General features: G+C 42.4%; 1 protein-coding gene, 10 non-coding genes and 1 pseudogene across 11 annotated transcripts; 8 read left to right on the plus strand and 4 right to left on the minus strand.

Moving 5' to 3' along the window:
• The first annotated feature begins 6,199 nt into the window (after positions 1–6,199).
• On the plus strand, positions 6,200–18,402 carry LOC130709129 (FAU ubiquitin-like and ribosomal protein S30; annotated as a pseudogene).
• Positions 6,557–6,629, plus strand: TRNAM-CAU (transfer RNA methionine (anticodon CAU)). The gene has a single exon. It is a non-coding gene; the product is annotated as a tRNA-Met (tRNA).
• TRNAK-UUU (transfer RNA lysine (anticodon UUU)) lies at positions 8,436–8,508 on the minus strand. Its single transcript has one exon. It is a non-coding gene; the product is annotated as a tRNA-Lys (tRNA).
• On the minus strand, positions 11,937–12,009 carry TRNAM-CAU (transfer RNA methionine (anticodon CAU)). Its single transcript has one exon. It is a non-coding gene; the product is annotated as a tRNA-Met (tRNA).
• On the plus strand, positions 12,853–12,934 carry TRNAL-AAG (transfer RNA leucine (anticodon AAG)). Its single transcript has one exon. It is a non-coding gene; the product is annotated as a tRNA-Leu (tRNA).
• TRNAQ-CUG (transfer RNA glutamine (anticodon CUG)) lies at positions 16,670–16,741 on the plus strand. The gene has a single exon. It is a non-coding gene; the product is annotated as a tRNA-Gln (tRNA).
• On the minus strand, positions 17,180–17,297 carry TRNAL-CAA (transfer RNA leucine (anticodon CAA)). Its single transcript has 2 exons — positions 17,260–17,297; positions 17,180–17,225 (listed from the first exon to the last, which is right to left on the minus strand). It is a non-coding gene; the product is annotated as a tRNA-Leu (tRNA).
• A 10,660-nt stretch (positions 18,403–29,062) lies between the features above and the next one.
• Positions 29,063–45,617, plus strand: TRIM27 (tripartite motif containing 27). Its single transcript, XM_007179083.3, has 8 exons — positions 29,063–29,864; positions 31,072–31,167; positions 32,671–32,901; positions 38,267–38,289; positions 40,591–40,706; positions 40,826–40,858; positions 42,409–42,435; positions 43,969–45,617. Exons 1-8 carry the CDS (start codon positions 29,445–29,447, stop codon positions 44,562–44,564), a joined length of 1,542 nt encoding a protein of 513 aa, XP_007179145.2. The 5' UTR covers positions 29,063–29,444; the 3' UTR covers positions 44,565–45,617.
• Positions 45,618–50,742: 5,125 nt separating this feature from the next.
• TRNAL-CAA (transfer RNA leucine (anticodon CAA)) lies at positions 50,743–50,848 on the plus strand. Its single transcript has 2 exons — positions 50,743–50,780; positions 50,803–50,848. It is a non-coding gene; the product is annotated as a tRNA-Leu (tRNA).
• A 5,181-nt stretch (positions 50,849–56,029) lies between these two features.
• On the plus strand, positions 56,030–56,134 carry LOC114237383 (U6 spliceosomal RNA). Its single transcript, XR_003623056.1, has one exon. It is a non-coding gene; the product is annotated as a U6 spliceosomal RNA (small nuclear RNA).
• Positions 56,135–58,437: 2,303 nt separating this feature from the next.
• TRNAR-CCG (transfer RNA arginine (anticodon CCG)) lies at positions 58,438–58,510 on the minus strand. The gene has a single exon. It is a non-coding gene; the product is annotated as a tRNA-Arg (tRNA).
• Positions 58,511–65,428: 6,918 nt separating this feature from the next.
• TRNAA-AGC (transfer RNA alanine (anticodon AGC)) lies at positions 65,429–65,500 on the plus strand. Its single transcript has one exon. It is a non-coding gene; the product is annotated as a tRNA-Ala (tRNA).
• The last annotated feature ends 5,414 nt before the right edge of the window (positions 65,501–70,914 follow it).

Raw genomic sequence — 70,914 nt, forward strand, 5'->3', positions numbered from 1 at the left:
GTCCCACCTCCTACCTCCTGGGAGGGGAGAGGAGCTGGAGATTAAGTTAAATTACCGATGGCCTACGTTTAATGAATTGTGCCTATACAATGAAGCCTCCATAAAAACCAAAAAGGACAGGGTTTGAAGAGCTTCTGGGCTGATGAACACTTGGAGATGTGGCGACAGTGACCAGCTCAGAGAAGGCATGGAAATTCCATCCCCCCTTTACCCATACCTTGCTCTTTGCATCTCTTCCATCTAGCTGTTCCTGAGTGATAGACTCTTAAAATAAACCAGTAAACTAGTACATAAAATGTTTCTCTGAGTTCTGAGCTGCTCTAGCAAATTAATTGAACCCAAGGAGGGGAGTCTGTGAAAATTCCCATCTCTAGTCACTCAATCAGATGCACAGCTGACAACCTGGACTCATGTTTGGCAACTGTGGGCAGTCTTGTGGAGCTGAGCCTTTAAGTGGTAAAATCTGATGCTACCTCTGGGTAGGTAGTGTCAGAACTGAGTTGAACTGTAGGACACCCAGCTAGTGTAAAGAATTGCTTGGTGGTGTGGGGGAAATCCCACATGTTGGAATTGTGTCAGTTTTATAGGGCATGGGAAGATTCTCTCCATGAAGCATCAACAGGTGCAAAGCTGAAAAGGTGTAAAAATCCCTAGTTCCTAGTTCCATTAGACCTGAGCAGAGCATCAGCGGTGCATGGGCCAAGAGGAATAAGATTAAGATGAAGCTGCAAATGAAAAAAGAGTTACCTTGTGTGGTAGCTAGTCTCCCAAAACTGACCCCAGCATAGCAGGTCTCTCAGTAATCACACCTTTGTGTAGCACATTCCCACAGTGAATCTTGGCTGACCAAGCAGAACTTCATTGAAGTGACACTTTGCCAATTCCAGGCCTGCCTGAGTCATAAGAACCCTTGTGGTGGCCCCCAAGCTGTAAGCTTATTCAGCTTTCTGCTTTCCGGAGAACTGCTTGTCTCTTTCTTGGTATGCACTCCTGACGCTGCGGTATTGAGCGTAAAAAAGGAAAATGGCTTGCGGCCAGTTTCGTTCCAGGTGCCTGCTCTGGATCTAAGAGCCCCTGGTTGTTCCCCAGAAGAAGGACGTGCTGCCCTGAGGGGGAAGTCTGTATCTCCAAAGAATGGCCCATAAGGCATGCTGACGCATAGATAGTGGCGCATAGATAGTGGCGACAGAATTATGTGGAAATACAAGGTTTACTGATTTATTGTCTAATATTCGTTCCGTACTAAACCTATATATACATTCATGCTCTTTGAATAAACTTGCCTTGCAACCATCAGTTGTCTTGGCCCTTCTGACCCCATACTGGTGCTTTTCAGTTCCTTACCCCTCACCGCCAGGAACTTCTAGCTTTCTGCAGCCGGTCTGCGGCAAACCCTGGCAGCTTCTGACTGGGTTTCTTGGAATGCTCAATCTGGGAAGCTCCCTCTCAGAACCCAGTCACTATACTGTGAGAAGTCCAAGCCACATGGGAAGGTCACAGCTAGGCACTCTGGACAACAGCCTCAACAGAGCTCCTAGCAGGTCACAAACACTAACTGCCACCACCAGTCACGTGAGCAAGCCATCTTGGAGAGCTCAGCCCAATCAAGTCCTCAGAGGTCTGGAGTTCTTGCTGACACCACACGGAGCAAAATTGCCCAGGTGAGCCCAGTGAACCCACAGAATCAAGAGAGATAACAAAATAGTTTTCTATTGCTATCGTAGCAACCTTAGTGGCTTTAAAAAACACAAATTTATTATCTTAGAATTTTTCAGGTCAGAAGTGACGGGTATGGTCTCACCATGCTGAAAGCAAGGTATTCGCAGCCTGCATGCCTTTCTGGAGGCTCTAGGGGAGAATCTGTTTCCCGCTTCACACTGTTTATAGAGTTTGTTTCTTTCTAGTTGTATTACTGAAGTCTCTGTTTTCTCCTGGCTTGAGCTAATGGCCACTCCTGGCTTCTAAAGACCGCTACATTCCTTGGTTCTTCAAAGCCATGAATGGTGGGTCAAGTCCTCAAATCACATCCCTTTCCCTACTCTTCTGCTTCTCTGCCACTTTTAAGGACTCTTGTGATTAGGATCATCTCCCCATCTCATGGTCCTCAATCTTAATCACATCTGTGAAGTCCCTTTTACCATGTAAGGTAACATTCACAGTTTCCAGGGATTAGAGAATCTTTTGGAATGTCCATTATTCTGAGTACCACAAGCCACTGTGTTTTGGAATTCTCTGTTACATATTAGTAGATAATGTGAACACATCGCGAGCTGTATCTTCAATGACTTTGACTTTACCTCAAAGGCTTTGGAAAGACAAAGAAGTGCCCTTCTGAACAGAAAGGCCAGTGTAACTGGTATTTTTTGCAAGCTTGTCCTGACTGTACTGCAGAAGTGGGGCCTCAGCTAGCACACAGAATGCCTTTGTGCAAATTATGTAATAACGACTCATATTGGTGGATGAATAACAGAAAGGCAACCCTCGGAGCTGATAAAGTACAAAAAAAGGAAAATGCCACCTCTATCCAAGGGCTCATGGCTTGGCTCTCAGAACTCAGGTCAGACTTCAGCTCCTATTTACCTTCTCCACAAGTGTCTTTTATAGGGCACCTGTGTATGACAGCCCTGTGTAGACAAACAATGGGAGACAAGCAAGGTTAGAAGCCCAGAAACCAGACTGGAGGCCACTGCAGTAGCAGAGGAAAGACACGGAGGGAGGATGAGGAGAAAGAAAAAGTAAAACAGTGGTAGTAATCTGGTATGGAATAAAGGAGACAGATTCAGGAAGTACCAAGGAGGTAGAATTCACAGGCTTGGAAGCTGGTAGAATGTGAGTAAAAGAGAGGAAGGGATTAAAAAGGATGCAAATGTGATGATGCTATTCACCTGCTGTTGGAGGAGAAGCAGGTCTTCGCCAAGGTGATACTTTTCTTACGGAGAAGTGGGATTTGAAAACCAGGGAGAAAACAATGAGAATGACAGGCCTTGAGTCTGGTGCCTTAACACAGTTGTTCATGTAGATGAAGAAATGCTATTGCATGCTAAAATATTTTGAAGCCCTCAAGGTCAGCAAGACTGGATGGAGTTGAATGAAACGAAGGCTACAGAGCTGATGATATTTTAATGAGAATCTTCTCATACTTGAAGAGAATTGACTCAGAATTTAGAGATCTCAGAAACTGAGGAGGATGGGGATAGGAGAATGGGGAGAAAAACAAGAGAAAATGTATCCCCTTCCTCCTCACGTCTTTACTTCCCTCTTTCCACAGCTTAGATTTCATAATTAATTGCCAGCATTACTAGCTTGTATAACCTTCATCTCCTGTGCCCCACTCCCCACCCTTGGTCAAATCAAACACACCACCACTTTCTCCAAACCTGAATCTGAATAGCTGAATGGGTAGAGCATACCCCCAACTGTGCTCCTCCATTTAACCCACTCTAAACCAAACCTTTATCCCCTCTAACTCCACTGAAACTCCCTTGTCGAGTCTCAGCAACCTCCGTCTTGCAAAATCCAATGGTCAATTCTCAGTCTTCAATTTGTTCAGCTTCTCAATAACACTTGGCCCAGCTGATACTCCCTCTTTATGGAAACACATTCACTTGATTTCTGGAACACCACTCTCTCTTGGTTTTTTTGTTTGTCTGTTTGTTTGGGGTTTTTTTTTTTTTTTCCACTTAAATGTAGTTCCTTCTTTATTTCCTCCTCCTCCCAGTCTCTAAATTTTGGAGTTCTCTAGGGTCCTGACCTGAGTCCTCATGTATTCCCTACATACACCCTCTCCCTACCTGAGCTCACCTGATCACCTGACTTTAAATACCATCTATACCCTGAGAAGTCCCAGACTTAAACTTTCAACCCCATCTCTCCATTGAGCAGATCAAAGTACATGACTGACATCTCCACTGAATGTCTAAAAGGCATCGCAAACTTAACATGTTCAAAGATCTCTTGATTTCCTACCCATCCCCCAAACCTGCTCCTTGCCCAGTTCTCATCTTGATAAAAAGCACAGCAGTAATTTAAACTTGTGAAATAAAACTTGGATTCCAAATAAGTTATACTTTCAGCAAATAAGTTAAGAAAGTCCTGTTTAACTTGACTACTTGGCTGTCCCTTTCTGGTATTATTATTATTGTTGTTGTTGTTATTATTTTGTTCTGAAGCAGTCATATTTTCCCCCAAATAAATCATTTTTTTAGTGTATGAGTTTTTGTCCCAATCTACATAACATCAAACAATATTGGAGAAAGAGCATATACATTTCTGTTTTACCATAGTACTTTTCTCCATTCCCATCCTCAGAGTATTTCCAAATTAGATAAGGACATTCTTTTTACCCCACACTTTGAAAATAAAGATTTTACAGCAGACCAATATTTTAAAGTATTTTCTATGGCCAGCAACAGTGATAGCCACCTTGTAGGCACATGCCTAAAGAGGCTATCTCATTCCATTTCTGTGAAGTAAAAAAATCTCAGTAAGTGCTTCTGCACATTTTGAAGAAAATAAAAACTGACCATAAACCTCAATAAACCATGAAAGCCTCAATATCATGAGTAAGCAAACTACAATCTTTTAAAGCAATGTGTGTGTACAAGGAGTGCAGGACATTTAGCAGATAAGATCTGTTTATTTTCTTTGGTAAGGCTAAATGGAATTTGCCAAAATTTACATTTGCACTGTTGCCAAATGTGCAGATAGATGAGCACGGCCTAGTTCGTATTTGAACAAAATATCAACAATCTTCTGTTTTATGTATCTAGTGGTTTTATTAAATCTACATACAAATCAAGAAGATGATTTTTCGACACCATGTTTCAAATTAAAGTCGTAGGAGCTAGGGGAAACATTTTTTGGTTGCCTAACTTGACACATCATTTGAAGTCGTTATATTGTAGAGAACAAGGTCATCCGACAGAATGGGCTTCACAGTACAAGAGGCCAATACATGGTATCGAAATTTCCCTTTTTGTTTGCCCTCGGAATGCAACCTTTGAATCAGGAAATAGAGAATGCAAGTTCTTTTCAAGAATTATACCCAACACTATTTTTGACTGAGCATTGGTGTCATTTAGAGACGAAGAAAACCCTCTGATTCGAAAGTTCTCACCCGTCTTAACCCAGACTTTGGAGATTCAGTCGCCCCTTGTACTGTCACACCTCCTTCTTTACTATGCCCAAATCCAAATCCTTTTCTACATATTGTGCAGTACTCTGTTTTGGTAATTTACCTCCCTAATCCAGTTATATGTGTTCTTCCATCTGCCATTTAGACTTTTTCGGTGAGGTCTGGGTCATGCTGGCATTCACATGGTAGTCGTTTGTTCTCATTTTAATTATCTAGACTCAGGAAATATGGTCGAAATATCCACAATGTTAAAAATTAAGCTAACATTATTTCGATAAAAAGCACAACAGTTAATCTACAGGCAGAGCCAAACTGTTAACGCTCACAACTACAAAACACCTATTTCGCATATGTAAGTTACAGGACTCAGAGGGATGCAACACTGGACTGCCCATTATTGGGAACCAAAAATTCCGGTTGCCCTCATTAGCGGCCAGGGGAAAAACAGAGATTGCAACTACAGAAGTCGAATAATATGTGCCTCCTCCATTTGGCAATAAAATCAGTGTTCCTCTCAGCCCTCCAGGGGCGGAGGGGTCAGCGGAGGTAAAGCTGTCATAGGGTTTTTTTTGGTACTTTGCCCAGCCGTTCGCAACCCATCTCTGAAACCTTGACTTTTCTCACCCCAGGAAGAGGTTTTCCAGGAGGTGGGGCTTTCCCGAGACATTCCCGGGGCAAACCAAGAGTCTGGGTAAACCAAGCTTTTAACCTGTTCCTGTTTCTGTAACTACAGCTCTCTCATACCAGCAGATTCCCAAGAGTTTGCACCAAAGACACCTTATTCTTTAAAGCATCAAGTCCCATATGTCCAGGAACCCCCTTTGGACTTCTTCGGGACGGAGCAGTGGTCGGGGAAGATTGTAGTCTGTTGAGAAACTGATGGGACTTGGGGAGGTGTTTTCTTAAAATGAGGACAGACCGCTGTATGGGAGATTTGCCTGCGAAGGGGGATAAACGAAACAGAGCGACAACCTGAGACAGACGCGCCGAGTCAAAGGAAGTGTTTTGCTATTTAAGATAGTAAACACTTTAACGTGTTTAAAGTACTGATGAGAAGAATCGGGTATGGAAGGAGAGAGGGAGAGTGAGAGAGGAATCGGGCCGTTTTCCTCTTCCATAGAGACCACAGGGACGGACGCCGGTGTAGGTTAAGTGCAGGTATCTGGGCAAGAAGTTCAGGAAATTCTCCTTCTGTTGTGAGAGGTGAGGGTCATCAGTTCAGAAGGAGGGGAGCAAAGGCAGCGGCATCGACAACGACTTTCCTCATCTGATTCAGGTTGTAGAAGTTGTTGCACTTTTAAGACGTTGCAGGAGAGCATTTCATTTTCAGACTTTAAAGTAAAGGGACTATAGAACAGGACCGAAGTTTAAGCAAAGTAAATTCCAGTGTTAAAGACATTCGATGAGGAACGCCGACCGTCTGCCTCCTTAGCGCAGTAGGCAGCGCGTCAGTCTCATAATCTGAAGGTCCTGAGTTCGAACCTCAGAGGGGGCAGGTTTGCATTTTGCCCTCGCCCTCCGTCAAACAGTTACCGCCTTCGTCTGGCAAAAGTCTACCTCCTGGAGACTGGGCCAGTTGTGTGCTAGTCAAAGAGCTTAAGGCTAAGCTTTCTTCCTCCTGATTGGTAGGTGCAAAAATATAGAAACATGTTGTTTATGTATAATGACTTGTTATCTTCATCTCCTTCCAGTGGACAACCTCTTGTCCAAGTTCTTCTGATTGCTCTTTCTTCTTGGAACAGTATCCTATTGGTGCAATCTAATTTATTGGAGAAAAAAATGAATGGACAGATATATGAAAATCTGACATTCAGTTTTCTCAGTAAGTCTTCTTGTTTCCTCTTCATATATACATGCCATCTCCTTGCCCTGGCCTCCCTATCTAATCTGGTCCTAACTGGTTTCTCATCTGTACTACACTGAATATTGTTCCACAAAAATGTATGCCCACCCAGAACCTCAGAATGTGACCTTATTTGGAAATAGAGTCTTTGCAGATGTAATTAGTTAAATTAACATGAGATCATACTGGATGGGAGTGGGGGTGGGGCTTAAATTCAGTGGCTAGTGTCCTAAGAAGTATGTCTGTTTTATCCACTCCTGTATTTCCAGTGTCTAGCACAGTATCTGACAAACAATAAACACTTGTCAAATAAGTCAATGAATTAATTAGCATATTAAATGTTACTTTGTTTTTGTTTTGGGGTTTATTTGCCATATTCCCTACCACTATATTACTCCAGGCGATCAACATCTCAAATTTGGATATTTGCAGTAATCCCCACAGGAGTCACACTTACTGAAGTTCATCCTGCAGGCATACTTCTCTGGCCCAGTCCGTGCTGGAAAAAGAGAGGGCAATACTTAGGTTGCTCCTGCTAAATATCTGGACCTATATTTCAGGATAGTTCTTTCAACAGTTCATTCTGGTGCAGAATGAAAAAGGCATATACTAGGGAACAACTTAACAGTGTCTTCTAGACCCTCAGCCTCTGATTCCAGGAGCCTACATCTGCTACAGTTTAAGAGATGCAGTTAAGGATTGTAGAGAGGCCAAAGAGCTGGATTGTCCGGCTGTTCAGGCAGTTCCTTAGAGAATCTTGATTCTTGTTGGAGCCACTATTCTGAATCTGTTCCTCCTCTTTGTAGAATCAGAAACTATTTTTTAATTCACCCAGATTTTTTCAGGCTTACAGGACTGACTCGCAATAACCAAATGTCAGAGACATTCCAAGCCAGAGTATGAACATATTATAGCCATACTGATGGTTGATCAGCATATTCTTTCCCTTGTAAAATAAACTCTACAGTGGAAAGCAAAGAACATTAGAAGATTGCTCTGTGAACCCATAATCGGAGTAAGGTAGTAATAAAATATTAATGACTATGATATTAGGCAATGATGGTCTGGTGCATTCACCACCAAAAAGCCAAGCCAAGCCAAGCTGTGGGTTGGCTGCCCCTGGGAAGAGATGGAATTCTGATCATAGTATATTTCTAAATAAGGTTACATTATCATTGGTTAGATATTCTTGTTACCTTTATGGAACTTTGATGTCCAGAAAAGCCTCCTCAGCCACTCATTTACCAACTCTTACTTCACTCTTAGGAAATTATTTGGTTCTGGTACAAAGCCATGTACTCTAAGGCTCTCCTTAAATGCTAGCTCCCTTCATCTTTCAGTAAAGGTCCCATCTATTCACCTCGGCGTTTGCCTGAGTCACTTACACATACCGTGTAAAGAGATGCATCATGCTTTGCAAGGGTGGAGTCAGAACTGGATGGTAAAAGTCAAAAGCTACGCCCGCACAGGGACTTGAACCCTGGACCCTCAGATTAAAAGTCTGATGCTCTACCGACTGAGCTACCCAGGCCTCTTTTGTTGCAGGGTGTTTCCTGTACATCCTAACGTGAAGAAAAGTACATGGTCAAAGTTCCAATTCTGTTAATGTTCCTTTTCTTTATTCCTAATTCCACTCTTGCCTCTTTGAATATGGCTCACAACTACTTCTGCCCCCAGGTCATAAGAAAAAGATAACGCTCATATTTGAGTAATATAAACAATTACTTCTAAAAGTTGTATGTTACTAGAGATGTAATCACCTGGACCGTCTTGTCCTTCATCTTCACAATTTGTGTTCCAGTCTCCCCCAAGACCTTAAGAATGCCTAGCACAAAAAGCTCTTAACAACTAGGTTTTGAGAACTGATTTTGAGCAAGGAGCTCTGCTTTGCCCCTGGTTTACAGCAGTGGGAAGCCCCCAGCTCAGCCTTCATGGAGTTTACCCTTTAGAAGGGAGAGTCAGCCTTTTAAACAATGAATTAAACCATAAATGTTTAAACAGCCATTGTGATAAATGCTCTTAGGAAAAAGTACAGGTTACTGAGGTGTGTAGAGAAACAAACAAGTATAATCTCATGACCAGAGTTTCCAAATTAAATGAGATAATACAAGTAAACTTTTGGAATAGTGTCTGGGACATGCTAACAGTTCAATGAAAGTTAGGTGTTATCATCATTATTATTTTTATTATAAAATAGATGAATTAGAACATCATATTTAATTGGTTGGTTGTGCCACCTTAGACAAATTACTTAATCTCTCATCCACTTTCCTCCCTTAAATCCTGCAACAGAAATTTCTTCCTCAAAGGTTGGGTTTACCACAATGGTACGTAGTACATTTCTAATTATGTATTTAGTCATGCCACTATTCAAAATAGATTTGAGGTGGTCTACACAACTTCACTGTAATAAGATAAAATGGAAAATGTTAATAGACTTAAGTAGGGATAAAGGGAGCATAGAGGTAGAAAATTAAGATAAATGTATGCAAGCTATAGGTGTTCCCTACCCCATATCTCCAAGACAGTGGATTATAAAGGGAGGTGACCTCTTCCAGGGGGTAACAGAAGACTTTTCCCAGGACATGATGTTTAAACTGAGAACCAACAGCTTCATAGTAATAGATTAGACAAAAACATGGCTCCAGCATTCTAGGAAGAGCAAAAAAGCAGAATACTTTCAGAGAACTTAAAGAAGGCCTGAGGTGCTTGAGTGCAGATATCTTGGGACAATACTGATGGAGGTGGGGGGCAAGGTAAACAGAAAGGCAGGGACAGACAGGCTCAGAGGTTATGGCTAGGAGTGCAGAGTACGGACTTCATCCTTGCAGCAATATAAAGTCACTGGGGATTTTAAGCAGAGAGGAACAACATGGTCAGAGATGATTTCAAAAAGATTATGCTGGTTTCATGTAAAGAATGTGTCAGCGTGGGGCAAGAGGTGATAGGAAAACACAAATTAGGTTACTGTGTAGCCATGTAGACTTGGCCTACTGACTATGTGGCAGTGTTGGGGAATGGTGCAGAGACTGGGAACATTTGGAAAGAAGCAGAAGACTTGGGCCCAGACTCTTCCTGGGGACCTAGAGAGGAAGAGGTGTCAAAATAATTCATTTCTCTCAGTAGGGCATTGCCTTAATAAGCCCTTTACTTGGAAAGACAGCAATAAAGCAGAATAGGAAAGGGCACTTTGAATCTTTTGAGAATTCTTTGGAAAGCATGGAGTGTTTGCTCTGTTCTTGATCTGCCTTGTGGATACCTGAGGGTACTGCCGCCTGTTCTAATCAGCAGGCAAGCTGTGAGTGATCAGACAAAAAAGGAGAATCTTGGGAGGAAGTGACCTTCCCCACAATAGTCAACATGAGATAACTGGATATGCGCAGAGGGATTCCAAAAACTTGTTCAGCTGATTGCATTCAGATCTGATCTCCTGAGGTTGCTGTTAAAAATTCAGACTTGCAGTCTGCCAGGTCCCACTCAAACATAGTAAACTCCATGAGATCAGGAGCAATTTCTGTTGTGTACAGTGTGGTATCCCTAGCCCCTACGTATCAGTCAAGTTCTAGTTCAGAAACAACACCAGGTATTTCAACTGAGAACACTGTGGTAACCCAGAGATAATAACTATGGAAAGTAGTTACCACCTTCTAGGGCGGAGGGGAAAAAAGCGTAGGGGTTGGGCCTCTGAGGAAGAGCACAAAGAGAATGATGGTTGGAATCAACTACCATTGTTGGAGCAACCCTGACTGGAATAGCAAAATTCAGAAAACAGTTCCTTTTCTCTCCTCCTGCCTTCCCATCTCCTTCTGGTTCCTCTTATTGACAGAACCTAAGAGAAAGCCAACTGGCAACGTTTTAGATATGTAATTTGCAGATGGCCAGAGCCAACATCAGAGGAGAGGGTGAATTTGAAGCTGAGAGAGAATGGATTAATAGTAAGGGACACAGCTTTGAACAGTGCCTGGCACATAGTAGGTGCTCAATAAATATCTGTTCAATACCTCCCACTCAAAAAGCTGAGATGTTAAGAGCTGGATATTAAATATCAATTTGCTTTTTTTAAAATTAATTTTTATTGGAGTATAGTTGCTTTAAAATGTTACGTTAGTTTCTGCTGTACAGCAAGGTGAATCAGCTATACGTATACATATATCCCCATATTTTTGGATTTCCTTCCCATTTAGGTCACCACAGAGCATTGAGTAGAGTTCCCTGTGCTATACAGTAGGTTCTCATTAGTTACCTATTTTATACATAGTAGTGTATATATGCCAATCCCAAGCTCCCAGTTCATCCCACCCTCCCTTCCCCACTTGGTATCTATACATTTGTTCTCTGTGTCTTTATTTCTGCTTTGATTCTTGCTTGTTTTTATTTGAGTCAGGTGCTTATCCTGTCTCTCTAAATATCACTTCTTCTTTCTTCGTTTCCTGTTTCTCTTGTTACTCTTTCCTGTATTTTGCAGTTTGGATGACCTAGAGACCCAGTCAAGAACACTGGAAGCAGGAAAAGAAGTCCAGTGCAAAGAGACTGAGGGGGGGAAATGTTTTTTCTTTTTCATGTAGGATGGCGTTTGTGATCTGGTGGTAATTCCAGAAGAATGGCAAAAGATAATCAATAATTAATAGAAATGTTTTGCACATCATACTACACCTTCCACATCCCCAGTATAACCCTCCATCCCCTTCTCCCTCTCAACCAGTAAGTTTCTTGACCTTAATGTTTTTGTAACGAAGACAATTGCCAAGCATATCTGAAAGTCAGCCTAAAAAATCTCCTAGCTCTATCTACAATCGGTATAAAGACTTTTGGAGTATTTAATCTTACTGAAAATTACTATTTTGTATCTGAACATTACATGGTTCTGTTAAACAAAAAACTTCCCGTTTAGTTTCATGAAAGCAATTTCCTCCGAATTTTTTTTTTTTTTAAACACAAACGGAAGAAAAAGCTTTGTGTTGCCCCCTCTGAGGTTCGAACTCAGGACCTTCAGATTATGAGACTGACGCGCTGCCTACTGCGCTAAGGAGGCAACTTTCCCTACTGCTCGCACAACACGTCTACCAACTTTATTAAAAGAATCATTTTAGAATTCTCTGAATCACAGTGCTTCAAAGGAAGGCGGAACCATGGTTTAATTCGCATCTAAAATATTAGAAGTTTGGATGGCAAAGCCACACAGAACAAGGTAAGGGCCAGACTACCGGCCCAGCCCCGTTTCCCCTGCAAACTTTCCTGCGAAGACTTTAGGGGCGGTGAGGTCAACTGAGTGCGGACTTTGCAGTCTGTTCGTTATGACCGGGGACTGTGGAGATGGGCTACCTTCTGAAAGGCAAACAAGACTCAAATGACAAGGACCGCACTCTTTGCCTCCCTCGTGAGGTTCCATGGAGGAGCTTGGTCTCCTGAGATGGATGAAGGAGGGCGAGGAATGGAGGGGGCCTCAAGATTCTTTCCTCATTTCTCCTTGGCAGCTCCCGGGCTCAAACCAAACGTCCAGACTTGCTCACTCCTGAAGTCCGGGGGCTTACTCCCTGAAATCCAAGTGGATCTGGAGCCCACAGCATCCACTGGAATTCTCAGTCTGCGTGACTCCTTTTTCCTATGCTGATGACAGACGGGGCAGGAGCCTCCTGCGCGCCACCTGCGCCGTCGCCGTTCACGGTGAACCTGGGAACCATGAGAAAGCAAAGTGTCAGGGGTCAGGGGGCTCTCAGGTTGTGCTGGGAGTGGAGAGGGGAACGCTGGAGGAAGGGCCCGCGGAGACAGCTCAGAGTGGCGGGGGCAGGGGTGGGGTGGGGGGGGAGAGAAAAAGGACCTGAAACGGGCGCCGTTTGGGTCAGATGACATGCATGTAAAACCATAGCCTACGGGGGGTAGCGTGGCCGAGCGGTCTAAGGCGCTGGATTAAGGCTCCAGTCTCTTCGGGGGCGTGGGTTCGAATCCCACCGCTGCCAATGTGCTTTTGCACCTCACCCTTGTCTGAGTAGGTACTCTCTCATGTCCAATATACACAGTTCTCACAGGCTCCAAGTTCAGGTAGGTTCCTCTCCTACCGCTGCTGCTTTTCCCAGAGGCCAGAGATAACGCCCATAGGCACTGTCCCCCAAAACAGTGTTCATCACATGATAGGCCTTCAACTGATTATTTCAATTAACAAAATGTTAATGAGCACCCACTGTGCGTGGTACTTACTCCGTTATTGTAGTTTCATCACCCAATAGTATCAAACGTATAACAGACCTTCATTTAATTCATTCTTTTATGTAAAAAAAAAGGAAAAGAAAAGAAATCAGCGCCTACTATGTGCTACCTACTGGGTACTTAGGCCCCGTAGATACAGCAGTTCTTACTTACTACCTTATTCAATAAGTGGTGGACCAGTGAGTAGGGGTCAGTCTCCCTGAATCCACTTGCAACTGGAGACAGGTCCTGCCCGGCCGCGGTTCTCAACATCCCCAAAGCCTTCTCATTTCACATTTTGAATCCTAATTATGCTGATCTGAGCTGTGGCCACTCTACGCAAGGCGCCTCGCCTAGCCACTCAACTGCCTCTCAGGTCACACGGTCTAGAGGCGCTTCCCCCCTCACTGCGAGCGTCTCTGCGTCTTCCGTTGGGCGCCCTCAGTCTCTGCTCCAAGCAATTCTCTCTGCCCTCAAAGTTTCTTATCCTCTACACCTCAGCAAGGTAGTTGCTCTCTGCTGGAAGCCTCCCTTGATCTCTCCCTCCAGAATTACAATTAGGCACTGAGGATCTGGAAGGGAACAAAGGAGAGGGTCCCTGCCCCAGTGCAGTGTAGAGAAGACAAGCATTAGACGCATAATGGCCCCAAGATGATACAATTTCTACGGTAAAGAATGCAACTGAACTATGAATGACATTGTAGATATATAGTTACCAAAATAAAGAACAGTACAACAGTACAATGTATGGAAGAACACACTTCAATGTTTCCAGTGATAACAGTGTCAGCGGATAGGGAAGGGGGAGATTATAAATTCTACTTTAGGCACTTTTGTTTGAGTTTTTAGGATGAGTAGATATCTATTTCATAAGTCGAGTAAGTGAATTCACGAGTCCACAAATGAATCGTTTAAAAAAATCCCCGTCTGATAAATACCACGAAAGAGAAATGGAACGTGCTGGGGAGCCTGTAGCAGGCCTCAGCTCAGCCGCCCCTTCTTTGGCAGGCTTTCCTCATTGCTACCTGCCCTTAATTGGGTATTCCTGTTGGTATGCATTGGCCATGCTCTATTATCACTTGATCCATCACTTATTTTAGCATTTACCATAACTTTTGGAAATTTTTGTGTAATCATCTGCTTTTCCCCATACGTCATAAGCTTTGTCAGATATAGAACCTTATTTCTCTCACTTCCCCACATCATGAAAACTAAATAGATATTTGTAGTAAGTATCAGTGAATAAATATATAAATACATGAAAGAATATCTTTCTAATTGTGAAATGGGCAAGGTACACAGAGCTGAGGATCCAGGAAGACCTTGAGGTCTTCAGTTTGAGGTAGGGTCATGTGTTCTGAAGCCCCATTTCTACGGGACACTCCAGCTAAACTTGGTTTTTGACTCTGATTACGCCACACTGACTTGCTCTTTCTGGATTCAGCTCTGCTACCAGGTTACAGCAAATCATTCTTGCACAGATTGCCAGGGATCAGATTGCTTCTGGATCGTGGGTACCAGTCATCTCTTCCCCCAATCACCCCCCTCAGCAGTCTTTGTTTGCATTCACCTTGCAATATTTATGAACTAAACATGAGCGATTCCAAGGGAAAAGTGTAGTCTTCTGAACTCCAAACTCACAAATAAATAACCAACCCACGGCCATCTGTACTATCTTCCAGCTCTATATTCCCTACCCTTTCCTGGGATATAAATGTGCTAAGACTGAAAAACATTCATTTATACCCCTTCTGCCTTGCCTATCCTCAGAGAGCAGTTTAAAGCTTATAATTGAATAGTGGGCTTTTGAGGTTCTGGTGTAATTTTAAAACCAATGGACATTTTTCTTTAAGAAATAAGCTTGTGGCTCATGGAATAAAAAGTGTGCCACCTATACTGGGGACGAAAGACTTGGTCCATTATTCAGCTCTATCTGAGATAACTTAGACTGTCTTTTAAGGCTAGGAGACTCAAGAAGATAGAACGGAGAGTTTATGTGCATGGAGGGAAGGAATAGACACTTAGGAGAACTCTATAGTGACCTGGCCAAAAGTCTTTGAATTTCACTGCTTCCCTCTCCACCTTCCACAAGATATATTCACTTCAACCCATATTTATTGATTAGCTATTTCTTGACAGGCACCTTGCTTGGATGGAGTTACAACAAAAGGATGAAAGCCAGAAAATGATTCAGGGATTCCTAAGCAATTCAGCCTTGGGAGACTACCAGAGGCACATGAAGAATGACTGGCCAGTAATTAATATTTAGACTGACTAAAGTAGTAATTTATACCTGAGTATTTCTTCCAGTGATGCTACGTGTATGATCTCTTTATTATATGTTGTTCTTAACAGTTACTAGGTAAATAATCATGCTATGTTAGTAAAGTTAAAGTTTAGAGAAATAAATGACTATACACAGCACTATGACATCCTCTCTTGGCCATCCACACTCGAGGACACATTTGTGTGGCCATGTGAACACTGGAATGTCCATCTGGGAGCTAGGACCTGGAAAGGAACCCCTCACCCCCAAAAAAGCAACAATCATGCCCTTTAGACTTGTCAGATTTAGCCTATGGGGAGAAGGAAAAAGAAACATTCAAAAAAGTCCAGCGCTTGGCTACCTGGTTATTTATTCACTCGTTCGTTCATTCATGCATGCATTCATTCATTCAACCTTTCATCTAGGCGTTCATACAACTAGCCATTGATTAAGCTTCTACTATGTACCAGACCTTAGGGTGTCAAAGAGGAATGAGAACCGGTCCTGCACTTAAGGCATCTCGGAGAGGGAGGACAGATTTTAAAATGGCAAGCCCATGATTACAGCTAAGCAGGAAGCACCAAGAAACTCCAAGTTGCTCTGGAGGCGTCTGCAAGTATCCTAGAATGAATAAGCGAAGCTGTAGAAAAAAGATGTTAATGTTTTTCTCCCTTTTGAACAGCAAGATTAAAATCCAATTGGCCTTTGCGTGGGTCGGAAATGAAGGCAAAATCAAAACCTCCAGAGGTATCCATCTTCTTGGATCAGGATCCTGCCCTGACCCTGACATCAAGGGAAAGAAATCTGGGAAGCAGGCTCAGTGGAAACAATCAGTGAAAGTCCCCTCCCACCCACCTCCCATCCTTGCTTTTGGCTTCTCCATCGCCCTTCGGCTGAAAGAGCAGAGATTTTCCATCCCTCCAAAAAATGCCCCCGTAAATGAAAACAAACAAATCAATTAGGGAGAAGAGGCAGAGCTTTCGGTTAAAGTGGCACGTTTCATTTTAAATTGTTTTCTATACATCTCTCTCATAAAAAATTTTTTTTAAATTAAAAAGCACAAGGATAAAATAATTTTAAATGAAGTACAATCTATAAAAAATTTGAATCACTATGTTGTATACCTGAAGCGAATATAGTATTGTAAATCAACTGTACCTCAATTGAAAAAAAAAAAAAAAAAAATAGAAAGCACAAAGAAAGAGATATCAGATGGACAGTGGAGAAGCACTTGCACGGAGGAGGTTCCATGGTGTAATGGTTAGCACTCTGGACTCTGAATCCAGCGATCCGAGTTCAAATCTCGGTGGAACCTGTCCTACTCTTTTCACATCCCAATTCTGTAACAGAGTGAACCACGCTGCTTTCAATTTCCTCACTTTTAGTTTTTGATGGGTTCGGGCAGTGAGAAAGGGCATGAGACTACGGTCCCAATGGCCCGTGAGCTCAGGACCAGCCTATAATCACCGAGTCTGTGTACATGTCTTTCTGTTCCCACCAGACTCATTTTTCTCCCAGGACTCCCCAGGGTTAACGAGCGTTTAGTAAAAGCGCCCTTAATGAACAAACCAGAGTGCAGAGCAAAACGTGATCCGTGATAAGTAGCAACCAAAACGGAAAAGAAAGAGTCTTTCTTTTCTTAATTGAGGGTCCGTCGTTAGGGTTGTAAAAGGGAAAGTAGAGAGAAGAATGAATGGAAACAAAAAATGGCTGAGAAAGTGGTTGCGATTAGAGCCGGAGGAAGAAAACAGTCTGTCAGAAGTGGGATTCGAACCCACGCCCCCATTCGGGGACCAGAAACCTCTCTGTGAGGGAAGCTTTCAGACTTATCAGCTTGAGTCTGGCGCCTTAGACCACTCGGCCATCCTGACAGCCCGACACTGACTTCCTAAATGAGTAAAATCTGCAATTGTGCTGAAAGTGCACTCACCATGAGCTGTGAAATTCTTTTGCAGTCTAGGGTTTATGCGAAAAAATGGGAATGTAAATCCTTAAAAATTAACTTAACCTTCTTTCTCAGTAGAGCCAGCAACTTTGACTGAACTCGCGAGGCTTTCCTCTCAATCCAGGGTATAATTTGACATTTCTCTCCTCTCCCTTCTTTCTGCCTTTCCCTGCAAGCCCCGGGGCACCGAGGCTCAAGGATCCTAACAACCCGGAACCGACCCCCGACTGGACAAGAGAGAACTCCCTTTATTCATTCCCAGAAAGGACACAGAGCGCGGGCTCTGTTCCCGAGGAGGTGCCTGGCAAACCAACAGAATTGGCGGGAGCTCAGCGGGGAAGAAGTGAGCGAGCCACTGTAGACCTGGGGAGAAAACCGGCGAGTTAGTATAGACCAGAAAGAGGCATGGTGAGTGGGGTTTAGGGGCCTAGAGCATGAAGACTGGATGTGGATGTGAGTTGCAGAAAGTAGTAACCAAAAAGAAAAAAAGTTGATGAAATGGAATTCATCAAAACTAAAAACTTCTGTTCATCAAAAAACGCCGTTAAAGCTCTTTCTTCACGACTCCGTCTTCGCGGTAGCGGCAGTGGTGCCCACGGTTCAGTGGGCGACGTGTAGTTCTGTGTCTTCGCCCAAGAGCTACACACCCTCGAGGTGACGGGCCAGGAGACGGTCGCCCAAATCAAGGCTCATGTAGCTTCCCTGGAGGGCATCGCTCAAGTCGTGCTCCTGGCAGGATCATCCTCAGCCTAGAGGATGAGGCTACCGCGGGTCAGTGTGGGGTGGAGGCTCTGAGCACTCTGGAGGTAGCCAGCCACGTGCTTAGAGGTGAAGTCCATGGTTCCCTGGCCGGTGCTGGGAAAGTAAGAGGTCAGACTCCCAAGGTGGCCAAACAGGAGAAAAAGAAGATGGGCCGGGCCAAGAGGTGTATGCTGTACAACTAGGGCTTTGTAAATATTGTGCTCACCTTTGGCATGAAGAAGGGCCCCAATACCAACCCTCAAGTCCTTTGTAATCCTGGCTTTCTCTAGTAAAGTCACTTAGCCCGATCAAACAACTACAACAACAACAACAAACACCATTAAAAACGTGTACGGGAAAGGCCCTGTGAGAACAGAGAGAAGGTGGCTGTCTGCACGTCAAGGAGAGAGGCTTCAGGAGAAACCACCCCGGCTGACACCTTGACCTTGGACTTCCAGTCTCTAGAAAATATACTGAAAAAATTAATTAGTGTTGTTTGAGCCATCCAGCCTGGTGTTTTGTTATGGCAGCCAGAGCAGACTAATACAAACGTCTTCCATGGTGGCTGAGGACTCTTAATTAAGAGTCCAAGGCAGAAGATGTCAGTCCTCTTGTAGGCCAGGCCCAGCATCAGTGTAGAATCATTCTGCCATACTCTCTTGGTCAGAGCATTCTAGGCAAGTCCAGATTCAAGGCAAGAATAGGTTGCACCTCTCAATGATGCATGTCACGTGCATATGGAGAGGAAAGAAACTGATGTTGACCATCCTGGAAGTAGCTACCATCCCTGCCCCCACCTAGCCCCAGTGGCCTGTAAACTTCATAAGGGCAGGAAGCAGAGGGTATTTACCAGGCACCCTCCGCTCATATCAAAATGCTGGTATTCAGCGAAATCCCCCAAACCCTTGTTGTTTGAAAGAATGGGTCAGATTAGCTTTTTCCCCCACTGTTTCCAAAGATTTTATCCTCAGGAAATGGAAGACAGTTAAATGTCGGTAAGCTAATTGCCAATTCAAAAAGAAATAATATTCAGGGAATTCCCTGGCAGTCCAGTGGTTAGGACTGGTGCTTTCACTGCCGGGGCCCATTTTGATTCCTGGTCTTGGAATTAAGATCCTGCAAGTCGCACGGTGCAGCCAAGAAAAAAAAATTTTAACGACTAAAGATAATCACATTTTTCAGCGACAGCATTACCTGAGTATGCCTTGAATTCTTCTATCCTGTATCATGTCTTAGATTGTTCTTTAATCTAGGACTCTTTACACTGGTCACTAAAGTAATAACCTACACCAGGGAATGTTGTTATGAGAATTAAATGAACTCAGCAATACTGGTATCTGATTAAAATTAAAAAGTTGTCTAGCAGAGACCTGGGTCAGATAGAGAGGCCACTTACTGTAGTGGTTAGAGCTTAGACTCTGGAGCCAGTCTACCTGGATTCTAATCTTGGCTCTGTCATTCACTGACTCTGTGACCTTAGACAATTTAGTTAACAATTTCCCGAGCCATAAAATAGAGATCATGATACTAGCACTACCTTGTAGAATCTAGAAGGATTTTGTGCTTTAATGAATAGAGCCCAGTATATACTAGCTTCTAAATAGGTACTTATTAAATGAAACACCCATCTCTCCTTCTCCATCAACCTGAAAGAATAAGAGGAAGAATAGGTGCAAATCAATTATTCTTAAAAGTTTCCTGATTTTTTCCCCCTCCTCTTTATTCTCAGTCCTCCTTTAGATCCATAGTAGTCCATTCTGAGAGTTTGCCCTATGAGTTCTGTTTCAGTGGGGTTGCTGGGAGATGATCAGAAAACTACAAAGCCACACCTGTTCAGAAGGAGCTCTCTTCCCAAAGTGCAAGCAAATTCCTCTCCTTTATCAGACGTCTTACTCTCTCTCTGCTTCCTGCTCACTTCATGACTGCACACCTCTTAATTTCTCTGTTTTAAGATGACTCTCTCCTCCTTGCCTGTTTCAGCTTCATTCTCCATAGAAATAGCTGAGAATGGCAATGAGTCCTGATTCTTTTCCTGCTTACCTGCCCATTCCTGCGTTTCTATTAGCTCTTACCCCACTAATGTCCTCTTGTGTCATTATTGCAATAGCCCCCAAATCGGTCCTCCTGGTTGGTATTGCCTTTACAATGGCTTGCACCATCAATATGCCACTCCTATGCTCACAAAGCTTCAATGGAACCTCCCTCCTATAAGGGTTCAGGACGCAGAGTCTGTCCTCCACAAGCAATTTTATCGCCATTGCTTTGTTTTCATGAATTTATCTAGCCAAATTTATCAGTACTGCCTGTCCAAATTTTCTTCCACGTAGTCACTCCTAAACTTATTCCAAAACAGATTCTCTCACAGATTGTCAATATCCTCCCAATAGTTTAATTATTAATGTTCTTATAGGTGCCACAAAGGATTTGAGGTAGTTGAAAAGAGTATTAACCATACAATAAAGTATTAGAGTTTTAAACTTTGAAAGAAAAAAAATGTCAGAGAGCATATGCCTTGAGTTCTTTGCTTGTAACCCTTTGTAGTCTCTTGCCTAGCTCTCTATAACTACCCCTCCTTTTTTGTAACTTTTAAATTATCTGTACTGTATTTTCTGCTAACAAAATAATATGTGCTTTTAGTAAAAATAAAATATGTATTGCAGAAATGTATAACCTAAAAAGTAGGGAATTCCCTGGTGGTCCATTGGTTAGGACTCTCTAATATTCCACAAGCCGCATGGCACAGCCAAAAAAAAAAACCTAGACAGTAAAAAAGTCACTCATAATCTATCCTCTCCTCCCAGTCTTTCTAGCACACCACGCACTTATTAGTTTTGTTTATATTCCTCTGGTATTGTTTCAGTATTTACATTAGTATATTATAATTTTACAAAAAAATTAATTTATTCTACATAATGTACCGCAACTTGTTTTAACATGACAACATAAGTTGGATATCTTTTCACATCAGTATACACATTTGTTAAAAGGACAAATAATGACAATAACATTGTAGCATGTACCATACTTTTTAAATTAATTTTTTTTTTTTAATTTTTTTTTGGGGGGGCTTTTTTAATTTATTTATTTATTTTTGCTGTGTTGGATCTTCGTTTCTGTGCGAGAGCTTTCTCTAGTTGTGGCAAGTGGGGGCCACTCTTCATCGCGGTGCGCGGGCCTCTCACTATCACGGCCTCTCTTGTTGCGGAGCACAGGCTCCAGACGCGCAGGCTCAGTAATTGTGGCTCACGGGCCCAGCTGCTCCGCGGCATGTGGGATCTTCCGGGACCAGGGCTCGAACCCGTGTCCCCTGCATTGGCAAGCGGATTCCCAACCACTGCGCCACCAGGGAAGCCCTAAATTAATTTTTTTGACAATTTTTTTCTTTGCTGTTTTCTTTATAACAACTTTGCATCTCACTCCTTGTTTTTCTCACATAGTCTCAACTAGACCAAAACCTAGATTTGAATAGTAAATATATTTTAAAATAGCAAGATAAATGCTGTCTTAGAATGGAAAATTTCAGAGGATGTGGAATGAACATACCACTATCTCAAAATGAGATACCTCATGCTTTTTTACTGTTAAAAGAAATTTCAGACCTTATTTATAAATGAGCCAATATTCTTCAAAATCAAAAAGTAAATTTCTGAAACAAAAGTCATTCTTCTGATCAAGCAAAACCATTTTAAAAGTTTAAAATTTAAAACACAATATCCATTTCTCTGTGCAGAAAGAAGTGATTTAAATACTTGAGAATTCATTTGTGTCCTTATTTTTTAATTTAGTTTGTTTTGCATAATTAAGGCATGCACACGGTATAAACTGCAAAAGGTGGAAAAGATCCACCCACTTTTCACCCCAAAGCAGAAAGGCCTCCATATTACTGGGAGCCCTTTGATCACTTCTCTCCAGGGTTCTTTAATTGTGGATGTAGTGATACCCTCCATTTTGCTTTCTGCATCCCCCTCCCCGGCCATCCATCATCTCCAAGGCAATGAGAGAGCAAAAACAGCAAGACGCTGAAAAGGAAGGGAATATGGTGTTTCCTACGTTGTCTCCTTTCACAAGCTACCCTGAAATGCTCTTCCAAGCTGGGATAAAATGAATGACGAAGAGCAGGCTTTTACTTATACTAATGATGAAATAAAATTCATATTTTATGGCAAGACAAGAAAAATTTAAACATAAAACTTTTCTCTGCCTGTTTGGGCCTCCTCCCTCCCCTTTAGTGTATATAGTGCATCTGCATTAACCAGACCTCCTCAGGAGATGACATTCCTTCTTAATCTTGTAAAGGCTCAAGATGACCCTCTACTCGCTTTGTACATGCAGATCTGGATTATGTAAACTGTCAGTATGTCATTTGATGTATAACCCTTTGTCTCAAAAATGTATATAACTGTACTTTGACCTCTAACCGGTGGTCCTCAGAGCTTTCTGAGAGACTCTGGGGTTATAATCTTCAGGTTGGCTCAAATAAAATTTTCTATTTCTTTCTTAGATTGACTATTAATTTTTTGTCAACACTAAGTTTGAGACAGGTCTCATATTTTTATGAAGGTTTTATCATCCTGTGTTCTTGGTATTTGTGTAGTCAGGAATTTGGCCTCATCTAAAGAGACGTCTGGCCTTTGTCTTCTTCTGGGAGGTAACCTCTAAACACTAGGAATTTCCCTAGTGATAGGAGTATTATTCCTGGTGGTCCCCTCAGAACACAACTGAGAGTTTAGCTCATGAGATGACTCAGCATGGGGCATACACATACTTCTCAGGTCTGTTTCATAGGGACTTCTGGCTTTTGACTGAGGGAAGATGTTGGAAAATGAAGGAGAGAGGGAAAGGATGAGGGCCAAGGAGGGTTTGGCCCTGGCCATGTTTCACATGATGTCTAGGACAGCATCGTTCCCTCTCACCATATTTGAATCAAAGTGCTAGGCTAGGAGAAACATAGCCCTGACCAAGTGGGACTATTTTTAAGTTACGCTCGTAAATGAAAAGCTATTGTGGAGTAGAAGAATCTTCTGAATAGGACAGCCTTCAAAGACACAGTGATGATTTGCCTTGATTTATCTGGGATACTTCCTATTTCCACCTGTTGTTTTTGTATAATTATTAAGAGCACCCACTGTCTATCTCAAAGGTGTTCAAGTTTGGACAATGAATTAAATGGCCACCATTTTTAAAAAGAGGGTTCAGTTATTTGGGACAAGTGACATTTTGTCCTTTCTCCATCCTGTCTGGATTATGAAACTCCAGCAGCCATCTTGGACTATGACATGATCTTGAGGGTTAGGTACCATGCCCAAGAATGATGGAGCAGAAAAACAGAAAGTGGCTAAACCACTAAGGATGACGAATCTGCCATACCAGCCCTGAATTGCCTTCTTCTGGTCTTCTTTTACATGAGGGAGATAAAAACCCTTTTTTGGACTTTCCTATCATATGCAGGAGAACCTAACTGTAAAGGATATAGGGCCCAAGTGACTAAACAGTCAGAATAGGGGAAGGTGATGTAGCAGATCTTGTGGATGTTTCACTAGCATCCAGTCTAGTCCACTGCTTAGTACCCAGGAGGTCTGCAGAGTTTTGACTTCAAGGATGGGTCTTGGCTGGCATTGACCTGTTGAGTATCATCTTAGCCCCCTTGCCACATTAACTGGTTCAGGGATGGGTAGTAAAAGCCAAATGTAAGCCAAGCAGCACATAGTGTTCCTTTGTCACTGGTGATTAGTCCCTTAAGTGTAAAACACAGGGCTTTGTTTGACTGGAAAAAGACAAGACATGGAAGTTGTGATGTGCAGACAATTTTTAAAACTTTTTATTCTGAGATTATTGTAGATTCACATATAGTTGTAAGAATAATAGAAACCCAGTATACTCTTCACCTAATCTCCTCCAATGTTACTATCTTACATAAGCATAGTACACTATCACAATCAGGAAATTGACATTGATATCATCCACCAACCTTACTCAGATTTCACTTGTTTTTATATGCACTTGTGTGGGTGTGTGTGTGTATTTAGTTCTATGAAGTTTCATCATGTGTAGATATCACATGTGATTAACACCACAGTTAAGATACAGAACTGTTCCATCACAAGGATCCCTTTTATAGTCACAGACACCTCCTTTCCCCCTTCTCAATAAACCATACACCACTACTCTGTTCTCTCTATCTATCATTTTGTCACTTCAAGAATGCTATGAATGGAATCATACAGAATATAACATTTCGAGACAGACCTTCTTGACTCAGTATAATTCCCTTGAGACCCATCCAAGTTGTGTATTTCAATTGTTCATTCCTTTTCATTGCTGAAAAGTATTCCATGATATGGATGTGCCAAAATTTGTTTAACCACTCATTACTGAAGACTGTTTCCAAGTTTGGCTATTATGAATAATGCTTTATGCAAACTTTTGGTGTGAACGTTAAGTTTTCATTTCTCTGGGATAAATGCCTAATGATATATAGATTTGAGACTCAAAACTGCAGCAGCCATTTGGCTACCTCATCAGAGAAACCTCCTCTGACCACCCAATATAAAATAATGCCCCAATCACTCTCCATCCTCCATATCCTGATTAATTTTTCTTCATGGATCTTTCATACTACATATTTACTTCTTGGCTTGTCTATTGTCCATATTTCTCCCTAGAAAGCAAATCCATGAGCCCAGGAACTTTGTTTTGTTCCCTGCTGTATCCTGGAGCCTAAAAGAGAGCCATGGTACACCCTCAACAAACACTTAAATGAATGAATGAATGGATGGATGAATGAATGAATAAATCTCAGACATCTTTCCATATTAGTATATATAGATCTAACTCATTCTTTTTGGTCCCTGCATAATATTCCATTGTATGCCTGAATAGTATTTTCATTAACTTGTCCCCTATTGAAGCATATTTATATTGGTTCCAGCATTTTACAAATGCAGGCAATGCTATAATGACAATCCTTATACAATCAATCATCTTTTTTTTTTATAAATTTATTTATGTATTTTTGGCTGCGTTGAGTCTTTGTTGCTGCACACAGGCTTTCTCTAGTTGCAGCAAACGGGGGCTACTCTTCCTTGCGGTGCGCAGGCTTCTCATTGCAGTGACTTCTCTTGTTGTGGAGCATGGGCTCTAGGCACGCGGGCTTCAGTAGCTGTGGCATGCGGGCTCAGCAGTTGTGGCTCGCGGGCTCTAGAGCACAGGCTCAGTAGTTGTGGCGCACGGGCTTAGTTGCTCCGCGGCATGTGGGATCTTCCCGGACCAGGGCTGGAACCCATGTCCCCTGCATTGGCAGGCAGATTCTTAACCACTGTGCCACCAGGGAAGTCCAATCAATCATCTTTGTACAGATGGGAGAGAAGAGGAGTAGATGGTTCAAAGAGTATGTGCATTAAAATTGGTTTTTTTAAGCTATTACTAAGTTGCTCTCAACAATGTTCTCCAAATTTACCCTCTCATGGTATACTGGAATGCCTATTTCCTCATGTTCTCACCAATACTGAGTATTGTTGAGCTTTTTAGTCTTTACTCATTTCATAAATTAAAAGCAACATCGCATTAATTTATTAATCGTGAGTTAAACTTCTTTCCACATGTTTATTAACAACTTGTTCTTTTCCCCTGTGAAATGAGGCAGGACCTGTGGGGCCCTCCCTGGTACAAACCCTTCCTGTGTCCATAGACTTCATTCAGCCTCTTTGAGCTTCCCTGAGTTCTAAAGAGCAGATTCAAAAAGTTGCTAATCAGGGAAGGGAGGGAATGAAGAAGGAAAGGAAGAGCAGTCACGAAACAATAGTGCACCCTTGGAGCAGGGTCCTGGTTCCTCCTCAAGGAATATACATGACAACATCTTTGAGTTCTTCTGCCAGAACTAAGGTCCTCACCCAGGTGGAGGATGGTAACTTCAAGCTGAACACAAGATTTCTGGAGCACTGCCTGCCCTGTTACCTCGCCACCAACCAATCAGAAGAAAGTCACACACCCTGCAGGCCTCACCCCAAATTTTGCCTATTAAAAACTTCTCCTCCAAAACCATTGGGGAGTTTAGGGGTTTTGAGCACGAGCCACCCGTTCTCCTTGCTTGGTCCTGCAATATAAACCTTTCTCTGTTCCAAACTCTGACATTTTGGTTTGTTTAAACTCACTGTTCGTCGGGCACAGGAACTTGGGTTTGAGAACAAGATTTGGGTTTACTTCTCGGTTCCCAGCCTATTCTATTGATCTATCAGCTTATTCTTACTTTAATTATTGTAGCCTTGTGTTTTTCCTATTTTTTATTTTTATATTTCCAGACTAACTTTAGCATCACTTGGTAAAGACAGATAAAAGACGAGAGAGTGGAAGCAGAAATATCTTAGGCCTTATCAGGTTCTCTTCAGTTTGGTGCCTGGAAGAAGAATGGTCCAAGAAGAAAGGGGTCAACAGTGTTAAATGCCTCAGGAACATTAAGATAAAGGCTGAAGAGTATCCTCTGGAGTTAGCCAATACTAACAGAAATTACTGGCACCCTGAGGGCAGATAGGTTGTGTTGATAGGGAATTTATTTTTAAATAGGTGGGAATTTATTTTAAAATAAAACACTTTATTAATAAAAATTGTATTTATTAGTTAGGTTTAGTTTCCATTGCATATGCAGACAATCCAAATAAGTGGCTTAAACAGGACAGTTGCTTTAGTCTCTCTTACATATATAATTAGATGCAGGCACTCTGCAGTGAATAAGGACCCAGGCTTCTTTACCTTTTACTATATCATCTTAGTGCAGGCTTCCATCCTCAAGATTGTCTCATGGTCCAGGACAGCTGGTCAACCTCCCACCATCATGTGCACATTCCAGGCTGGAAGAATTAGGAAGGGGGAATGTTAAAAGGGTATACTTTCCAGCTGAGTAGTCTTCCTTTAAGAAGCTTTCTCAGAATGACCACCCAAAACCTTCCACATAGATATCACTAGCCACCCACAATCTCAGGGCCATGTTGAAGTGTGAAAGAAGCGCTAGGTGAGTTAGTGTTCCTGAGCACATCCATAACCAGCTGGACAAGATTTCATACAGCAGAGCTGCCTTCATGAATATACCACAGTATTGGCAGTAAAGGCACCTGGGAAGTATCTTTCAGCTGGGCATATTGCTACCTGGAATAAAACTTTAAGGAAGGAGTGGAGATTGGCTATAAAGTAGTCAATGACAGTTCCTACCATGTTGTGTTAAGGTTGAAAAGCACTTATTAAAACAAATAGCTGTACCAGAAGTCCCAAACTGGAGGTGAGGAGGTCAATTTCATCTTGCAGAGATGATTTTTACAATTTTTAGTTAGTTTCCAACACTTGAAAGTCAATCAATTTCACATAAATCTCTAGATTTCTGCCTTCTCTTGAAAATCAAAAATTTGGCAATATGCTGGGCTCACATTCTCAATGAGAAGTAGCTGCCTCATCTGTCCTCCAGTTATTCGCTGTCCCCATCTTTCTCTATTGTGACCCTGGACTGGCCTGCTCATTTAAATTACCTTCTTGTCTCCAGTAGGCATTTGTGTTTGCACCCTTTACAAATGAATAACTGTGATAAAGATAAGAAGTATGCATAAAATGTGACAGTAGAATCATTAAGTTAATTGATTATTAGTCTAATAATTCAACAAGTGTTGAAGTCCTTTCACATGATTAAATCTATGTGCAAGGCGTAATGGAGATCATAGAAGGTCTGGAGAGAAGTCTCTGTCCTCATGGAGTTACTAAAGTATCTGATCTCAGTTTATTTATGTATACTTTATACTTGACATATAAAGTATGCTGGACTATGTGAGAGCACACATCACTTCCTATTCTAAAGTGTGCCCTGAATTAGAACCTTGACAGACATGTAAGAGTTATTGAAGTGTTATGTAAATAGGTTAGAGAAAAAGACTAGAAACAGGGAAACTGGTGGAATTGGTCACATTCAACCAGTTACTAACTCATTTAAAACACATTTGCAAACTGACATTGTTGAAATCATTTAGGTCAAAGTATAGTAATGGAAATTAAATTAACACAGGCAAGCCTGCCCAAATTCAATTAAATCTAGAGGAAGGACAATACTGAGAAAATAGCAAAGGAAATTAGGAAACACCAAGGTAGGGATGAGGGAACAACGCAAAAATTTTTTAAGTTTACTGGATAATGAAAAGAGCCTGTGTCACCCACAGGATTACCAATCTCCCTATACTTCAGGAAGGAGCAAGCATGTTTAGGTTCTATTCAACACAGCTCTATGCAGTGGGTACTTTATTATTTTAATGGATAAACATACTTAGGGTTTAAAAAATAAAAGTTGTAAGGAAGTCTCCCTCCTTGCTGGGGTATAATTATTCCCATTTCACCAGAGAGGAAACTGAAGCTCAGAATGGTAAACCACTTTGCTTAGGCACAATAGGAAGCAGCAGAACTGGGCTTGTCTGTTTCTGTCACAGAAATGTTGCCGCCTGATAATTAAGTCTTTCTTTTTCGAAACAGAATTGCGAGCGCCTGTAAATAGGGTTTGTTTGATAAAGCTCCTCACAGGCTGGGTGGGGCTCAGTCTGCAACCCTCATCCCTCCGGCCTCCCGGGGAGGCCAGATGTCTCTTCTCACCACACCAACACAAAGCTAGCTTTCTCTCGCCTTTGCTGAGGCCTGGGCACCAGACAGGAAACCCAACAAAAGACCAGGGATCCAGCCACAGGGCCGCAGAAGCTCGGCGGCGGGCCCGGAGCGTGCAGGCAGGGGATACCCTGTCCCCGCCGCACCCCGCGGACACCCCGCGGACACCGCCTGCCTCTGTGACCGGTATCCAAGGCTCCCGCGCCCGCGCGTTCCGCCCCAGGGCGGGCGGCGAGGCCTCCCCGGTCCTCTGCGGAGGAAATCATCCAGGCCTGAGTCCAGGAAATCTTGCCGTGCGCAGGAGGCCTTGGCCAAGCCCCGCCCCCGAGCCGCCCCTTCCGCTCGCGCCGGGGTGAGGTCTGCTGGGCTGCCGGGATCCGCTCGGACGCGGCCACGTTGTCCTGCGCTTTCTGAGCGCCTGGCTCTGCGAGTCCAACCGGCGGCGCCCGACCAGCTGCTCCCTCGCATAGCCGCTGGGCTAGGTGGGGGTCGCAATATCCCCACGTTCCCTCAGCCGGGCGCAGCGGCGCCGGGTTCCAGCGCGCGGGCGCGTCTGGGATCAGGGCCGGGGAGGAGCCGCCCTCCGTCAGCCGGGCTCGCCTCCCGGCGCCGCCCAGAAGCAGCGAACGGGAGGGAGCGCGGTACAGCTGGGCTCCGCGCAGGGCTGGGCGCCGGGGCCCATGCCCGTGCGCCCCCGCGGGCCCGCGCCATGGCCTCCGGGAGCGTGGCCGAGTGCTTACAGCAGGAGACCACCTGCCCCGTGTGCCTGCAGTACTTTGTCGAGCCCATGATGCTCGACTGCGGCCACAACATCTGTTGCGCCTGCCTCGCCCGCTGCTGGGGCGCGGCGGAGACCAATGTGTCGTGCCCCCAGTGCCGGGAGACCTTCCCGCAGCGGCACATGCGGCCCAACCGGCACCTGGCCAACGTGACCCAGCTGGTGAAGCAGTTGCGCACCGAGCGGCCGTCGGGGCCCGGAGGCGAGATGGGCGTGTGCGAGAAACACCGCGAGCCCCTGAAGCTGTACTGCGAGGAGGACCAGATGCCCATCTGCGTGGTGTGCGACCGCTCCCGCGAGCACCGCGGCCACAGCGTGCTGCCGCTCGAGGAGGCGGTGGAGGGCTTCAAGGTGAGGGCCGGGCGTGCGGGGCGGGGAGGGGCCGGAGCGCGAGTCGGACAAAGGGAGGAGAGAGCCAAAGGGGCTTCCTTTTTTCCGCCTAGAAAATGGCTGAGCCGGACGTGTGGTTCACAGCCGTCATTTCCTCTCTGTCCGCTCCAGAGCCTCGGCACTCAGATTTGGGAGGAAAACCTGTAGCTGGTGAGGAAGCCAGAAGTCTCCCCACCCCCACTCTCATTTCCTTATGTGCCTCTATGTTTACCCGCTCACGGGCACATTATACATAAAGACGGCCCATGGAGACCCCTCTTGACGGTATAAAAGATATGCGTAAAACCACGTCCACAACGACAAGCTTCAGAGACGCTCGCACTCCTGTCGGCTCCTAGATGATCTGAAACAAAACACAGTCGGACGTTAACTGGCTGTATACACATCAAGCAGAGGCCCATCACCTCTCCATTCCCCAGCACTTCCCTGTGCTCCGTCCTCTTCTAGAAGCTCACGGAAAAGAACGAGCTCCTTACTACCTAAGTCATTTAACCACCGTGAGACTCATAGGAGATAACACAGTTATGAAGATTGAGTGAAATAAAATGATGTGTGGATCCCTTTGTGAACTCTTGAACCAACAGACTGGCACAGCTAAACAATAACGTGGAAACAAAGTATTAAATATAAAACAGTTGTAAGGCAACATTCAAGGAGTGCATGATCTGTGTGTTTGAGGACTGCAGGAATATGTACACAATTATGTACATGTTTAAATGTGAGTACATTCATGCAAAATTATTCACTTAACATTTATGGTGCTTTCAAAAATATTCTTTTACTCACACTGGTGATAACCCTCTAGTAGGTTGAGAAGGTGGTGTTTGCCCATGTCACACCAGAGGAAAATAAGAGAAGTTAAGTCATTTTCTCAGTACGCGTCTGTGAAAGAGCGACAACTTAAAGCCTCCTAGTCCATTCACCTTTCCACTAAGCCATGCAGTATCCTTCCAAGGGCAGGTAGGTGACCCACCATTTAAGATACAAACTACCAAAGGAGAGGTCTGGTGACCCCTGTGCCCTGGTGATGGCAGTGTGGTCCAAGGATAGGCTCTAACCAGGAACTTGGCATCAGGAATGTGGGTTGCACGTGTGATAAGCAGAATAGCCATATTGATGCTATGGTCTGCCTAATCTTGAACTGCCCACCTGTTTTTGCTTTTCTTAGGAGCAAATCCAGAACCAGCTGGACCACCTAAAAAGAGTGAAAGACTTAAAGAAGAGGCGTCGGGCACAGGGGGAACAGGCACGAGCTGAGCTCTTGGTAAGGTTCTTTGGAATTCACAGGTAATATCAGTTCTGCCGGTCACTCTCTTTTTTTTGTAAGGCTGTTAAACTCCCCTTAACCTTGTGCAGTCAGGTCGCCCAGAACTTCTAGGTGTGGGTGGAACAACCTTATATGGCAGTTGGGAATTCACCTGGAGAACCAAGGGATTCCCACATTTTGGGGGAAAGGATGGAATAGCTGAGTTTAGAACCCCTAGAGATCTGACCTATCAAAAGCGTCATCTGCTAGCTTTGTGCAGATCAAGGTTGATCCCTGACAAAGCTAATGCAGGTGAAACTCTTGGGCACAGTTAGCCTCCTTTTGTTCCATTCTGCAGACAGTTGCTGACAGTGGCTTTCTGTAAGCCCGACTGTTGCTTCTTGCTGGAATGTTCCTTTTCTTGACAGTTCAGTTCTGAACTTTTCAGTTTGTTCCCTTCCCCTAGTCTCCCAAAGCCTTAGCAAGTGACTCATGTGCTAATTTGTGATAGGGATATTTGGGGGGGTTTGTTCTGGAAAAAAAAATAGAGACTTTTATAATATATACTTATATGTCTACCATCTAAGTGTTTAAGCATCTTTTGAACAATAAATAAAATATTACAAATTCCCATCCATTAGAGGTATTTGCATCTGAAAAGCAGACTCTTACTAGACTAGTAGTGCCTAGCACCATCTTGTGAGAAATTCTGTCGGTCCTGGCCAGGGTGTAGTAAAGAACTTTTGGACTGGGAACTTATTCCCGTGATGCTGTAAGATCCCACCACTTGTTCTGCTCACAAAATCCACTGAGACCTCAGCTCCCTTTGCTTGAAAATAGGTCTGATGGAAGGAGAATCTTCTAGTGAGCCTGAGTGGACTTAAATCATTTAAGCACACCACTGTGTCCTCTGTGGGGGGATTGTCAAAGGGGGGAAACAGCCCTTCTTTGAGAATCAGGGCACCTGGACATACTTCTGGGCTCTGTCAGTAGCCAATTGAATAGATGGAGAGAGTAATACAACCTCTCTAGGCCTCAGTTTCCTCATCTGTGAAATAGGTAGATTGGACTAGACTTTTGCTTCTTCAGCGAGGTGAGTACTGCCCTCTCCTCCTCTCCAGTGGTGTGTGGGTGTTTGGTTGGAGTGATTGGGGAGGGTTGGGCAAGGATGCTAAATGTCCTGCAATGCAAAGAACAGTCCCATGAAGGCAGAATTGTCCCCCCACCAGGGTGCCAATGGCATTCTCTTTGCAAAGCACTGAATTAGTTGAGCTTTAAGGACTCTTTCATTTCTAAGATTATATTGTATTGTTTATGCATTGAAAGACTTGTCCCGCTCAGGAGAAGTATAAGCTCATGAAAAGGATTTATAAACAAGGTGCGTGTGCATCACTGTTGCACAGTAAATAGTATACCTGAATGAAATGATGAGGTCTTGGGGTGGATAGCCGGGGGAGAAATAGGAAGGGCTCTAGAAGTAGCCTTTCCTCTCTTCACTGCCCTTCCCTGTCATCCACACAGAGCCTGACCCAGATGGAGAGGGAGAAGATCGTTTGGGAGTTTGAGCAGCTGTATCATTCCTTGAAGGAGCATGAGTATCGCCTCCTGGCCCGTCTCGAGGAGCTAGACTTGGCCATCTACAACAGTATCAATGGTGCCATCACTCAGTTCTCTTGCAACATCTCCCACCTCAGCAACCTGATCGCCCAGCTGGAAGAGAAGCAGCAGCAGCCCACCAGGGAGCTCCTGCAGGTAAGGCTTAGCGCGCCCTGCCAAGACAGCTCCTGCTAAAAGGTCTCCCTTCTCTCTTTGCCAAGCAGTATCCAGGACCCCCTACTGCCTTGCCAACTCTGTGGGAGTAGCAGGGGCTTGCCAAGCTCTCTATTGGGCACGTTGGAGGGGAAATGTACAATAGAGGACCTGGTTGACACAGCTTGGGTCAGTCAGTTGCACTGTCTCATGGAAAGGGCAAAAGGGAGGCCTAATGCCCAGGCCTGTCCTGCACTGATAAGTAGCCTGATCACAGGCTCTCGACCTCTCTGGGCCTCAGTGACCTCATCTACTCATTATGTAATGAGGGGTTTGGCCCACATGCCATTTAAAGACCTTCCTCACTCCAGTTATCCTGTAATTTTAACATGTATGTGTGCATTACCACAGCCACAAAACAAAGAAACGCTTGAGCGGGAGTGGTCAGCCCAAGCAGTCTTGTGATTTAGTCTTGGTAGTGCAGGTGATAAAACTGCAATACACCCAACCCAGGGAGACCACTGGAAATGAGCTGATGCCTGACTGTCATTTGTTCATTCAATGCATATGAATTGTCTATTCTGGGTCAGGCACTAGTCTAGGCACCTGAATTAAGTGGTGAATAAGCTCTCCTGAAATTTAAATTCTAATGTTGAGATCATATGATAAAGAAGTGAGCAAACAAGTATCATTGGTGTTGATAAATGCCATTAAAAAGGGGCTGATAGGATAGGGTTAGGGTCAGCAAATTATGGCCCACCACCTGTTTTTGTATGTCCTGCAAGCTAAGTATGCTTTTTACAGTTTTGAATGGTTGGGAAAAAATCAGAAGGATGTTATTTCATGATATGTGAAATTATATAAAATTTGAATTTCATTATCCATACTTTTTATTGGAACATAGCCACGCCCATTCATTTACGTATTGTCTGTTGCAGCAGAGTTGAAAAGTTGTGACAGAGACTGTATGGCCTTTTCCTTAGAAGAAGTTCACTGACTCCTGGCTTTAGATTAAAACGAGAAGTCTTAATCTTGAGCCTTAACTAACACCAATATTTAATTGCCAGGGAGAGAAGGAAGAGCTTGCAAAGGGAACAATTGACCAGAGAATGTGGCCAGGGAGGAAGAATGTTTCAGGAAGGAGGGAGTGGACAACAGAATCTAATGCAGCTGAGGTGAAATAATATAAGGGCTGAGATCCATTTGGTTTAAAAACATGGGCATCATTGATAATCTTGATAATAATCATTATCATCTCAATGATTTTCATCTCAGATAATCATTGATAATCTACCACAGTGGAATAATTTGGTCAGGAGCCGCATGAGGGAGAGTTGTGGTGACAGAGGGTGAATGGAAACTGGAAGAGTAAATGACTATTTCAAGAAGTAAGACTGTGAAGGAGATATTAAAAAAAATACTTGGAGATGAGGTAGGATTGTGGGGCTTTATGGGGAGGGGATGCTTAAAGAAACTAGCTAAACATATTTTAAAAGAAAATGTGGAAAGGAGCACCTGTGTTGTAAGGATTCAGGTGAAGAAAATTACTGAAGCTATAAGGATGAACTAATCACTAATGTGCTGTTTCTGAGAAGGCAGAAGGGAAAGATAACTAAAGCATATGTGTGGGACTTAGTTTTGGAAGATCCTCTGTTGTATGGGAAGAAAGGACCGTGGGGGCAGGTAGATGCAGGCAGGTTGTGCACTTTGGTAGCTAAAACCAGTTGGCTTTTTTTTTTTTAATAAATTTATTTTATTTATTTATTTATTTATTTTGGCTGTGTTGTGTCTTCATTGCTGCGCCTGGGCTTTCTCTAGTTGCAGCGAGCGGGGGCTACTCTTCGTTGCGGTGCGCGGGCTTCTCGTTGTGGTGACTTCTCTTTGTTGCAGAGCACGGGCTCTAGGTACACGGCTTCAGTAGCTGTGGCTCGCGGGCTGTAGAGCGCAGGCTCAGTAGTTGTGGCGCACGGGCTTAGTTGCAGTTGCTCCGCGGCATGTGGGATCTTCCCGGACCAGGGCTTGAACCCGAGTCCCCGCCTTTGGAAGGCGGATTAACCCCTGCGCCACCAGGGAAGTCCCCCGTTGGCTCTTATTCTCTTTTGAAGTTAGAAAGCAGGACCATCTGCTCCCATTGAGCAGGCGTTAGAGAAAATATGAGCTTTGAAGAATGTGGGAAAGTTCTGAAATTATTGTTTCAGAGTATGGGAAAGCCATCTGGTTTGTGAGATGTATTAGAATTACTTGGTCAGTGAACGTCAGTTTATACTGGGACTTGTCTGCCCAGTTGTGTGACCTTTTTCTTGTCCCTGCTTTTTCTGACTGTGACTGCTCTGGTGCCAGGCATACGGAGAGCAGGTAGTTGGGCTCATCCAGGATTAGGGCTTTGCAAGATTTGAGGTTTTTGTTTTGTTGTTTTTTGGTTTTTTGTTTTCTGATTGTGATAAAATATACATAACCTAAATTCGCCATTTTAATCATTTCAAAGTGTACAACTTAGTACATTTAGTAAACTCAGTGTTGTGCAACCATCACAGCTGTGTAATTCCAGAACACTTTCATTACCTCGAAAGGAGACCTCGTACCCATTAAACAGTCACTCTTCATTCCTTTCTACCCAGTGGCAACCACTAATTTGCTATGTATCTTTATGGGTTTGCCCATTTTTTTAAGGTAGAAGGTATTTGTGAGAATATTTTTGAACACATGGACCGTGAAATCAAAACTGGATGATAGGGACTTCCCTGGTGGCGCAGTGATTAAGAATCCGCCTGCAGGGCACATGGGTTCGAGCCCTGGTCCGGGAAGATCCCACATGCCGCGGAGCAACTGCAACTAAACCCATGCGCCACAACTACTGAGCCTGTGCTCTAGAGCCCGTGAGCCACAACTACTGAGCCGCATGCCACAACTGCTGAAGCCTGTGCACCTAGAGCCTGTGCTCCGCAGCAATGAGAAGCCCGCGCACCACAATAAAGAGTAGACGCCACTTGCCAAAACTAGAGAAAGCCCACGTGCAGCAACGAAAACCCAACACAGCCAAAAATAAATAAATAAATATATTTATTTAAAAAACAAAACTGGATGATAAGGAAAAGTAGAGAAAAAAGAGGGGTTGTGGACTCTATGGGGAAGAGAGGTCATGGTAGTAGTCATTTGAAAAGTAAGCTGAATCTTAGTTAATGGGGGAAAATTAGAGCATTCCCACTGAGGTCAGGAAGAGGGCAAGATGTTCACTATTGTCTACCTGTATTTAACATTGTACGTATGTACACACACATACACACAGGAATATTAGGCAACTGTAAAAAAAGAAAAAGCAATATACCTATGAACTGATACAGAGTGGTTTCTATAGTATATTGGTAAGTGAAAAAAATCAAAGTGCAAAATATAGAGTGTGCTACTTTTTGTGTAAGAAAGATGAGATAATTGGAAAATACATGTATCTGTTTATTTTTGCAAAGGAAAGACTGGAAGGATAAATCAGAAAATAATGGGAATGGGGAGAATGGGATGAGAGGAGATACGAGAAAGAGTGACAGACACTCTCTGGCCAAATTTCGGATATTTTGAGCACCAATATAAATAAGAACAGTGATGGATTATAACCCATTGAATAAAGTACGAATTGATGGGTCCATACTAATAATAAATAAGGGAAAATTCTTCCTTCCAGTAGAATGTTGACTAAGTAATGTAGAAGGAATTTTTAAAATTTATTTATTTATTTTTGGCTGCGTTGGGTCTTAGTTGTTGCACGTGGGCTCTCTCTAGTTGCTGCGAGCAGGGGCTACTCTTTGTTGCGGTGCACGGGCTTCTAATTGCAGTGGCTTGTTACAGCACATGGGCTCTAGGCGCGTGGGCTTCGGTAGTTGTGGCAGTAGTTGCGGCGCACGGGCTTAGTTGCTCCGTGGCATGTGGGATCTTGTCAGACCAGGGATCGAACGGTGACCCCTGCATTGGGAAGCGGATTCTTAACCACTGCACCACCAGGGAAGCGCTAGAAGGAATTTTGCAGGTAGAAAATGATCATTTCGCAACTATCATATTAAAAGTTAATTTAGACAATAATTATCGACAGATGCTAAATCTAAGGGGAGGGGGAGTTCGATAGGGACTGGCATATTAACATAATTTCAAAGTATCACTTTTAGATTACTTGTTAATTACAAAAGGAAAAATAGTAGCTATAAAATATCACCAATAAGGGACAAGTGAATATCATGTTTACTTAGAAGCAAACAGCGTACACTAGTGGAAGATGGTACAGCTTGAGGACTTGCTTGGTGGCGCAGAGGTTAAGAATCCGCCTGCCAATGCAGGGCACACGCGTTCGAGCCCTGGTCTGGGAAGATCCCACATGCCGTGGAGCAACTAAGCCCGTGCGCCACAACTACTGAGCCCGCTCGCCTAGAGCCTGTGCTCCGCAACAAGAGAAGCCACCGCAATGAGAAGCCCGCGCACCACAACAAAGAGTAGCCTCCACTCGCTGCAACTAAAGAAAGCCTGCGCGCAGCAAAGACCCAACACAGCCAAAAATAAATAATAAATAAATAAATGAAGTAAAAAAAAAAAAAAAAAAAAAAAGATAGTGCACTTTAGTTTAATCATGACGGCAATATCTGGGAAACCCAAATGGAGAGATATTCTACAAAATAATTAGCTAGTGTTAAGGCAATGTGTCAACAAAAGACAAGAGCCACTCCAGATTATAGACACATGTCATCATAAAAATGCAATGAACGATCCTGGATTACCTGAGTGGGGAGGGGAGTAGCTGTAAAGAATATTAATAAGACAGTTAAATTAGGTTATGGATTGTCGATTATACAAATGTATCAATATTCAGCTTCCTGAGTTTGATAACTGTACTATAGTTATAAAAGAAAATGTACTTGCTCTTAGGAGGTGCAGAATCATAAAGGGGTACAGGGATATAATATAAACAATGACCTCTCAAATGATCCTAAAGATAAATATGTCTGGGAAAAAGAGTATACAGGAGCTCTTTGTACTAGCAGCTTTTCTGTGTATTTGAAATGATTTCACAGTAATAAGTCAAAGAAATCAAGCTAGACAGGCAGGCAGTTGTGGTCCAAGCGTGGGATGCTTGAGTCAGTAAACTTGAAATCTTGAGATCCTTGACCAGTGTGCAGCAGGAGAGCTCAGGAAGTGCTAGGATAGCAAATAGTGTGCATCCCAGTTTCCTCTGCCCGGTTTTTAGCTCCTGGACTGTGCGTTGTACTCCTTGTCTCCCTGGTTTCTCCCAAGAGAGCCACCCCATAGTTGGGTTTTCAGCAAACATCTGTGAGAGAAAATGGAAGTTAGGAATGATTTCTCATGCTTATCCTTTTCCTTTCTCTTATAGGACATCGGAGACACGTTGAACAGGTACAGTTTTCTCTCTCCCCCGTGCTAAATCAAGCCTGAAAAGATTTTCCCTCATACTTAGAAATTCTGGAAGGAGCCCAGAGCCTGAGGACATCTTACCAAATTGACACATGTCCTGCCTGTCCCTGAACCAAGTCACTAGTGTGCAAATAACTAGATGAAGTGCAGCTCTTCTCAGTAAAACTCAGGAATTATTGACAAATTATGAGGGTAAGAGGTGGAGTAGGGGGTCCATTTGGGAGGGTGCTGGCGGTTTATGAGGACACTTCTATGGAGAGGGTAGAGACTTACAGGGACTTGGGCAAAGTGCAAGGGTATTTTATAGTTTTTGTTTCCTAAACATTTCAGAATTCTTTTCTTTTTGTTATCTCTTTCTCTCTGTGTCTGTTTCTGACTCTCTCTTTTTTCTGTAATGGGGAAAATATGGTCTAAGAAAAGTGAGACCAGCTCAGAGTTATATAATGAGTTATGAGTTACCTGGATTCTGGCTCTTGTTCTCATTATTTCTGTACTGTATCATCAGATGGAAAGTGAGGAAGAGCTACCTGGGAGTTGGGACATGACCGAGCAGGAGAAGCCCAGAATGTGCAAGAAGCCAAGATTAAATTATGTTTTCAGGGTTGGATGGCAAGGACAAATGGGATAGCCCTTGGGGGCATAATGTTTGGTGCCTACTGGGGCGGAGCCTGACTTTGAAGGAACTGAACTTTGAAGCTAATTAAAACCCTGTAGGGTGAAAACCCTCCAGAGGAAATGCAGCTTGATTATGCGGGAGCATTGGAGGAGATATGGGGGCGGTGGTGGCACATAGATGGGGTAGGATGGCTGGGAGGGCTATGTGGACAGAACTGTTGATAGAACTGAGCTTTTTGAGAGCTGCTGAGATGGGATGGTGATGAGCTGGAACTTGTACTAGTCCCTGCCAAGTGACCCCAACAAATACTCCCTTCACTTTTACTGCTACTTTTACTTTTTGGTACCAGTCTAGCTCTGAACTAACAGGGAGATAGATCCTTTAGATTCTAGCATTTGGGGACGTTAAGGTTTGGGTTTGGCTCTCTGAGTTAGGAAACCCAAAATTTCATTGGCTTAAGGCTTAAACATAATTTTAAAATTTTGTCACCATTAAAAAATGTGCAAGTAGGTAGCCCAGGGCTGGTTTGGTGGCCCCAGTGATCATCAGACTCTGAGGTTTCTTTCCATCTACCCTTCTGCCATCTGTAAGATACAGTCCTCATTCTTACAGTCCAAGATAGTTCCTAGAATGCTAACCAGTAGGAAGAAGATAAGTCACATCACATACCTTTTTATTTTATTTTATTATTTTATTTTTTTATATAACCAGAAACCTTTTTTAAAAAAAAAATAAATTTATTTATTTATTTTTGGCTGCATTGGGTCTTTGTTGCTGCCCGCGGGCTTTCTCTAGTTACGGCGAGCAGGGGCTACTCTTCGTTGCGGTGCACGGGCTTCTCATTGCGGTGGCTTCTCTTGTTGTGGAGCATGGGCTCTAGGCACGCGGGCTTCAGTAGTTGTGGCTCGCGGGCTCTAGAGCGCAGGCTCAGTAGTTGTGGTGCATGGGCTTAGTTGCTCCGTGGCATGTGGGATCTTCCCGGACCAGGACTCGAACCCGTGTCCCCTAGCATTGGCAGGCGGATTCTTAACTGCTGAGCCGCCAGGGAAGCCCCACATTCCTTTTTAAGCAGACTTCTCAAATTACCACAAGATACTTCTTACCTCTCATTGGCCAGAATTCAGTCACAAGGTCAAATTTAGACCAGTCAGGCATGAACCCAGTAAAATTTGGAAGATGGGAGAAGGCATATTGGGTGGGCAACTAGCAGCCAGTCTTTGCCATAGACCCCTCGAGGGGGGTGGTGGGTAACTGGGTATTGTCCAGAGAGTACCTGTCTGAAGATGTCATTCTCGCCATATTTGGGAACCTGAGGATTATGGGTCATTGCCCACCACAAATATCAAGGACTTTATCATGGAATCTAGTGCTTTCTGGCAAGGTCAGGCTTATATTCAGTTTAATTCAGTAAATCTTTGAGGACATGCCATGTGAAAAGCCAGGAGCTAGTACTGTGGGGGAGTAAGAAGGTGAATAAGATGTCTCTCCTATTCTGGTCCAGAGGATCATAGTCTAGAAGGAGAATAGGAAAAAGGCTAGAGTGGCTGCTTTTAAAGACTGTCCACCTGTGTTGGCCAGTTTAGCCCAGGTTTGTCCTGGACCCTGAAAGGTTGTGGAGTTGGGGGAGGGATTCACTTGGTTTTTTTTTGTTTTTTTTTTAAACTTAGGGCTGAAAGAATCAGGATCCCTGAACCCTGGATCACACCTCCAGATCTGCAAGAGAAAATCCACATTTTTGCCCAGAAGTGTCTGTTCTTGACTGAGAGTCTAAAGCAGTTCACAGGTAATGTGAGAAGAGGGATCCATGAGGGTTTATGCTCTCAATAACTATATTGCCTGAGAGGATGTATTTTCCAGCCAGATAATGGGATGCAAGCTAAACATCTTCTTTTCTCCCCTTAGAAAAAATGCAGTCAGATATGGAGAAAATCCAAGGTAAATTTATCTACTTAATGGGCTTTTGACATTGAAGTTTCCTGGGAAGATGAACATCTGCACTAAAGTGTGGGAAAATGGGAATGCGCGATACCCACTGGCCGGCCTCCCCTGATATTTTACATCTTCCTTTTTGCTTTGTTAATTTTTTCAATTAATAGCCTCTTGTTTCAATTTGAAGCCTTTTAACTATATGCACTCATTTCTTAATCTACATTAACGGAGGAGAAAAGTATGCAATCCAATAATTAATCCAGAATTAGTTTGGTTATTTAAAATTATTTTTAATTGAGAAAGAGAATCAACAGAAACTATCCTAGCTACATTTCATTTGAGCTAGTATTTGTAGTTATAATTTATAGAGTTTCTGCTGCGTGTGGGCACTGGTGCTGACCAGGACAGGAGGAATCAAGCAGCACTGACTGAGGCAGCACCTCGAGGGAAATGGTTAGGAACAGGGATTCAGGAGTCCGGCTGCCTGGGTCCTGGGCCCAGCTCTGCCACTTGGTAAGGATTCTACACTATAATTTCCTCATCTGTAAAATGAGGAGGATAGTAGCTCTTACCTCACAAGGTTGTAAGGATTAAGTTAAATTAGTTACCATTTCTAAAGCCTTTTAGAATGGAGCCTGACATGTAATGAACCCTACATTTATGTTTATTAAATAAAATGTTCAAGGTATTTAAGGGATGCTCTTCCTAATACAAAATTTTCTGCTCATGATCACATATGAGCATATAGCACATATGGCTGTATACTAAATGCTAAAATTCTAGGCAGCCTGGTAGAATCTGAAATCCTTATACGTAGGTAATCCCTTTTCTCATTTAGTACAAATTACAAATCCCCATAATTCTGATAATTTCTTGTATTTACTAAAACTTTATTTGCATTGTATCTTTTCAGATACATACTTTTTTCACATCTAGCAATGTAGACTTAGGGAATGCTCACAAGCAAAACAGGGAGAAACTCCACTTAATACCAGAAGCTCAGGCATGACGTTCCTTGATGTGACTCTCATTTATTTTTCCTACTCTTCTCCTGCCACTTAAAAGACTCACTGAGAACGTATCTGTGAAAATGCTTTTTCAACTGTAAATGCATTTTACTGCAAATGGTCTTGTTTGCTCCAGCTTGGTAGTGGATGTCACTTGAACCACTCATCCCCTAGAACAGGTTGCTTATGAAAGCCAAGAGTTATGTATGATGCGGACTTAGAACCTCCATCTCCCCCTGCAGAGCCAGCTGGCCCACTGGAGGGTGGAATCCTTAATCTTGGCTCAGTTTGGCCCCATATGCTACCAATCTCGGGCGTGTGGTTATCCTTCTGCCCAAAGTTTCCAATCCCTCTTCCCTTTGAGCTCTAGGCTGGAAGATGGAGTCATACACTGTATGAAGAAATCAGTGCATGACTGACAACAGGGGTTCTGGGGTGTCTAATGGAAACCATTGCTTTATGATGACTCTAACCAAAGCTCCGTCTCTTAGGTATTTCCTGGAAATATTCAGATGACTTCTGTAACTTCTTTTCTCTTTTGTTTTTTAGAATTGAGAGAGGCCCAGTTATACTCAGGTGGGTGATAGGAGACAAAACCATTTGGAAAAAGGAGTAAAAATCCTTATCAACGTAACTACTATTGTGAATGATTTTGTAAAGTGCCTAAATTAGGATCCTTTAGGTTACATGTATGAAAAATGATAATAATCACAAAAATACATCAGTTGTTTCTATGTGTTTATAATATCTTTGCCTCCTAAAATGCCTCAGAGCTGAAACCATGGACCTTTGAATAGGAGGAAATCAAACTCAGATGCTATGAAGGATTATAGAGGTGAAACTACACTTTCCAAAAAGTAGAGCACTGCCACTGCTGGTACACTGGTATGCTGCTCTACCCACTTAGCCTTGGGCATTGTGTGGTTTACAAAAGGCAGTCATCCTTCCAAAACTACTGAGCTCACCTCTTATTCTGAGTGCTAGGGACAGTCTAAGAGGAATCTGCTGTCATCCCTTCTCTGTGCCTCAGAGCAAGTGTTGAAACTCTCCCGCTCCTTGACCATCACCTTCACCTCAGGTTCAGAGACACTGGGTAAATCTATGACCCCATAGGTACTCAGAACTGAGGTTTGTACTTTCCACAGTCACAGGACCGCCTTCTGTTTCATGAGATTCTCCTCATGAACAGAGGGACTCTACATACAACGGGTCTTCTTTCATTGATATCCCCTGGCTGTAATCCATATTTAATTCTTTCAACAAGTATTAATTGAATACTTTGCTTATGTCTTACATTTCCTAATGTTGCGCAGGATACTGTAGAGGGAACAAAAGAGCATAAGACACTGACCTATCCTTGGAGTTAAATGTCTGGTTGGAGGTATGAGGTATACCCATGACATGAGGGAAAAAATGGACAACTGTTGTGAACAGATATTTGAACCAAAAACCAAGCCTCTGGGGTTCTTGGTCACCTCCACCAGTTGCCTGTCATCAGCCTTTTGTGGGAATCAGTCAACCTAGCTGAGCTTTGGTTCAGAGAGAGAATGTTTGGGAATCTTCCTCCTGAACCAGGTATGAAGAGCAAATGAGAGAATATATGCCAGTGATTTTAAAACAGGAAACCACCACATGATTGTAAGATGCATGTGGGACTAGTATCTTTATCCGACGTAATGTGAACATTCATATGTTTTACAGCAGATCTGTTGATATTTGGTTGTAGAGTGCTATACCACACCCTGTCTTATCTAAATTCTGTATTCTGTGAAACTTCTGGTCCCCAAGACTTAGATTAAGGGATTGGACATACATGTAAGAAAACCTCAAATTCAGCTTAATAATGGATATTGTGGTTTAAGATGTGAAAAAGCAAATGGAGGTAAAAATTTCAGTACTTTCAATATATCCTAGCTAAAAGAAGTAACTGGCTAATCCAAGCAGTAATTTTTGGAATGTCAATTTCAGGATATAATTGAGTGTAAGATGAATGTACCTTTGTTGGAGGGCTCTTACTCTCTTCTTAGGGGGTAGGAGAAAAGCTGTGTGTTCAGAGTGGGCTTTCCTGGCACTCGGCTGACCTTCCTCTGCCCTTCTGTTCCTCTGCAGTGGATGTGACTCTGGATCCAGACACGGCCTACCCCAGCCTGATCCTCTCTGATAACCTGCGGCAAGTGCGGTACAGTTACCTCCAGCAGGACCTACCTGACAACCCTGAGCGGTTCAATCTGTTTCCCTGTGTCTTGGGCTCTCCATGCTTCATCGCTGGGAGACATTATTGGGAGGTAGAGGTGGGAGATAAAGCCAAGTGGACCATAGGTGTCTGTGAAGACTCAGTGTGCAGAAAAGGCGGAGTAACCTCGGCCCCCCAGAATGGATTCTGGGCAGTGTCCTTGTGGTATGGGAAAGAGTACTGGGCTCTTACCTCCCCAATGACTGCCCTCCCCCTGCGGACCCCTCTCCAACGGGTGGGGATTTTCTTGGACTATGATGCTGGCGAGGTCTCCTTCTACAACGTGACAGAGAGGTGTCACACCTTTACTTTCTCTCATGCTACCTTCTGTGGGCCTGTCCGGCCCTACTTCAGTCTGAGTTACTCGGGAGGGAAGAGCGCAGCTCCTCTGATCATCTGCCCCATGAGTGGGATCGATGGGTTTTCTGGCCATGTTGGGAATCATGGTCATTCCATGGAGACCTCCCCTTGAGGAGGTGAACTCAGGCCAAAAGGGCCATTGACCATACTCCTACCCCAGGCATAAGGCATCCTGTTGCCTTGACACTTCCTGCCCATCACAGCTGGATGTCTTTACCACTTTCCGAGCCCTGCAGTGCAAGACAGGATGTCCATGTTCTCTGCCATCCCCTCCCTTCCCACGAAAATTGTGAGATGTAATGAGAAGTATTAAGATTGCCCAGAAATAAAAACCACATGTCCGCCTCCAGTGTTCCACACTTCTTGGTCTTACACATTACTGGAGGGGATAAAGAATATGGATAATCTTGGGTTTGGAGAGCCATTCAAGATGTTTAACACCTTGGCTCAGCCCCACATAGTGATCATGGGTATTTGCTGTCATTTCTGAACTAGGGCTTCTTTCTAAGAACCTAGAGCTGGACTAGAAAGTCCTGTCAGCATGGCTCCCTTTGTCCCAGTTTTTCCTCCTGGGAATAGTACCTCTACCCCTGATTCCCAATTGGCCGTAGTTTTATTAACTCCATTAAAGAGGTCTATATGTGTTTTGATTAGTTACTGTTATTTTACAATAATGGTGGGAAATGGTCCCACCTCTGTTATGAGATAATGTTCTAATCAATGTGCTCTCTTCTGTCTTTTTGAGGGCTTTGTCAGCTCCCTTCATTCTAATGAAAAGCGTATCCTGGTGCTGGATGCACGTCATCCAGGATAATTTTCTGCCCAGCACCATCCATTGTTCCTACATCCCTTCCCACTCACATTTGTGGACTGATGGTCAGTCATACACTATCCCTGGAAGGATTCCGGGGCAGTATGCCAGGGATTCATTGACTTTTGTCTCCTTTTCTCCCATCTCCTTTGAGGGATGGGGGGATTTACCTTTCTAATATGTGTACCATCAAGGGGCACTTCCATCCCCATGGCCATTGGATCACGAGGTGTTCTGAGGTCAGAAGACCAAGGCAGATCACTTTGAGAAAGCTCCCACAGTGGCTCTTAGTCCTGCTTCTCTTTGGGTACATGCGCCTCTGTTTGAAAATAAAGTGAGTATGGATGTTGTTTACACTGTTGTTGTCTTCTGGGCCTTGGTAGGACTGGGTTCATATGGGTCCAGAATCCCATTCTGGCCAATATTTTACTTCCAACTGGATGATAAAAACAGTACCATGTTACTACTTTCTAATGGCGCTGGGGAAGTAGTGTTGGACATCCACAGCCTACAGCTTTGTTAATCCTGTCACTTCACTGGGAAAGTGTTCTTTCAAGTCCTTTTTTATAACAGTGGGGTAATGCAGCAATGCTTGGTGTAGATCAGAGAGCCAAGAACTTGCTTCCCAACTCAGAAGCAGCAGCCTAAGCCCTTGGGGGCATGGAGGTCACCACGTGCTAAGGAGGAAAGATAGGCTGAGAGAACAGCTCCTTTCCAGGGTATTTGGATCTTTCCTGCTTCTGGACATGGCCTTAGTCCTGTACCCAGCATTGTGGTTCATGGCTGAAGATCATGAATTGGTGGTATGTCCTAATTCATTCATTTATTCATCAGGTTTTAGGAGAAATAACCAGGAGGTAAAGAGAGGGGCTTCCATGAGGCTAGGTTAGCTTTTGCTGAATGCTCTCAATAGATATAAATACATATGATAACATATATTATGTATGTATATAAAATACTACACAGATACAGAGCAGTGCTTAGCACATAATATGAAGTGCTTTATGCACCAGGGCTTATTTAATGCCCATAACAACCCTGCAAAATGGGTACTATTGCCTTTATTTTACACAAGGAAACTGAAGCACAGGGAGGGTAGTAATTTATCCAAGGTGCACAGCTAGGAAGCAGCAGGGCCAGAATTCATACTGAGGTGGAACACATGACCATATACATCATATCCTACCTCACAATATCTGTGGATTATGCTTTTCCACATGGGAAGGCAGAGCAGAGACTGAAGGCTTGGAGTGCCAGTCTGTTGTCCTGGGACTTTAACAATAACTCTGTCTACTCTAGACTCAGGATCTGCGACTGGAAAAGTAGGTGAAGAGACCCAGTCAGAATTGCATTCCAGTTTCACTTAATGTAGTACATTGGGGCAGGGAGGAAAAATAGAGCCCACAAAGAGGGCACTTTGCTTGTACCAGTCCAAGAAAATGTGCCCCTAGGATAGACTCCCTGGTCCTTGCTGCTGGACTGATGGAGCTGTCTCCAGGCTAACTTAAAGGGTCTCACATTGGGTCTGCTTTATCTCCAGTAGACCCAGTGCTTTAGGAGCAGCATCTTGAATTTTTATTAACAGCAGCACCTGGAGCAGTGATAAGCAGCCTTGTTGGATTCAGCAAAGCTACTTCCAGTCTGAACTGGGATCTACTACAATAGTGAATCTTAACAATGCTGAGTGAAAAAGTCTTAAAAAACTATACCTTACGATACCCTTTTTATAATATGGATAAAAGGACTGTGGTTACCAATGGGGTGTGTGGGAGGATAGGATAGAGGAGGATGTGTGTGGACGTGTTTCGTACTGTTTATCATCTGATTCTTTTGGGTGGTGGGTTTTGAGTTATTAAAAACAATTTTTTTTAACCTGCCATTTTGAATGAAGTTAAATGAACCTTGTAAATGATTCTAAATTTACTCATCTGCAGAAAGGTAAGCATTTGAATTCGTTGAGTCACAATATGGACCCCTTTAGGCAAACATGAGCCCAGTAGCATTCTTTGGCTCCTCTCTGGTTCTTTCCTCAGAAAATTTGAAGTTGTTAATTACACATTAGGCCTTCAACACCTCATTCTTTTGTTCTTTTGCGGACCCGGGAAAACTGTGTTTGTCTTCAGCTGCCCTAGTTTTTTCTCATACTGACCCAGCAGGTACAGAAGAGCATCTTCCCCAGGAGCAGACAAGGCCTAGAAGGGACAGGTTCAGAGAATGAAAGGGAACTGGGCATGGCCCCTGCCATCCAGGATATGCAGTTGAGAAGATGAGAGAATACACATGACAATTAAAGGCAACACTTAAAAGCACTAAGAAATTAAGAGCAAAGCTAGCATATAGTAAATAGATCCATTTGTTAATACCTTCATTTATCTGTGATCCTGACCGAAGTATGGATGGAAATCACACATCTCTCAGCAAAATAAAAAACAAAACTTGAAAGCTTAGTGTACCAATGGTGGGTGGATTGCTTCTTCACAAATGCGAGACAATGATTCTTTGATTCAAATAAACAATTAACCAGTGCTAATTGTGCCCCGGCTGAACTTGACTATTGAGAATACAAGAGAACATGACCCTGTCCTTGGAAAAGTTAATAAAGTCAATTAAGAGGAGAAAAAATAACATGAAAAAGTGGAGATCGACAAAAGACCATTTGCGGATAAGTAAAACATTGTGTGCTGTAGGAGACCTCATTGTGGACCGCGGTAGTCAGAAGAAGCTGAACACTTAGGTCTACATTTCTTCAGTGCGCTTTTTTTTGAGGCTGAGAGGCTGGGATCTAGTAACTTTGTCCTGCAATAACTTTTGACTTGATCATGTAATTAAATCACTACACTCCTGAACCTCCTTTAACCCAGTAATTTCTTTTTTTTTTTTTCTCTTTTTTTTTTTTTGACAATCCATTTGTTTAATTTTTTAAAACATCTTTATTGGAGTATAACTGCTTTACAATGGTGTGTTAGTTTCTGCTGTATAACAAAGTGAATCAGCTATATGTATACATACATCCGCATATCCCCTCCCTCTTGCGTCTCTCTCCCACCCTCCCTATCCCACCCCTCTAGGTCACAAAGCACCGAGCTGATCTCCCTGTGCTATGTGGCTGCTTCCCACTAGCCATCTATTTTACATTTGGCAGTGTATATATGTCCATGCCACCCTCTCACTTCGTCCCAGCTTACCCTTTCCCCTCCCCGTGTCCTCAAGTCCATTCTCTACGTCTGCGTCTTTATTCCTGTCGTGCCCCTAGGTTCTTCAGAACCATTTTTTTGTTTTTTTTTTCAGATTCCATATATATGTGTTAGCATATGGTATTTGTTTTTCTGACTCACTTCACGCTGTATGACAGACTCTAGGTCCATCCACCTCACTACAAATAACTCAATTTCGTTTCTTTTTATGGCTAATATTCCATTTTATGGCTGAGTAATTTCTATGTGAGGTCTTTGTGAAGAATAATGAGAACGCTCAATCAAACCAGTGTAGATTATTCTAGGGGAACTGACTTTGCTAGGGTATTAATAAAGTAGCTTAGATTTCATATTGTGCAAACAATACATGAAAATGACAGTATTGCCCCAGGTACATTTCCACATAAAACAGTCAAGAGATTCATTTCAAGTTTGGAAAATAAAGGCCGTATTTTGGGACTTCCCTGGTTGCGCAGTGGTTAAGAATCCGTCTGCTAATACAGCGATACACGGGTTCGAACCCCAGCTTGGGAAGATCCCACATGCCCACCACAAGTACTGAGCCTGCACTCTCGATAGAGCCCATGAGCTACAACTATTCAGCCTGCATGCTGCAACTACTGAAGCCGGAGTGCTTAGAGCCCGTGCTCCGCAACAAGAAGAAACACCGCAATAAGAAGTCTGCGCACCGCCAAGAAGAGTAGTCCCCCGCACGCAGCAACAACCCAGTGCAGCCAAAAATAAATAAATAAAAATAAATAAATAAACTGCACCTACCAAAATTTAAAAAACAATTTTTATAAACTGGATAAACTTTGATCTAGTGATTCCACTAATAGAAATTATGGATATTTGAAAATATTTATGCAAGGATGTTCTTTAGAGTATGTCTCATCAAAATGAAAAAAAAAAATCCTATGTTCAACAATATCCATTCGATATGGGATAATTGCAGTACTTTGCAATTTAAAAAATTATAAATTTTTAAGAAGTTACAGTCGCCTCGTCGGGAATCACTTCTGGGACAATTATAGCTTATGAAAGAAAATAGAGCAAATATCAAATCTTGAGGGGAGGGAAATTAGGAAACTATTTTCCCCTATAGTTCTCACTCTCCATTTTCTCTATCAAAAATAGCATATGAAACCAAGGGAGTCTAGAAATCTCAGGTTCTACCGAAATTAAAACTATTTCTGTTTATGCAGAAAACAGAACTAACCTTTGCCATACATAAAGAAAAAGGAAAACCTTTGTGTATCAATAAATACAAAAGGTAACCTATCGGGACAAAATCTACTTAAAATTCCCAAATCTATGTTTCTACTGTCTGAACTTCACAGCCCAAACACAGCAGTTGAAACAAGTGAGTCAAATATACTTGTTGAGTTCCTACCATGTATGCCAGGCACGGTCCTGGGCAGGCACTGGGCCTACAAAGGTTATTTTGGCAGTTTCCCTGACCCCTAAGGACTCTCAATCCAGTTGGAGGAATGATTTCTTATTTTTTAGTCTCAGGATTTCATTAAAATATGTGACCTTCCAGACTCAGAGCTCAGATTACTTTGCACAAAGCTGAGACAGCTGGAAAAGTCTGAGTCAGGAGATGTGGCACGTCCCTCATTTCCCCCCCGCTATCCCCCTTAAAAATCGCCATTTTATCCACGACCTGGCAATGGACGCCATGGAGACTTTCACTTCGGAATATCTGTGAGTGACCAGGAAGGTCAGGAAGCAAGCGTGTCGCTCCCAGAGTTTCTCTGGACCTGGGACAGGTCAATCCCTTGGGGCAGAAACTGGCCTTGTCAAGTCTACACCGGCGGGAGCTGTCGCGCCCTACAAGGATTTTCTCGGGCTGTTCCTCGGCTGTCACTTTCGGAGCCCAAAACAAACACTTCTCGAGTGGCAAGGCAGATCTGGGGACGAAAAGGAACCTAATAGAGAAGATAAAATGGTTCATGCCATAGAATCGGTGTCTTTTGCTACATTTTTGGTGATGTTCCTCACTGTCTTCAAAAGAAAGAAAGCCTAGGGCGAGGCTAACTACGCTCAAGATTTCGGTAAAGATTAGAGGCTGGAAAACCCACCAAGCGACCTGAGCTAAATGATGTTCTTTTTTCCCTTCCCTCCCGAAATATGAGCGGTCTTCCTTTTCAGTCCACAGGTGGCCTTTTATTCTCGGACCGTTACCCGGCGACCCGGACGTAAACCCCTCTCTGGAGTATACGTCACAGAGACGCTGCTCTTTGTGTCTATTTCAATAGAAAATCTCGCTCTTTTCGCAGGGTGTCAGGATGGCCGAGTGGTCTAAGGCGCCAGACTCAAGCGAAGCTTCTCTAAATCGGGGATTCTGGTCTCCGTATGGAGGCGTGGGTTCGAATCCCACTTCTGACACACCGTTTTTTCCCTTCCCCTAATTTCCAAAACAAAAGTATTGATAAGCGCGAGATGCATAAGCAATTTATCAACTCACTGTGTTAAAAACTGACTTTTAAAAATTTCTCACAAGGACTGTTAACACCAAAAATATTGAAAGCTGAAGCATCGCGATATTTTTTGGAAGCCACGATATTTGGAGCGAAAACGCTTAATAAAGACAGGAGAGTACTGCAAGTGTTGGTTTTTCTGAGGCATCGCGAGATAATCTAGAAACAGCGAGTTTTGGGAACCCAGATAGTTCCGTTCACTTTGGTGCTGGAGGAGAAGGGGGGCGATGGTCCGGTACCCTGCCTGCTTATCTATCCAGCTCATCCACTTTGTTGCAGACCCAGGCCCTGCCCTGAATACTTCCTGTAGCACTTTCCTACCAACCCCACTCCCCTCTGGCTCATGGCAGTGCTGTCTGCAAAGAAATCTTATATAGATCCTCCGGTCTCTTCTCCATTTTCAAAAGTCATGTACTAGTTCTCAAACATTTCCTTTGTAAATTATGCACATTCACACTCACGTTGGCATCTGATAATTATTTTGTTTCCTCAGTCAAAACTGAGTGCCGTTGTAACTCCTGAATTAAATGTGGAAGTTATACTTTCCTCCTCCAAATCTAACCACCCTCAGTATTTTACTATATTTCTTACACTTCTATTTTCTCTGCATTCGTGTATATATATTCATAAATATTTTGTTCGTTTTTACAGAAATGCAGTCATACGAAACATACCATTCTCTTACACACTATTTCGCTTAATAGATCTTGAGCTCTTTCCATGTGAACACTTAATCTTTTTCCTTACAAAGGAAATGTTGCAAATCATTCCACAGGATAGGTAGATCCTATTTCATTTATCTACTTTTTTTTTTTTCTGAACATTCACTGTATTTATAATTACCATTCTTTCAACAAATATTTAATGAGTGCTTATTATGTACCAGGGGATGCAACCCTGGTGCTGTGGCAGTAGAATAGAATAGGGTAGGATAGGATAGAATTAAATTTAAATTTAATTTTAAAAACAGTAAAATAAGTTTATACTCTGTGTTGCTTATATTCCAGTCAAATGACTGATTCTGCCTCAGGAACACGACATTCCAAGATTCCCTTATCTCTCAGGAGAAGACTATACACATCCCGGATCTTGAGACAAAGTATTTAATGCCAGCTATTGAAGATTCATATATACATGACCCTGTATTTCGCTGTCATTATGACCACTCATGACTACTCATTTGATCTTTGATTTTTATCCTAATAGTCAAAATGCAAGAGACTAGGCAGGTGAAAAGAAAACCTGGTTTATTTGACAATTAAATTCTCCAGAGACATTCATCAGAGACAGATCCAATTGTTTGATTTGAGAGGTCACATTCTGAGCTCAGATGGCTGGAACCAAATGGTTTCAAGTACTACCAAACATGCTCAGCTCCCTGCAGTTCTTAAATTAACTGTGGTTAACTGAAATATGAAATGAAATATAAAAGCTTACGGAGGGGAAATCGATTCTCACAAGACTTCTATTATTTTTATTAAACACATAACTGTACAGGGCATATTATATCATATACATGTATATCCACTGCCTAATAAAATCATTTTCAGAGGAGCAGACAAGTGTATCTATGAATACTCTGGAAGAATGTGTATTTTCTTTGGAGAACTGGGTGAATTGAAAAAAGTCAGGAAGATAGTTGAAGTGAAGAGATAGCAGCTGCTTCTCTTGGAGAGTTCTAGAAGAAGAAAAGAAGCAAGGATGCTATCATAAATGACTTTTCATATGACTGTGATATTGGATTTTTAAAAGGTTAATTTTAGTTTAAAAAACCCCACACAATTACAGAATTTTAACAAAACTACTTTTTAAGAGGAAATTTCCCGTTTCACTTGCAAGCGCCTCTTGGAATTATTGAGAAGATACTCCACCACTTCATTCATCCTCTTCTTTGCCCTCCCGATGGGAAGAGAAAACTGAGTAAGAGTCAATAAGGGTTTTTACCTTCTTTGACCCACATTTCTCTTTTGGGTGGCATTAATGTTCAGCTGTCCTTTTGTGGTCTCCCTTAGCCCTTTGCTTTGGTGGTTTCTAGGGGTACCTGTGTCTTCACGAGCTGCCGGGTGAGTGTGTCTACTGGGTTCCAGGTGTAGTTCCAGTGTGTCTACTGGGTTCCAGGTGGGTTCCAAACCATGTTTTTCAATCTACATTTACCCCCCACAAAGTTGATATTTTATTTCTGCCACTAGTGAATATGCCTCAATTGTTTCCGAATTGTTAAATGATACTTTTTAAAAAAAGGTAAAATTATGACTTTCACACTAATAAAAACATATATATGTCAAAGACTACTTAATTCATGAAAAATGTAACAAGCAGTAAGATGTTACAACTGGTTCAAAAGAAAATTCAAAGTACCACATATTTATAGACAGTCTGTAATGTTGGAATAAATTTACAAATGGATTTTTTTAACCTGTCAATTTCAGGGCAATGATCGATTGCATTCCACTAAACACAGTTCACCTGCATTTCTGTGGATGAAAATAATTTGCACTATTATCAGTTTTCTACAACTTAGAGTTGTAAGACACCTCAAATCTATGAAAGTTGTTCTTATGGACTGAATATGTTCCCTCCCCCCTCCCCCCAATTCGTTTGTTGAAACCCTATCCGCTAATGTGATGGTATTTGGACATGGGGTCTTTGGAAAGTAATGAGGATTAGATGAGGTCTACCCTCATGAAAGGGATTAGTGTCCTGAGAGAGCTTACTTCCTCACTCTGCTCTAAGAAGACAGCCTTCTACAACCAGGAAGAGGTTCCTCACTGGAACCCTGACCTCTCGGACCACCCTGATCTCAGACTTTCTACCTTCTAGAACAGTAAGAAAGAAATTTCTCTTATTTAAGCCATCCAGTTTATGATATTTTGTTATAGCAGCCCAATCTGACTAAGACAGTTGCCCTAGACAAAATATTGAGTATAGTTGCCTGTGCTATACAGTAGGTCCTTGTTGGTTATATATTTTATATATGGTAGAACATGCAAGTGCTTTATATGTACGTTTTTCAGGTATTTTTATTTTCATTAACATCAGGGTAGTGATGACAAGAGAGAAAAGGAAAAATAGGAGAGGGGAAAATGACTAAAATTTCTATCTAATTCAATCACATATGGTTTCAAGTATTAGCATTTGAACTTTGACCCTTGACCTATTAGTCTCTTCTGTGAAAGCTTCCTCTTTCTTACTTCCTTTCCTCCTTTTCTCATTTTCTCTCCTCCCCTTTTCCTGGTCACCTCTGTATAACTGACCTCCCCCACACCTTGAGTCTTTTATCTTTAGCTGAAGATGGTAGTTAAGCCTGAATTCTAAGCCACCTCTTAGAGTTACTCATTTTCCCTTGGGTATCTCCCATGTATATATACACTTGTTAATAAACTTCTGTTTGTTTTTCTCTTGTTCATCTGACTTTCATTACAGAGGACCCAGTCAAGAACTTAGAAGAATAGAGGGAAAATTATTTTTTCCTCCACTACAAATTTTAAAATTCTACAAGCCTTTTCTGGGAGAGTCTCAACCATTGTTTCATCCATAAAAGAAGTAGGAAAGCAAAGCTAGACTGGGACCTGGTTACAGATTGTGCTGAAGAGGAAAGCAATGAACATTTGTTACAGGTTTTAGAGCCCAAATTAATCTAGAGAGGTTGTAGGATATGAGTTAAATACAATCAAGTGATGACTTTTCAAAAGCGTCAAACTGTTGAATTCTCCTATCATAGAAGTTGAGGAAGAAACACAGTGACTGAGTAGAACTGTGAATACTTGTGGCAAAAGGCCAAGTTTGTTTCAAGTTCTTTGGAGCTATGTTCCAAAGAACATATCATGAGACCATCTACTTCATGCTTTACTTCCAGGATTAAATGAGACAATGTGTGCAAAGTGCATAACTCTTTCTAGCACAAAGAAAGGGGTCTGTAAATGCTATGTGTAGTGTTGGTACAGAGGCAAACAGCCAGTTAACTCTGGTGGTGTTGGGGAGTAAGTTTGAAAGTTTTAGCTGCTTCTCTGCTTTCGATGCAGGAAACTGAAGCTGGAGGAACCACTGAGAAGGCGAGACAGCCAACGTCCTAGAGAGGACCGGGAAGTAACCTTGGTTTTTGTAGGCTAGGCTCGCTCTAGGAGTGGCCTCTTTAGGATCAGTTAATTTTTACCATCCCCATCTGGAGCTGCGGGGAGGAGGTCGGATTCACTGGCCGGAAGGGTGGGGTGAGTCAGGGGTGAGGTGGTTCCCGGCTGTGTGGACAGCTTGGAACTGCAGTTGGGGCCCACTTTTCTGCTCTGGCGCTCTCGGACGTTTCAAACTTGGGACTTCTTTGTGGTCCTCCGCGTAGGTCAGACTCGGGTCCAGGGACCACCTGCTTTAAGGCTGGGCTGCACACTTTCTGCAGATCCTCAGCCCCTCTTCCCCTTCTCAGAGGTGGGTGGGTGGGACTGAAAGTGCCAAGCTTCTAATCTCTTGGTCTTTCTGGTGACCAACCTTATTCTGAGGCTATTTAAGGGCACCACCCTAAGTTACCTCATTAGGATAAGAGCAAGGAAAAGGATAAGATAAGGATGTGACTGACAAACCACACTCCTATCACTATGAAATGCCAAGAGTTTGAGTAGCTTTGTGCCAGGAACCAGGGACAAAGACCACATATATTTATTATACCACACTCACTTAACATTAGCAAATCCATCAGGGCATGCACAGGCATGAGTTGGCTGGAGCTCGGTTTAGCAGAGATAAAAGTTTTCAGTCATACTCCTTCAGGAAAGAGTCTCAGCCAGTTCCAAGGTCCAGCCTGACTCTTAGGCAAGAATGAAGAATTTTCATTTGAGCCTGTAGATACTTGAAAACTTTGAAACTCAGAAGGTAGGTGAAATATTGGAAGTGTTCATTCACTCTGAGACTTCCCTTGTAAAAATAGTGTTTTGTAATATTCATGATTCCCTGCTTTCTGTCTCAGGAAAAGATGCTCATTATATCCAGAAAGATTTATAAAACACATGATTGTGTACTAGCTAAAAATTGATTGGAGGGTAATAGGGAATGAGTACCTGACTTGTTTGGCTTTTAAAGTGTGAGTAAATAATGCAGAATCATGCTCGCTTCAACAGCACATACACTAAAGTTGGAAATGATACAGAGATTAGCATGGCCCTTGCTCAAGGATGACACGCAAATTTGTGAAGCGTTGCATAATTTTAAAAGAAATTAAAAATGAAAATATCAGTAAATGAGAGTTTGACTAAGCTATCCTCAGAATGATAAATTTCATCCTAGCCACTGAGTTCATATGAGGCACCTAACCAATACTATCCAGTGTAAAGCATGTCTAAGATTTAAAAGGTGAAGTTAAAATTCAACTAAATTGTGCATAGCTCCAGCTCAAATTAAAAAAGATACTTTAAAAAAATGTGGAATACCCAGCATAGAAATTAGGTTCAGAAGGGGACCAAACTATAACCACTACAACACAGGCCTAATATCTCCACTGATGAGTAGATATACAGTTGTCCCCTGCTATCCATGGAGGATTGGTTCCAGGACCCCAGTGGATACCAAAATCGATTGACACTCAAGTTCCTTATATAAAATGGCATAATTATTTGCTTATAACATATACACATTCTCTTGTATACTTTAAATCATCTCTAGATTACTCATAATACCTAATAGAGAGTAAATGCTATGTAAATAGTTGCTGGTGCATGGCAAATTCAAGTTTTGCTGTTTGGAACTTTCTGGAATTTTTTCCTGAATATTTTTGATATGGAGTTGGTTTAATCCATGGTTGCAGAACCTGCAGATATGGAGGTCTGACTGTAAATGAGATGAGTGTGGTCCACCATCAGAGTGTTTCTAGGAAAGCAATAGTACAAGTCGCCAAATCTGATTTCTCTTTGAAATTTAGTAGAGAATTCAGTTAACTCATCAGCTCTAGTATTCAATTTCTTATAAATTTGTTGTAGAACGGTAGCACTTTATTGAAATGACACATTGAAAATTCCTATTTTAACCCCATTTCATCCATTTTTATTACAGATATCTCCCTTTCATGGAACATGAGGTGAGAAAGAGACTGTACTTCACCACTTAAAATATCATGCCTGCACTTCTCTGGTGGCACAGTGGTTAAGAATCTTCCTACCAATGCAGGGGACACAGGTTTGAGCCCTGGTCTGAGAAGATCCCGCATGCCATGGAGCAACTAAGGCATGTAGATCTGGACTATGTATCTTTGGTGAACTTTATGTAACTTGTCATTGTGTCATTTTGATGAATGATCCTTTGTCTTGAAAATGTATATAACTGTATCACAGACCTCTAACAAGCAGAACAGTCCTCAGAGTTTTCTGAAAAACTGTCTCCCAGGTTATAATCCTTATGTTGGCCTGAATAAAATTCTCTTTTTCTTCTTTAGATGGACTGTTGATTAATTTTTCATCTACATTTATATAAGTGGAATCATACAGTATTTGTCTTTTTGTGACTGGCTGATTTCACTTAGCATAATGTCCTCAAGGTCTATCCATGTAGTAGCATGTGACAGAATTTCCTTACCTTTTAAGACAATAATATTCCATGGTATATACCATATTTTGTTTATCCATTTATCCTTCTAAGGCTGTTTGGGTTTAATTCCACCTCTTGGCTATTGCGAATAATGCTGCTATGAACATGGGTGCAAATATCTCTTTGAGACTCTGCTTTCGATTCTTTTGGATATAATACCCAGAAGTGGAGTTGCTTGCCGGATCATACCATAGTTCTATTTTTAAATTATTTGAGGAACCTCCCTGCAGTTCAGATCCATTTATGGCATTTGCACTCTTGCTAAAACTAAACCTATCATGGCTACGTAGAAGTTGCTCCAGAGGACAGTTCAATTGGAATAAAAGCCTTTGGTGGCTTCTGCCTTTAGGCTTCTCTCTGAGATTGCTATTTGGGAAGTAGAGGCCGTTATATTAATGGTAGCTAATGAAAATCTGGAGAACACCTATTTCAAACCATTCAGAGCCACAGTAGTAGAGAATCCTAGTAGACACCTTGTTTCCAGAAATTTAACTCACCATTACCCCATAACCATAACTTTGAAAAGACCAAGTGCCTTCATATTCTCAGCGAGTTAGCACTATTATTCCTTATGCCAAGAATAATAAAACTCTGTTTAAAGGAGCCCCCATCCCTTATTTTTGATCTCAGCCCATTGCTTATTTCTTTGATAGGACGTGAAACAAATTTTAGTTATTTTGTTTCTGTTTACTTGATTTCATTTGTTGGGTCCGGTAGAAAGTAAGCTCCTTGAGGACACGTGGTATTTCCTCCTTGTTCATTTGTACAGTACTCGTCACACACCAGGCCTCCAATATCTAAATGTTAAATAAGAGTTTATTTATTGAACTCACATCATCAACAAGAAGGGAAAGGAAGCAAATCAGATTTTAAATATCTTCCAAGCTTTATCCAACCAGGCAGTGAATGAGACCAGCGAAGGGAAAAGAAAGACGACCACGAAGGGACTCGAACCCTCAATCTTCTGATCCGGAATCAGACGCCTTATCCATTAGGCCACGCGGCCAACTGATAGAAAGCCTTTTTCACGTAGCATACAAAAGGTATGTAAACAGGAGGGGGAGGGGGCTTTTCTACCGCGGATTCTGAAGATCTAGCTAAACAAGACTTCTCAAAAATTCACCAACAGTTAAACTATTTCCAACACTGTCTAAAAGTTGTAAAAACTAATACATAAATGTCAGGAACTGTTAGACGGTTCATCGTTGTGGACCTGTTGAAGTCTTTTGATTAATGACTTCGAGAGGTGGGGTAGAGAGGAAGACTTTGAGTCGAGAGCTGATGTTGCATCCCTTATGGAAAACAGCAAAGAGGAAGGAGTGAGCACAGATGGTGCATTCGGAGGGTGGGAGTCTGAAGGGAATAATGGGGGTGCTGGAGGAAGGGCAGAGATAGCCTGGAAGCTTCATAGAAGGTTCTCCTGTAAGTGCAAGGTTAGCTTAAGCCTAGAAAAGAATAGTTTATTCAGTATATATATATATACATACACACACACACACACACACACACACACACATATACGCTTGTAGGTTTAAAAAGAACGGAGTGAATGGACGCTGTCAAGAAACTTGGTGATTTTCATGCTTGACTTGGATACTTCCCAAATTTGACTTGTTTTTGACAAGAAGATGTCCACTGGTTCCTTTATGGGTTAAGCCACAGAGCAATAGGGTTTTTTGAAAGAATCATGCTCATCAAAAGTGTGGGTGGAATAGGAAAGATGTGAAACGTCCAACCCTAGAAGTAAAGCAGTAACACTCATGTATCCATTTACTCAATGGTTTTGGTTTCTCGAAAATGGCCAGCTATTTGAAACAAAACCAAATCAAAGAGAAATTTCTCCCCTCCTTTATCTTACACTCTTTCACAAAAAGACTTTTCCCCACCAACGTCTCCCATCCTTCCCACTGTTTTCTCCTACGGTATCTTCTCTTGGGGTTAACACAAAACTCAAATTATCGCCTAACCTGTCAATCAAGATTTTTGGAGTGCCTACTGTAGACTTTGACATCTAGCTCAGGGCTGGAATCTAGGGACATTGATGAGGGAGAGACTACTGGGGGTGGGGTGGAGGGTGTCCCAGAATGAGCACGAGATTTGGAGTAATAACAAGTGCGCTTCCCTGTCTTTCCAACATAAGATTATATAAACTGTTGCAGAGCAAAAAAAGTGACAAATATTTGCACTGCTGTAAAAGTAACTTTAGGATTAAAAACCTTAGAATTTACATTTCAGAGAGGAAAAAAAGAAATGAGGGAAGATATAAAGCTCAACAAACTACAGACCTGCCGTTTTCAGTCCTATTATGGACCATATTGCAGAAATGAAACCATTTGGGCACATAATTTTAAGAAAAGAACATTCTAGAGTTAGTGATTTTATTAATAATCCTTTGGCCAAGAGTGAAAATACAGACTGAAGGAATCTTAATACCCTCTACTAAACAAATTTAGAAAATTGAAGGCGGACTAGGGATACTAGCTGGGAATGAGTTTTGCATAGCAATTAAGTTGCGCTCTTTGGAAACTGGTGGTTACATTCCAGAGGAGAAAACAAACTTTTGAAGTCTAAACTCTTTAGTGGATTCTCTTGGATTTTCATCTTAGCAGCCATACCATTTGCAAATAAACATTGGTCTCCCCTAACCCGGTTTTGTACTTTTTATTTCTTTTGCCTCTTCTTTGCCTCTTGTTCAAGTCTTTAATCCATTTTTTAATATTAAAAAAATGGAAGTATAGTTGATTTACAATTTAATCTGTTTGAGTTAATTTCTGTGTATGGTGTAAAATAGTGCTCCAGTTTCATTCTTTTGCATGTGGCTGTCCAGTTTTCCCAACACCATTTATTGAAGAGACTATCCTTTCCCCCTTATATATTCTTGGCTTCTTTGTGTGGGTTTACTTCTGGGCTTTCTAGTCTGTTCCACTGATCTAGGTGTCTTTTTTTAATACCATACTGTTTTGGTTACCATAGCTTTGTAATATAGTTTGAAGGCAGGAAATGGATGCATCTAGCTTTGTTCTTCTTTCTCAAGATTGCTTTGGCTATTCACAATCTTTTGTGGTTCCATAAAAATTTTAGGATTGTTTGTTCTTTTTCTGTGAAAAGCACCATAGGAATTTTGATAGGGATTGCTTTGGGTAGTATGAACATTTTAACAATATTCATTCTTCCAAACCGTAAGCATGGCATATCTTTCCATTTATTTATGTCTTCTTCAATTTCTTTCATCAGGGTCTTATAGTTTTCAGTGTACAGGTCTTTCACCTCCTAGGTTAAATTTATTCTGAGGTATTTTCTTGATTGTTTTTTTAAAGAGTGAGTAAAAGTGAAGGTCCAAAAATAATAATATAACTTCAAATATTTTGCTTTAACTGAAACATCACCAATCTTTTGAAAAGAGAGAGGAGAAATTCCTTATAAGTTTCTTTCATTAGACACACTTAAAATGTGTCTGGTACAGATTCCAGTTTCTATTCATTTCAAGGGAGTGAGAACTTCAAGGCGTTTTGAATCTCAGTGGAGAATCCTCTTAGATTTTTATATTTCCTCCCTTCTTTGTTCATGGTGATATTGCATTTTATTAATAATTGCTGCCTTTTTATGCAATCTTTGCAGCTTTAAAAATTAAGGTTAAGCTACTAATGGGGTTCAGGACATGCTACTTCAAAATGTGGTACCTTGGTATATTGAATATTTAAGCTGAAGGAGTTTGAGAAAACAGGTTATAAAACTCTCAGGTGGAGGTGCCTTCCCTATACCTGGAGGGAAAGAGCATCCTTACCTCACATCCTCTTCAGATAGAACAGTGATTTCTCTGCTCTTTCTCTGTAATTCTGATCTTTCACCTGTTTGTTCCATTTAATCTAAAATCTCTTTCCCTTTCAAGAGCAGTTACATTTTTATTCTTCCAAATACATGTCTTTTATGTCATTTCCATGGTTCCTTGGAAGGGCAAGAGATAGTACCTAACTGCCAATCTCCTTCCCCTCGCCCATGCCTTCCCTGCTCTCTTTTACTTTTTCTCCATCCTTCTTATCCCCCAGTTTTAATTTCTTCAAAAATTGAAGACATTTTAAGGGGTTATTGTAATAGTTCTTTGGCTGATGAATTCACAAGCAACAATTGTTGGGTGGAGTATCGGTTGTGAAAGCACGTGCTGGCATGGGACGTTGACATGGTGGGGGTGTCCTATTTTCAGCACTCTGGAAGATTTATTTTCCCAGCATGGGCTGGCAGCATGGAGCGGTTGATTTTTTACCCAAAATGATTCTAAGCAGGGAAATCATTTTAATTTAATCATTTTAAGCTCTGTCCAGCAGCTCTACGTAAGGATCATCACTAGAGATTACTTGAGGGTGGAAGATATGACTTCTGTTTCTGTGAGCTGCGTACCCCTTGTTTCATGGTGGAGGTGTTTCCATGCATTCCACCACATCTACAGTTACTTCTTCCACTGAAGTCTTGAATTCCTCAAAGTCATCCATGAGGGTTGCATCAACTTCTTCCAAACTCCTGTTAATGTTGATCTTCTGACCTCCTCCTATGAACCATGAATTTTCTTAATGGCATTTAGACTGGTGAATCCTTTCCAGAAGATTTTCAATTTACTTTGCCCAGATCCATCAGAGAAATCACTATCTATGGAGTGGAATCTTAAACCAGTCAATCTGGAATTACCTAGTCAGCACTAGTGAGATAATCTGCCTGATAGACCCCTGCCATCCTCCAAAGGAAGGTGACCTTGCCACAAACAATCCACTCTTTGCTAGTAACATCCTTGTCCTGCCCCCTCCTGTCTGTAAAAGTCTTTCACTTTGTACAGCACTTTGGAGCTTCTTTCTATCTGCTAGATGGGATGCTGCCTGATTCATTAATTTTTGAACAAAGCCAATAAGATCTTTTAAATTTATGCAGTTGAATTTTGATTTTTAACAATGTCTAAATTCAGAAATTTTGTTTTTTTCTGAAAACCTTGTAAAGCATAAGCATTTTTCTACAGTCTGTCTTCTCACCCTCTGCCTGGGAATCCCAATCAAACATAAAAACAAGCAAGCAAGCAAAGTCAGTGTTTCCCACTGATGTCCCAGCAACCCAGGTCTAAGCAGACAGCATCCTTCTTTAACACTCAACACTGTTCCCTGACAACCACATAGACTGGTTTCCCTGCTGCACTTTAGAAAGACACCTATATTCGGTTACATAACTTCCAACTGTAGGGGATGAAAAATAACTTTTCCTCTACCTTCTAAGGTCTCAGCTGAGCCCCTGTAACAAAAGACAGATTAAGGAAAGAGCAGACATGTTTATTAACGTGTATATCTCATATACACATGGGAGACACCCAGGGAAATGAACAACTCTCAAAGAAGTAGCTTAGAATACATGCTTAACTATGATCTTCAGCCAAAAACAAAGAAAGAAGTACATGAGGAGTTGACCTAGAAAAGCACGGTAAAAGAGGGTACGGTTTGTTATGCAGATTTAAGTCAGGGCCTTCTCCACTGATGAGATTCTCTTATGATTTAGATTCTACAGAGGTTGTGAATTTTGGTCCCAGGAACCATCAGCAAAATCTGAAGACCTGTTAGAACTGCAAATTCTCGGGCCCTACCCCAGACCCACTGAATCAAATTCTGGGGATGATGTCCTCAATTTATATTTCAACGAGCCCTCCAGATGATTCTGATGCACCTAAAGTCTGTGAATGATTGGACTAGTAGGACCAATGCCTTCTGCTCTCTCACCTTAGAGCAAGGGGCCTTTTTTCTCTCCTACCTAGAGAAAGCGCAGGAGCGATAGGGATCTGGGACACTTCTACTGTTCTGCGCATCCAAATCCCCAGCGTCTTGAGGAACCCCCTCTGCTGCACTCTTCCTCCCACCTTTCTGCCTCCTGCTCCTCACTTCCCTTCTTGTCTTTCTCCTCCTTCTGTGTTAACTTTCCCAGGATCCTAGTTCATTCCAGTTTCTGTCCCTAGATTTTCAGGCCCAGTTGTTCCCAAACTGGTCTATCTGATTCAACTGAGGGATAATTATTATTTTTTAACATTTATTTTGTTGAAGTATAGTTGATTTACAATGTTGTGTTAATTTCTCCTGTACAGCAAAGTGATTCAGTTATACATAGATATACATTCTTTTTTCATATTCTTTTACATTATGGTTTATTACAGAATATTGAATGTAGTTCTCTGTGCTATACAGTAGGACCTTGTTGTTTATCCATTCTATATATAATAGTCTGCATCTGCAAATCCCAAACTCCCAGTCCTTCCCCCCCCCCCACAAGTCTGTGAGTCTGTTTCTGTTTCACAGATAAGTTCATTTGTGTCATACTTTAGATTCGACATATAAGTGATATCATATGATATTGTCTTTCTCTTTCTGACTTACCTCACTTAGTATGATAACCTCTAGGTCCATCCATGTAGCTGCAAATGGCATTATTTCATGTCTTTTTTTATGGCTGAGTAGTATTCCATTGTATATATGTACCACATCTTTATCCATTCCTTTGTCGATGGACATTTAGATGGCTCCCATGTCTTGGCTATTGTAAATAGTGCTGCAATGAACATAGGGGTGCATGTATCTTTTCCAATTACAGTTTTGTCCAGATATATGCCCAGGAGTGGGATTGCTGGATCATATAGCAACTCTTATTTTTAGTTTTTTGAGGAACAAACGTTCTGTTTTCCATAGTGGCTGCACCAATTTACATTCCCACCAACAGTGTAGGAGGTTCCCTTTTCCAATTGAGGGACATTTAAATAACATAAGATTCCCGAGCAGAGCCGGAGATTCTGAGCGCACTCAGCGTCTAGGGAGTGGGGACGGAAGTCCGTAGTTTTATTAAGGTCCTGCAGGTGATGTTCCATCTTTAGGGACTGCAGAGGTGTTGTATAAAAAACACTTATATATCCCTTTAACCTCTGGGTCTGAGGGTCGCCTGTGGCCCATGCTTTGTATACCCCATTTCCCCTTGTCTATCCGACACCCACCGCCCCACGTGCAAATCCCCTGGGTCTCGACAGGGTCTGATCCGCCGGGATGCCCAGGTCCGGAGCTGGGGAGGAGGCGAAAGGGAGATCGTGATTTCAGGTCTCCAAGAGTCCCACAGGGGTGAGAGAGAATCAGAAGAAAACTTAGGAAAAGGATTTAGGATTTGCCCCAAATACTCATTTCTGGGTTGACCCTCGTACCCAAAGCCAGAGAACGGCGGGAAGCGCCTAATGGTTGAATCTCGGAGAGTACGGGGTCTAACGACTGCAGGCGCACGGACAAGCCTACTCCTTAAAACGCCTTCCTTCTGCATGCTTTTCACTCCGTGGAGGATTCGGCCCGAAAGGGGGCGCTATAAGGCTGCTCGGTTTCTTTCGCTCCTCTTCCCGGTGCGCGCTTCTCGGTGGTTCTCGCGATCCGAGGCTCAGAACCCGGGAGACGCAGGCGCCATGCGGTTTCCCGACTCCGAGGCTGGACGCGGGAATGTACCGGAGTCGGGGACTGCGACCGACGCGGGCCTGTCTACAATGCCCCTTCAGTTTTCTCTCCTACCTGGACCTGAATCCCCATGACACCGTTTAGACTTTCTTCTTTTTATCCTCCTGCATTGTACTCAGTTTTCTGGCAACCTTTTTAAGCAGAGGTCTTATCCCAGACCTTTCCCTGGGGGCGGCCAGTCAGGACTGCTCCCTTCTCCACCGGCAGGTGGCCGTCGAGGTGGCGTCCGAGAGGGTGGCCAGTAGTGGGAGAGCTCAGGACCAGACGGGACATTCGGTAAAATGTTTAGTTTGCCTTCTCACAGCCTAGCTACAAGACAGTATCAAGTATAGAAAATTCAAAGATTGAATTTGATGAAGTAAAACTTCGTCGAAAATATAGTAACGGGTCATAGGAATATTTCTGAGCTCCTTCTAGAAGGAGGGGGTGTAGCTCAGTGGTAGAGCGCGTGCTTAGCATGCACGAGGCCCCGGGTTCAATCCCCGGCACCTCCAGGGTTTTTCTCTTTCTTTAAAATTATTTTTAGTTCTGAATCATTCCCGGACACATTCTCGTTTGCTGAGAATGTCCGCCGTCTGGCCTTTTTTCTGATTCTTTTGTTCCCTTCAGGTCTTTTAAGTCACAGAAAAAACAAGGAAAACAAACCGACTCTATTTTGTTTTTAATATGGGCTCATTTTTGCTCTAGGGCCGTGGCACCACCCTGGGTAGCTGAGTCAACTAGCGAAAGACACGATTAAAGAGGCTGGGGGAGCACCAAACCGCTCTGGACTCCAGAAACCGAAAAACAAGCGAGGTACCAAATTAACAAGCACAATTACATAGTTACGTTTCGCAGTATCATCTAAGGGCAAGAAACACAGAAAGGAGAAAAAACAAGAACAAATGTGAAGTCCATCTGAACTTTTGAAAATGTGAAGGAAATTTTCTTTAGATTCCTTCGTTTTCTGAGCTGTTCCTGGGTCAAGGAATAGATCCTAGGAGAGGAAAGCTTTCCTATGGGTTTCCCTACCACTCTCTTCCCATTACAGCCTCCCTTTCTTCTTTTCTCCATCTCTCCGTTTTTATACATTATATGCATTTCTTTGACTTATTGTTCCTGACTTTTTTTTTTCATTGTTCCTGACTTTAGAGTAACTTTTAAAGTATAATGTAAGCTTTAGATCTAGATAGAAGTTCTTTATTGCGTTAAATAAGTTCTCCCCTTTTTACCTGACTTGAAGTAGCATGTGATTGGCTAATTGTAAAAGATGAGTTAAGGAGGGGAATCAATCAGAAAATAAAGATACACACTCCTACCCCGTATTCTTACCACTCCTGTCTCCATCCCACATTTTGAAGGGCCTCACGCATACACGTGTGAACATCTCACACACACTTCCAAGATTCATACATACCCTTGGCAAAGAGCCATTCCAGGGCCACCTCCTAGGCCTAGGACCATGCACATTAATGTCATGGTCTGCCCCCAGGAGGATAGATTCAGAAGGAGGTCTGTGCAGGGCCTGGAAGAAGGGAGGATCAGAGCTGTTTGAGCAGAGAATTCTAGGAACCCTGGTATCATTAGGGAGATACTTGGCCAGGAGAGGCCCCAGGGCATAAGCACTTTTTACCCAGGCTAAACCTGCCACTGAGTGTTTGCTCCAGAGTTTAAGGGTATATTTGTGTTTCACAATACCTGAGGGACTTCCCTGGCTGTCCAGTGACCCAGGCTCCGTGCCTCCACTGCCAGGGGCACGGGTTCGATCCCTGGTCGGAGAACTAAGACCCCGCATGCTGCAAGACCTGGACAAAACAAACAAAAACAATACCTGAAACAGTCCTTTCCCAATGTAGTTCTAAGATTAACCTTTCATGCTGTCTTTTCCAAAATTCTGTTTCCTGACCCATGTATGTGTGGGTCTGGTAGTATCTCTTGCAACTTGTACCTGCTGGGCTGTATACTTGACAATACTTGCAAAATTGGAGTGTAATGTAGGGGAGGAAAACATTTTCCTCGACCCTTTTAGGGTCCCTGACTAGGTCTGAAAATTGAAACAATAAAGACAGATTAACAGGAGAAAAGCATGCAAATTTATTTAGTATAAGTTTTATTATGACATGGGAACCCTCATAAGAAAATGAAGACCCAAAGAAGTAGTTAAACCTGTGTATTTTATGCTAGGTTTGAGGCATAGTGGAGAGTCATGGAGGAATATGATAGTTGATGAAATAAAATTCATATTTTATGATAAGACAAGAAAAATTTAAACATGAATTTTTTCTCTGCCCTTTTGGGTGTCCTCTCTCCCCTTTAGTGTGTATCGTGCATCTGCATTAACCAGACCTCCTTAGGAGATAACATTCCTCCTTAAACTTGTAAGGGGTCAGGATGACCCACTACTTGCTTTGTACATGCAGATCTGGATTGTGTAAACTGTCACTATGTCATTTGACGTATTTATCGATGACATATTGTCGCTAAAACTTATACAACTGTACTTTGACCTCTAATGGGTAGAACAGTACTCAGAGCTTTCTTTTTTTTAATTTTATACATTTATTTATTTTATTTATTTATTATTTTTGGCTGCGTTGGGTCTTCGTTGCCGCGTGCGGGCTTTCTCAAGTTGCAGAGAGCGGGGGCTACTCTTCCTTGTGGTGCGCGGGCTTCTCATTGTGGTGGCTTCTCTTGTTGTGGAGCACAGGCTCTAGGTGCACAGGCTTCAGTAGTTGCGGCATGCGGGCTCAGTAGTTGTGGCTTGCAGGCTCTAGAGCGAAGGCTCAGCAGTTGTGGTGCAGGGGCTTAATTGCTCCGTGGCATGTGGGATCTTACTGGACCAGGGCTCAAACCTGTGTCCCCTGAATTGGCAGGCGGATTCTTAACCACTGTGCCACCAGGGAAGTCCCTCCTCAGAGCTTTCTGAAAGACTGTCTCTCAGGTTATAATCCTCAGGTTGGCTCAAATAATATTTTCCATTTCTTTCTTAGATCATCTATAGATTAATTTTTCATCGACATAGGTTAAGGACATTGTGGTAAATGGGGGAAATTTAGCAAGGTTTGTCTTTTAGGGATCTTCTTTCTTCTTGGCATCCCTTTGTCTTTGGAGATAAGGGTGTTTCTTTCCTGCATACGGAGAGTACCTGTCACAGGTCACCTTTTATGACCTGTTTCAGGAAAGAAAGGTAATGGAGGGAAGTCAGAGTGAACTTTCTGCTTCTGCTGTTTTCTCAAATTCCTTCACCTTAAAATATTCAATATGCTAAAGTGTCATATTTAGGGGTTGTATGTCCGGAACCCTGTCAGTAACAAGATAGAATCTGTCAAAGGAAGAATTGATCTAAACTTTATAGATTTCTCTAACAATGTTATATGTTAAAAGTTTATGGGAATTTTGTGGCATAGATCATATTATCTTAGTGTTACCTGAAAACTGAGTTCACTTCTTGGTGAGTGTTGAGCCAAAAGACACAACCAAGCCAAAGAGCGGGAGAAGGAAGGATTTACTACTTGCAGTAAGTAGGGAGAACACTGGGGATATTTCTCAGAGCTGTGTCTCCCTGAACGGCAAAGTTTTAAGCTAAGGGTACATGCATATTCACGAAGGGGCTCGAGCAGAGGAGAATTCAGCATAGAGTTGGGGCAAAGGTTGACAGAGTCCAGGCTCTAGTTGATTGAAGTCGCAAGGGTCAGCAAAGGTCAGCATTATCGTTCCTTAGGTTCCAGTTAGTCTGGTGGTTGAGCGCTCGAGAAGGTTTGGATCTGCACAACAGTTCAAGAATGTACTTCAGGCTAATCTTTACCTTTGAAACAAAACTGGGAGTCTTTACAACTGATATATTGCCTCTGATATGGTTATTTCCCTGTTCTAATAATAGCTGTTTGTTCTTATATTCTTTTGTTCCCCTTAAAATCATTAACTACTGAGACTTCTTCTTCTGCAAGGGCAAGCACTGTGGCCAGGCTTAGGTCACAAAATGGCTTAGGCCTAAAATGGCTTCTCTTATGTCAAGAAAGCCATGCCTGGTTCTCTTTCTCCGTGGACCCCCTACCGAATCTGACTATGTTAGGGCTGTTAAATTAATTGAACAAGGAGGCCAATAGACTGAGGTGGCTCTAATGTCCACATAAGCAAACTAAAACTAAGGCTGTAAATGCTTCAAGGTTACAAAATAGAAACAATAAGGACAACCAGTCACAAACAGCCAACTAGGCTTTGAGCTATAGCCAATCAAATAATTTTCTTTCTCTGCTTCTGCACCTTCTTTATATAAGTCTTTCCCCTAGCTCTTGTCAGAAGGTATGTTAAAGAAAGCTCTTCTGAAAACTTGAAAATGTTGATTAAAAAAAAACACATGAATTTATACTACTTTCTCAAAGTTTTGAGAATGATAAGAACAATGAAATGTATGTCTTAATGGGAGAATCTTAAGAATCTCACCTCTAACGTGAGTTTCTCTGTCAATTAAGAGTGCTAAAGGTATTTCCCAAGTAGAGAAATAAACTCTGTAAACTGTAGAAGATACTATATATTGGTAACAGAGCTGTTGCCCTAGTCACACTTCAAGTGCTCAATAGCCACATGTGGCTAATAGCTACCATTTGGACAGCACAGATACAACATTTCCATTGTTGTAAAAAGTTCTGTTGGACAACACTAAGTTAAAATATTAGTCTTTTGGAAGAGAAAGCTTCACTCCAACCAAAAATTATACAACTTTACTTTTGAAGATATTATTGAAACATATTAAAGTTTTAAAAAATTTGGACAACTGAATGAAATCTATTTGTAAATTCCCAGATGGTCTTTGAGATAAAGGATTGAAGCCTTGCCATAACTTTAGTTCTTTTCTTTTTTGGAAAGGGAGGTATGATAAATACAGATAGAAAAGATTCAGCTACCCAGAGAGCTTCTTGGGTAAAGTTTTCCTAACCATAACTTTGGAAAGTTTGGAGGAATTTGTCCTCACCATTATAAGTGCTTTTATGTATTGGTAATTTAAGCATCAAAGTTCTGGAGAATGACTTAGGCGCCACCAGATGGTCATCTTGGGAACACCAAAATCCTTTGCTATGTATGAGAGTTTTGAGATGGCCAATATCTTTCTGTAATGGTAGATTGTTGTTTTTGAATATGTCCTTCTGGATTCTTAAAATCATATTGAGAAGCTGTTTTTACAATACATTTTTATTTAGCTTCAAAGTTCTACCTTTAGAATAGTATTCACTACTCATAACTGAGCTATTTTTCAGATGCTATTTTTCTCTAATAAATCATTAACATTTTCCAATTTTTAATTGAGGTTCCCAAGGCAAATAAAAATCTCTGTGTTTCCATATTATAGCATTCCAAAATCACAAAAACCCAAAGTCATATGTGCTCTCAGTATAGATGATAACTCTTAAATCTTTAGCAAAGATGCTCACATTAGAACTATTAGTCCAGTCATCTGAGTAGATGTTGGCAAAGGGGTAGCTTCCTTTACAGTGTTAAGAAGTTGCAGTGTCTCCAGCACAAAGTATACCTTGAAATTTTAAAGATATGAACCATTGACAATGAGTTGTCTGGGGGAATATCAATCAGCACATGGAAGTCAGGATATACTCCTTTCTCTATCTGACAAAAGGATCAAAGGAGGATCATTAATATAGTCATATCAATAGATAATTCTGGTCACCTCAGTCTTCTTCATCAGCTTTTAAATACACTCATATCTGACCTCACCAGACCTCTTGCCTCTGAAGAGCTTGGCAGTCAGCACAGTAAACAGCCTCTTCCAGCCTGCATCTTAATAGGATTCTGTTTTAGAATTTCCACTTTTGAATATCCTTGCTCATATGATCCATGTCTTTTCATAGCCTACAAAAACTGGTGAATCAGAGGAAGCTTTTTTCTCTGCTTGGGTATTTCTCCTGTCGTTTCCTCT

Source organism: Balaenoptera acutorostrata, chromosome 10 (assembly GCF_949987535.1).
Source record: "Balaenoptera acutorostrata chromosome 10, mBalAcu1.1, whole genome shotgun sequence".
Taxonomy (NCBI): Eukaryota; Metazoa; Chordata; class Mammalia; order Artiodactyla; family Balaenopteridae; genus Balaenoptera; species Balaenoptera acutorostrata.

What these genes read in the sequence shown, in the direction of transcription:
- TRIM27 (XM_007179083.3), top strand. Translation starts at nt 29,445, where the DNA reads ATGGCCTCCGGGAGCGTGGCCGAGTGCTTACAGCAGGAGACCACCTGC. An exon ending in AGATATGGAGAAAATCCAAG is followed by an intron (nt 40,859 to 42,408) that starts GTAAATTTATCT and finishes TTTGTTTTTTAG; the next exon opens with AATTGAGAGAGGCCCAGTTA. An exon ending in AGAGGCCCAGTTATACTCAG is followed by an intron (nt 42,436 to 43,968) that starts GTGGGTGATAGG and finishes GTTCCTCTGCAG; the next exon opens with TGGATGTGACTCTGGATCCA.